Source organism: Zea mays, chromosome 1 (genome assembly GCF_902167145.1).
Source record: "Zea mays cultivar B73 chromosome 1, Zm-B73-REFERENCE-NAM-5.0, whole genome shotgun sequence".
In the NCBI taxonomy this organism is placed as follows: Eukaryota; Viridiplantae; Streptophyta; class Magnoliopsida; order Poales; family Poaceae; genus Zea; species Zea mays.
This window is the reverse complement of record NC_050096.1, coordinates 38251227-38322881: the sequence shown is the minus strand read 5'-3', so window position 1 is coordinate 38322881 and position 71655 is coordinate 38251227. Positions and strand designations below refer to the sequence as shown.

Here is a 71655-nt window from a genome sequence, read left to right as displayed (position 1 = left end):
TGCGGATTGTGTTGGATGTAATATAGATAGAAAGAGCACATCAGGGACTGGCCAATTTTTGGAAAGGTTTCTGGTGTCATGGTCTTCAAAAAACAAAATGGCATTGCTCTTTTCACCGCCAAGGTCGAGTATATTATTGCAAGATATTATTATACATAATTCTTTGGGTAAAGCAAACCTTAAGTGCTAGTTTAAAATTTTAAATCGCCATGGGGATTGGAATCATTTATGTCTTAATCCCCTCTAATCCTCAAGGGGATTTGAGTTTCCAAACTAGCCCTAAAGGACTTTGGCTACAATGTAAGGAAAGTGCCTCTCCTATGTGACAATGAGAGCGCAAATAGAATGGCCGAAAATCCTGTTGATCACGACCGTACAAAGCACAAAGATATCTAGTATCACTTCTTAAGATTTAGAAGATGCAAATTGAATGCATGTCTATTACTTAACATTTTGGACCATATTTATGAAAATTGTCGTGTCTGGTGTGCTTTTGCTTTTGACATTTGTTTTGCACTTCATCTCTAAGTTCTTACTACTTTATTTTTCATTTAGGTTCTATATTGTTGCTAAGATCAATTACACACTTACATTTATTAGCAACAATAGCAAGTGTTGAGCTTGGACTTCATCCCAGACTAACCTTTCTTGTTCTACTTATTTTAGTTAAAATTTCAGGTTTTGTTTATTCACACACTATAGGCGACTTTGAAGACTCACTTAAGGGGCCGTTCGGTTACTACGGAATGGAGGCCTGGAACAATTCCTATCTGAATTGTTTCTCTAATTTATATAGGTTTTGATTAGCTGGAATAAATCAGGGTGTAATCCTGTGCAAACGAACGGGGCCTAAGACTGATAGGATGATGACTGCAGGAAGTTCCATCAACTCCAAGGTTCCGTTCTCCACTATGGCGGCCATTGTTCTTCCATTGCTGCATGTCATGCTGAATCGGTGGTGGCTTCCTTGAAGGATGTGGGCTCCTTGGCTGCCACCAGTAGCCACTCATTTGGAACAAGAACAAGCTCGTGTGGCTCCGAGGTGGTGATCATGCAGTCCTCGATCGTGCGATACTGTCGTGTGGCACGCCATCGTCGTTGAGGTCCAGGTCTGATGCAGTGTGTGAGAGCGGTGTGCAGTGCTCCACCTAAGCACTTGTCGGTGTTTTGGCGACACTCACCGGCGTATGAGATTCTTCGTCCTCTTGTTCCACCACGGAAGAGGCCGCAGGGATCACAAATTCACAAGGGCGTTTGATATGTTGCCACCGGAGACCGTGAACTCCACAGTGAGGTCGTTCTCAGGAACGACACTTTCGCTTGCCTCCCAACTCCACCCTTTGGATTCATCAAACACCACATTGCGCGTAGGCTTTTGAGCATGGTTCATAACCCAGAGGAGGAACACCATCTTCTTGCTCCGGTGGTGTGCGGATGTGCATGGCCTTGACATGCGCGATGCAGCCGAACATGCGTAGGAAGTGCACGGCTGGCTTCACGCCATGCCACGCCTCATAGGGAGTATTGTCGATGACGCTCTTCGTCGATGATCTGTTGAGGAGAAACACTACAGACCTCATCGAGTTGGCCCAGCCGCCTCAATCGTGGAATGTTGTAGGCGTCCTTCAGCATGTGGCGACGACAGCTCCCACGCCCGGCGATGTGAGCCGCCTCCGAATTTCACTGAGCCAGTGATGTCGCGGTTCAGCTGAGAGAAGGCAGCACCGATGCCCGTCATTTGATTTGACGCACCTGTACTGCTAGTGGAGTTGTTGTTGGCCCTGAGCTGTACTGTCGCACGCACGTTCTTCATTTAGATTAGAGCTGAGCAGAGAGCCCATTGATTGGAGCACACGATCGAGTACTGCTGATCAACTCCAGTGCTCTGCACCATTAGTAACGTCGGCACGTCGTCGTTGTTCTGTCCGAACGGCTCCTCGTCGGCGCCAGTCTCCAGCGCTTGAGCAGCCGTCGTCAGGTCCTTCTTCCTCTTGTTCCCGTCGTTGGCGGAGCGCCTAGGCGGCTGGAGCCAACCGATCCATAGGTATCGATCGCACCCCACAGACCTGAATAATTAGACAAATTCCATATTAAATTTCGAATATAAATCATGATCAAATCAGAATAACTGAAGTAAAAAAGTCAAATCAAATGATGCGTACTGATCAGATATACTGGTTGATGGCGTGAGCCAGAATCAGCAGGGTCGACGACGTCGAAACAGCGAAATCAGCACGGTCGACGAGGTCACAAGATCACGAGCAGTCGCGTGAGGACGCTTCCAAAAACCTTATTCGCCCTCTCCCGGTGCAGTATCTAGAAGACGAAGGGTTCCAAGACCTGCTCTCCTGATCGCAGATGCACGTCTGCGGTCGGGATGAAGAGAACTGGAAGGCGGCTCAGCTATGAAGAGAGGCGAAAGCGAAACTGAGATGATTTGGATGCTGGCTGTCAGGCTCCTTTTATAAGGCCGAGTCCGCGACCAGATAGCTATCTTCGATCTTATCCGCCCGCGAAAATCTCGCGTTCAGTTTAGATTTTATAGCGATCGTTTAGGATTCTATACTTATCAGACAAGTAACCAAAAATTCAAATGGCAAAAGGAAGTCGCACCCCCGCAAGGCGAGGGGCCAGATTTCGGCGGACCATTCACGCGCATGTCGTGCGCCCGCGCCCTTCGCCCGGCCCGATCCGGGCGAGGCGAGCGAGCGCGCGCGTGTGGCTCTCCACACTCTCTCCTCTCACCCATGACTTGGTGAGTGAGTGTGGTTTCCATATTTAAACTAGATCTGCTCCACTAGAACTAGCAATATGAAGCTATTGGTTCCAACATTCCCTAGTCATACACTTATATGGGCTTTTGTGATTTTCCTGGTATTTATTTGAATTTCTCAAATGGGCCTAGCCCATAAATCCTAACAATCCCCCACCAGATATCAAATGCATATCTGCAGTTTTCGCCATTGTTCACTACTGTTTAATATACTAGTGTTTCAGCAGAGACTGTTAAGTTGAACTTCCGCATAGAACTCCAAGCTACACCAACCCACAACTTGGACAATGGACTATGCCTTGAATTGCAAGTTTTGCGTGAATGAGTTTCACTTGAAGTCATGACCAGTACTTGGCTACCAGTAGCCCCCTTCTCGGGTGGAGCATATACGTCGTACTCCAAGGTATCTTCATGAGTTTACTAGATATCACCCAGATCTCATAGACTGCGACGTTAGACAGTCTAACTCATATAGGTGTGTTCTTTCAAGAATGTTCTGCAGGACAACATCTTCGCTAATACAAGCCAACAAAACACATTAAGGCACAAAGCCAACCTGCCTTACATCATTTGAGAGTATTGCATCTTTACTTAGAGAGGGTCAAAAGTTACTCTCCTCAGTTCACCAATGGCTTGTTCTTCCCAGGACCTAATTCATGGGATCTCCGATCACATAGACTGGGTTTCCACCATGGCAACTTATATGGGTCTCATACCCATCTCTCTTGATGTGATTTCTATCACATTACGTGGTAGTCCCTTAGTAAAAGGATCTGCCAGATTTTTATCTGATGAAATATAAGTCACACTTATAACTCCGGAGTTTCTCAACTTTCTGACATACTTCAATCGTCTTTTGACATGTCTTGATGACTTCTCATTATCCTTAGAACTTATCACTTTAGCAATCACTGTCTGATTGTTACAGTTCATAAGGATAGCTGGTATTGGTTTCTCAACCACCGGCAAGTCCATCAAGAGTTCACGCAACCATTTTGCCTCAACGGTTGCTGTGTCAAGTGCAGCTAGCTCGGCTTCCATGGTTGACCTCGTCAAGATGGTCTGCTTGCATGACCTACATGATACCGCACCTCCACCAATAGTAAAGACATAACCACTTGTGGCATAAAGCTCGTCTACATCAGATATCCAGTTCGAATCACTATATCCTTCAAGTACTGCATGCTGACCAGAATAGTGAATTCCATAACTCATTGTACCTTGTAGGTAGCGCATAACCCGCTCAAGTGCATGCCAATGATCAGTCCCAGGGTTTGACATGAACCTACTTAATTTGCTCACAGCAAAAGAAATATCGGGCCTTGTTGCACCAGCAAGATACATGAGTGAACCGACGATCTGAGAGTATCTCAATTGGTCTAAACCAATTTTCTTGTTCTTTCGCAGTGTCACACTGGGATCATAAGGTGTTGGAGAAGGTTTGCACTCAGAGAAGCCAAATCGCTTCAAAACCTTTTCAACATAGTGAGATTGCGAGAGAGTAATCCCACCATCTACCTTAATCAGCTTGATGTTTAGAATCACATCAGCTTCCCCCAGATCTTTCATATCAAAACTCTTTGATAGAAAAGACTTGACTTCATTGATCACATCAATGTTTGTGCCAAATATCAATATATCATCAACATAAAAGCACAATATAACTCCTTCGCCCCCACCACAGCGATAATATACACACTTGTTTGCCTCATTAATGGCAAAGCCTACAGACGTTAGAGTCGTGTCAAACTTCTCATGACACTGCTTTGGTGCTTGCTTCAGACCATACAAAGATTTCAATAACTTGCACACCTTGCTTTCTTGACCCTTTACTACAAATCCATCAGGTTGTTCCATATAGATTTCCGCGTCCAACTCTCCATTAAGAAAAGTTGTCTTTACATCCATCTGATGAACAAGGAGACCATACGAGGCAGCCAAGGAAAGTAGTACTCGAATAGTAGTCATTCTAGCAACAGGTGAGTAAGTATCAAAGAAGTCTTCTCCTTCTTTCTGAGTATAGCCTTTAGCCACAAGCCTAGCCTTGTACTTCTCAATTGTACCATCAGGCTTGAGCTTCTTCTTAAACACCCACTTACAACCCACAGGTTTGCATCCATAGGGTCGATCAGTGACTTCCCACGTACCATTTGAAAAAATGGAGTCCATCTCATTATGAACTGCTTCTTTCCAATCATCTGCATCTGGAGATGCAAATGCTTCTGCAATGGTAGTAGGAGTATCGTCCACAAGGTACACAATGAAATCATCACCAAAGGATTTTTCAACCCTTTGTCTCTTGCTCCTTTTAGGAGCATCATTGTCATCCTCCTATAGGACAATTTCATGTGGTTGTTCAGAACTCTCTACAGATGTACTATGTTCAGGAGTTATCTCAGAAGAGTATCTAGAATTGCTATGAATGTCTTTCATTGGAAATATGTGTTCAAAGAAAGTAGCATCACGTGATTCCATAATAGTATCAACATACACATCAGGAACTTCAGATTTAACTACTAAAAATCTATATGCTATGCTACACGAAGCATATCCAAGAAAGACACAATCCACTGTCCTTGGACCAAGCTTGCGCTTTTTATTAATTGGTACATTGACTTTCGCCATGCACCCCCAAGTGCGCAAGTATGAAAGTGATGGTTTTCTCCCAACCCACTTCTCATAAGGGGTTTTCTCTTCTTTGCCCATAGGAAATCTATTCAGAACATGACATGAAGTCAGGACTGCCTCCCCCCACCATGCCTTAGATAAACCACAAGTGTCTAACATGGCATTCACTAGATCAGTCAACGTATGGTTTTTCCTTTCAGCAATCCCGTTTGATTCGGGTGAATAGGGAGGCGTCCTCTCATGAATAGTGTCATGTTCTGTACAGAAATCATCAAAGACTTTGGGAAAGAATTCGCCACCATGATCTGATCTAAGACGTTTGATCTTTTCTCTAGTTGGTTTTCAACTTCAACCTTATAGATTTTAAAGTAGTCTAAAGCCTCATCTTTAGTTTTTAGCAAGTATACATAGTAAAATCTAGACGCATCATCAATCAATATAATGAAGTATCTCTTGCCACCCTTTGTCAACACACCATTCATCTCACAAAGATCAGAATGTATGAGTTCTAGAGGTGCCAGGTGTCTCTCCTTAGCAGCCTTGTGAGGCTTTCGAGGTTGCTTCGACTGCACACAACTATGGCACTTAGAACCTTTGACTATGGTGATATTCAGAATTAAACTCATGGTTGCAAGCCGAGACATAGAGCCAAAATTAATTTGACACAAACGAGAATGTCAAATACTCGCAAGATCATCAACATTAGCGCAAATATGGTTCACAGACTTATTATTTAAATCTAACAGAGAAAAGCGGAACAAGCCTCCACAATCATAGCCTTTACCAATAAATTGTACAGACTTAGACACAACTAATTTATTGGACTCCAAAACTACCTTGAACTCATCTCTACATAGAAGGGTTCCGCTAACGAGATTCTTGTGTATAGAAGGGACATGATGCACGTTCTTCAGCTGCACGATCTTTCCCGAAGTAAACTTCAGATCCACTGTGCTAGTGCCATGAACAAAAGCATGTGACCCATTCCCCATTAGGACGGAAGAATCCTGGGCACCCTGATAAGAAGAGAACAAGTTAATGTCAGAACACACATGAACATTAGCACCAGTATCAAGCCACCAACTAGGTGATTGAAATACTGAGAAGATGAAAGGTAAATTACCATACCCTTTGTCTTCCTCATTGCTAGCGATCACTGTGTTGATATTGCCCTTTTTGCCAAGGCGATCCACTCGATCAGGACAATCCTTGGCAAAATGACCCGCCTTGCCACATGTGAAACATGTCAGTTCAGCCTTGTTCTTCTTCTTCTTGAAGTTGGTAGTTTTGTTGGGCTTGTTAGATTTTGGCTTTCTGTTGCCCTTGTTGTGGTTCCTTTGAACCATGTTGGCGCTGGAGTGGCCCTCGCCTCCTTTAGATCTCGTGTCCTTAGCCCGAGCTTTCTCCTCAACATCCAGAGACGCTATCAGATTTTCAACTGATATCTCCTGTCTCTTATGTTTCAGAGATGTGGCGAAGTTCCTCCATGTAGAAGGCAACTTTGCAATAATACATCCAGTCACAAATCGGTCAGGAAGGACTATCTTAAGGTGGTCGAGCTCCTTGGCTATACACTGTATTTCATGAGCTTGCTCTACGATAGAGCAATTATCAACCATCTTATAATCATGAAAGCTCTCCATGATATATATGTCACTGCCAGCATCTGATGCACCATACTTAGTAGTAAGTGCATCCCACAACTCTTTCCCGTCTGTGTGCTGAATATTCGCATCAACCAGACGGTCAACAAGGGCGCTAAGAACGGCTCCCGTAAAGATAGTATTGGCATGGTCGTACTCTTTCTCCTGATCAGGAGTCAGTGGACCCTCAGGTTTGCCTTTACTAACATGGAAGACATTCATAGCAGTAAGCCAGGGCGTGGCCTTGACTTGCCATCTCTTAAAGTGCATACCATTGAACTTTTCTGGCTTCAGCGCGTCGGCAAAAGCAGCCATAGAAAAACTAGGAAATTGTCTACAATAAGGTTTTTGGATTGTTGAATAATTAGACAAATTCCAGATTAAATTCCAAATATAAATTATGACCAAATCAGAATAACTAAAGTAAAAAAGTCAAATCAGATGATGTGTACTGATCAGACATACTGATTGATGGCGTGAGCCGGAATCAGTAGGATCGACGATGTCGAAGCAGCGAAATCAGCAGGGTCGACGAGGTCAGAAGATCACGAGTAGTCGCGTGAGGACGCTTCCCAAAAACCTTATTCGCCCTCTCCCGGTGTAGGATCTAGAAGACGAAGGGTTCCGGAGACCTGCTCTCCTGATCGCAGATGCACATATGCGGTCAGGATGAAGAGAACTAGAAGGTGGCTCAGCTATGAAGAGAGACGAAAGCGAAACTGGGATGATTTGGATGCTGGCTGCCAGGCTCCTTTTATAGGGCCGAGTCCGCGCCTAGATAGCTATCTTCGATCTTATCCGTCCGCGAAAATCTCGCGTTCAGTTTAGATTTTATAGCGATCGGTTAGGATTCTATACTTAACAATCAAATAACCAAAAAATCAAACGGCAAAAGGAAGCCGCGCCCCCGCAAGGCGAGGGACCGAATTTCGGCGGACCATTCACGCACATATCGTGCGCCCGCGCCCTTCGCCCTGCCCCGGCGAGCGAGCGCGTGTATGGCTCTCCACACTATCTTCTCTCATCCATGACTCGGAGTAGCTTCCTACTTCCTTACATGGATAAAATGCAAACTGAAAATGTAAACCGAACTAACATACTTATAGAGTGTTTGGTTTGAGGAATCATATCATCCAAATTAAGGTGATGCATCATGAATCCATTCCTCAGATTTGGTCGGATGACTCCATTCTTCATATTAATACTAACTAACTAACTAACTATGAGGAATGAGATGGTCATGGATCAACTCATTCTATTCCACAAACCAAACAAAAATAGTGAGGAGTGAGAAGACGATGGACTAATTCAATCCTCAAACCAAACACCCCATTAACAACCCCATTAACAGACTCTAGATTACCCAACATCTGATAGATGATTCCAAGATTTCCAGATCAAACATGGAGCAACATGGCCCCGTACGTCTCAGCAGTCACCACCACCAGATAAGACCGATAAGACCTGTATGCCAGACTCTCGAGCAGCAAGGAAAATCCATAAATTCATCGAATCACAGCAAGTCAGACTGTAGATTAACTAATTGACTTAAATGTTAAATAAAGCAATACAACATCATCATATAAACGAAAATCAATAATGTACACTAAACAGGGGTAAATTATTACAAAATTGTTTCTCCAAAACTATTCAAAATGGCAAAGTTTACATTTCCATACTGGACAGCTAGGCCAATCTGATCCACAAAGTGCTGCCTTCAGGTATTCACGATTGTTCTCAGCTAGCCTCAGCTCCGAGCTGTCGTCCTGCTTAAAGCTTAGCTCTGGGGTTATGTGCAATGGAACGTCTGCATGTCCCCATCAACAGGAACCATCGATTTCACAGATTGTGGGAGCAATGGAGCTTAGTACCATGAGATTCAGTCTAGCAAAAAGCAAGTATCTACGCTCAAACTGCTGGGTAAAGTGGAGTTACCGATGGAGGGCAATCTGTCCTCCTTCCAGCAAGGGAGTAGTATGCCAGAATCTGTTTCTTATACTCTGGGCAAGGTTCATCTTGGTCTGGAAGAATATACTCAATGTTCCAGAAGGGGCGTACCATTGCCATAAGATCAGTTCCGGTTGGAGATGACCTGAATCCTTGCACCCACAGATACCTCAGTGACTTGAGCTCTAGTGCAGCCATAGCTAAAGCATGCTCACTAAACAAACAACCCCTCAGCTCCAGTTTTTGCAAGCTTGGGCAGCCTTTTGATAATTGTATAATTCCATTATCAGATTCACCAACATTGCCAAGCAACATATATCGAATGCTCTTGCTAAATTCTCCAACATAGCCAAGACCAACATCAGATAGGACCCCAGGTCTCACATAAAATGCAAACCTCCTGAGTTTGGTGCAACCTCTAAGCAAAGCACGAACCCCATTGTCCAGTGGCAACTCAGTTATATGTGCTTCTCTATCAAGAAGGACAAGGCGGAAATCATTAAGATTTCTGCTGCATGTACCAACCGCCTCTAGAGCTGCATTTGTAATGTCCGATACATATATTGCCCAGTATGTCAACTCAGGGCAGCCTTGGGCTATAGCCATCACCCCAACCTGTGAAATCCTACCTTGTTCATCCTCAAGACCTCCTTGATCATCATCTCCTCTCTCTACTCTGAGCCTCTGCAATTTCTTGCAGGTCTCTGCAACAACTTGTAGCCCACGATCCCCTATGACATCCCTCACCTGTTTTCCCAACAGAAAAAGAGAGAGAACATCAATGCAGTTTGCAATTTATAAAACAGGAAAAAAAAAGGCATCTACAAGAACGTTCCAAAATACCTCTAAGGTTTCCAGATTGGGGCAGCGCTGAACTATCTGACAGTGATCCTCTGTGGAAAGGAATGTAAACTGAAGGTCTAACTTCTTAAGTGCAGCAGCATATGGAAACAGTATCTGCATCTCATTTGTTCCCATGTAGAGCAAACTCAAGCGGTGCAGTAAAGGAGGAAAATAGTAGTTCTCATAATTTCTACCTGCCACAGGTTGACCCTGATCTTCAAAGGAACCACCAGCGAATTCTTGTAGTGTTTGTGCAGTTCGGAACAAACTAACCAGATCAGGCATGAAACACTCGCTAATCTTCAAGGTTTTCAGCCTTTGACAGTTGCGCACAAGAAGGGTAAGATACTCTGGGGATGCCCTGAGATCTGTCTGAAAGAAATTCAGTGTCTCAAGAACAGAATTGCTCGTAGCAAGCTCACGGATCCATTCATCATTTTCTTTCTCATCAATCATGCTTTCTTCCAGGAAAAGTGTTTCCAGTTTCCTGCGCATGAAAAGAGACATGCCAGGGTAAACGCAGAGCCCAAATCATAGAATGTAGGTTCTCCTAATAAAATCTACATCCATCATGACATGGTCTACTTCCACCTAACAAAGATGTGAAATATAGATAGACAACAAATGCAACTAAAAGTTCATTTCCTAATTCCGACTGCAAAGCTAGAATTATCTACCAGTGTTTTGTAGATGTTTTGATGTTTAGAATCATAAACAAGACAAACATTAATTGAAAACGAAGCATTCCCCTTTTCTTGGGACGGGAAAAAACATTATCCACCCACAAACATCCTATCATAAATCCGTGACCTAATTAAACCTTCCTTAAAAGGGTTTTTGGTTTGAAGAATCAATCTATTCTAGATGTCTATTCCACAAATTTGGTGGAATGAACTTATTCCTCATATTATTACTAATTATTAGCCTACGAGGAATGAAATGGTGATGGGTCAATTTATTCCATTCCACAAACCAAACCAACAAATAAAAATGAGGAGTGAGGAGATGATAGACTTCCTTATTGCTCGTACCAAACACGCTGTAAATTACTGACGTAATTTTAAGCAGAAGAACAACAACCCTACGGCCCTACCCACAAGAGCCTTAGTAATTAGTTAATTACAGAAGGAAATAAAGGATTTTACCTGCAAGAGCGGGCGATGAGTGCGATGGAGGGCGTGGAGAAGCCTGAGCAGCGGTCGAGCTTCAGCGACACGAGCATATGGGCTTTGGCGCGGACGAGCGTGTTGATGTCGTCATTGGATACTATCATCCTGCGCAGGTGGAGCTTCTTGAGGGAGTGGAAAGTGGCCGAGAGCTGTCGAATCCACGGCGACGCAGACCCGCCCCAGTCGTCGGAGATGAGGTTGAACATGGCCGCGCGGGGCTTTGCTTTGAGCTTGAGTGACTCGAGGCACGGGAAGCGGCCGAACAGGCGCTCGGGTGTTGTGGAGTAGGCCATGGCCACCGTGACGTGCTTGCGGCTGAGCGCGTCGACGCGGCACCAGTGGCGGCACACCAGCGAGATGGCGTCGCGGTCCCAAGGGTCCTCCACGTACCCCATCACTAGCCCCAGCGCCGTGTCCGGGATCCCAAAGCTCAGGACCCGCCCCAGCCGCCGCTCCCCGCCCTCGGCCTCGCCGCCCATCGTGCCAGCGGAACCGGCTACCGGTTGCCGCCACCCGATCTGTTTCCCTCCTCGACCTCTCTTGCTGCGGCCAGCGGATTTGCACGGGGTGGAGCCGGGGTGTGGTGGACGGGAGGAGGAAGGGGAAAGGTACGAAAGGGAAATTTTTAGGGGTTCCAGTTCCGGTCGGGGCAAGGTAGAGACGGTGGAACCTTTTCTCCGGGCGGTGTGCGGCTGCGCGAGGGGAGCGGCCACCCGCATCACTGGGCAGTGGATGTCCAGCAATAGGCGACGGCTAGAGATGGCAATGGGTACACGCGACCCGATATCCGATGCGTATTTATTCTATTAGGATATGTATGTGGGCTAAATATTCTACCCATTGGTCTCTTATTGAACAAAAATCTTCACGCAATGGATAAACGGGTATTAGAATGTTCCGCCTTCACCCATACCCGTTAACCCGTGGGTATAAAATATCCAATATAAACTTATCCGAAGCATGAACTTAGACTTTAGTCATCCAACTTTTTTACAATTTAATGACCATGTAATGGAACATGTAATGTGCTATGTAGTACTATCATAGTGTTACTACTTTATCCAATTATCTTTGGTGTGTTGAATGGATGGTTAAATGATGCTAGAAAATTTTGTAATGGTATTTATATGGATATACTTACCATTTGTATAGTATAATTTTTTGATAGTTGTTTAATTTTTGTGGGTACGGGTGACCCGATGGGTGACCCATACCCACATGGGGGTATGGGGTAAATCCATACCCACCAGTGTATATGGGTGACCCGGTGGGGTTATTTTTGTGTCGTGTGTATGGGTATGGGGTAGTAATACCCGGTGGGTATTTACCCATTGTCATCTCTAGCGACGGCGCGAAGCGCCTGCCCGGCTGACAAGTGGGCCTTGGGGCCATGGATATTTTACTTTCGTTGAGGGCCTATTAGGATAACCGACTAACCGTGTCCCGTACTCCACGCTGGGTTGGCCGGCCCATAGTATTACTAATTACCTGACATGTCTTCTCTATTATACCAATTAAACAAATTCTTTAGCTGAATTAGTTGGATGGCCTAAATATCATTTCTCAGATCATATAAATCAAGATACATATTTAAAAAAAGTAGATCCTCCGCAACTTTAATACAAATCCTAATTTATAATTTGTTAGATTTTTTGATCAAGTTTGACCGATTCGCATTATTCAAAATTTTCGCGAAAAACTGAAAAAATCAAAACCAAATTAAAGTGGATTATATGTTAAACAATATCATAGTAAAAAATTATAATAATTATAAAATTCTTTGAATAAAACGAATCGGTCAAAATTAGGATAAAAAGTCAAACAAATTATAAATTGAAACCGAGGAAGTATGATTTATGTTTATATATCGATTAAATAGGTGTCACTTGGCATCTAATGTTGTCGGGGACCATAATTAAGGGTATCCTCAAGGCGCCTAATTCTCAGCTGGTAACCCCCATCAGCATAAAGCTGCAAAGGCCTGATGGGCACGATTAAGTCAGGGATCAGTCCACACGAGTGACTCGATCACGCTTCACCCGAGCCTAGCCTCGGCCAAAGGCAGCCGACCTCGAGAGACTTCCGTCTCGCCCGAGGCCCCCTTTTTATGGCGGACACATCACCGGCTCGCCCAAGGCCTTGGCTTCGCTCAGAAGCAACCTTGACTAAATCACCACACCAACTGACCAAATTGCAGGGGCATTTAACGCAAAGGTGGCCTGACACCTCTATCCTGACACGCGCCCCCGGCAGAGCCGAGGTGACCGCCGTCACTCCACCGCTCCACTGGCCAGTCTGACAGAAGGACAGCGCCGCCTGCGCCACTCCGACTGCAGTGCCACTCGACAGAGTGAGTCTGACAGGCAATCAGGCCTTGCCAAAGGCGCCACGGCGAACTCCGCTCCGCCCGACCCCAGGGCTCGGACTCGGGCTAAGACCCGGAAGACGGCGAACTCCGCTCCGCCCGACCCCAGGGCTCGGACTCGGGCTAAGACCCGGAAGACGGCGAACTCCGCTCCGCCCGACCCCAGGGCTCGGACTCGGGCTAAGACCCGGAAGACGGCGAACTCCGCTCCGCCCGACCCCAGGGCTCGGACTCGGGCTAAGACCCGGAAGACGACGAAACTCCGCCTCGCCCGACCCCAGGGCTCGGACTCCGCCCTGGCCTCGGCCGAACGACTTCCGCCTCGCCCGACCCCTTGGCTCGGGCTCGGCCACGGCAACAGAAGGCAGACTCAACCTCGGCTTCGGAGGAAACCCCACGTCGCCCTGCCTAGGGCACAGACCGCCACGTCAACAGGAGGCGCCATCATCATCCTACCCCGAATCGACTCGGGTCACGGAGAACAAGACCGACGTCTCATCCGGCCAGCTCCGCCAGAGGGGCAATGATGGTGCTCCACAAGCTCCATGACGACGGCGGCCCCCAGCTCTCTTACGGAAGCCGGACGACGTCAGCAGGGACTCGACCGCTCCAACAGCTGTCCCTCCATCAGGCTCCGCCGCACCTCCGACAGCCACGACATCACGCCAGCAGGGTGCCCAGATCTCTCCGGCTGCCACATTGGCATGTACCTAGGGCGCTAGCTCTCCCTCCGCTAGACACGTAGCACTCTGCTACACCACCCCATTGTACACCTGGATCCTCTCCTTACGACTATAAAAGGAAGGACCAGGGCCTTCTCAGAGAAGGTTGGCCGCGCGGGACCGAGGACGGGACAGGCGCTCTCTTGGGGCCGCTCGCTTCCCTCACCCGCGTGGACGCTTGTAATCCCCCTACTGCAAGCGCACCTGACCTGGGCGTGGGACGAACACGAAGGCCGCGGGACTTCCACCTCTCTCACGCTCGGCTCCGGCCACCTCGCCTCTCCCCCCTTCGCGCTCGCCCACGCGCTCGACCCATCTGGGCTGGGGCACGCAGCACACTCACTCGTCGGCTTAGGGACCCCCCTGTCTCGAAACGCCGACAGTTGGCGCGCCAGGTAGGGGCCTGCTGCGTGCTGACGAACAGCTCCCCGTCAAGCTCCAGATGGGCAGTCTCCAGCAACCTCTCTGGCCCGGGACGGTGCTTCGTTTCGGGACTCTCGAGTTCATGTCCTTCGACGGCAGCTACGACATGACACTTCTTCCACCGCCGCGCGACTACGACAATGGCGGCCGACAACCCGCCCGCCGGCGGCGGAATCGACGACGTCTTCCCCGCGTGGTGGAAGAGCAATATTCGGGCTCGCTCCGTTCTCTCCCCCGCCAACGGAGGAGGAGGCGGAGCCGTCAAGGCCAGACGGGAGGCCGCGCTTCGTCGGCCGTCGAGCGAATCGACGCCCCCGACGCCCCGACGGAAGGCACGCCGGACGTCGACCTCGCGTTCGAGACGGAGGAGAGCGTCGTCCCCCCGCGGCACGCTGACCTTGAGCAAGAAGACGACGTCGGCGCGCTCGCGGAAAGCCTGCAGGACGTCGCCCTCGAACCAGGGATGACGGCGCAACCAGTCCCCGGTGTGACTACGTCGCTCCTCGTCGACCAAAAGGTAACGACTAACTCCCATCTTGCGTCATTTCGACTCGGCCTCAACCCGCCAAACGACCTCGTTTTGGCGGGCGCTCTCATTGAGGCGAGTGCAACCCCACCGAGGTTCTGTATGCGGTCGCCTTGGGACCGACTGACGGACGTCTCGACCTGCGGGCCCTCTGGGTCCGAGGAAGATGACGATCCCAGCATCGGTTGGGATTTCTCCGGACTTGGCAACCCCAGTGCCGTGCGGGACTTCATGACCGCATGTGACTACTGTCTATCCGACTGTTCCGATGGAAGCCGCAGCCTTGGCGACGAGAGCTGCGGCCCAAGTCGCGAATGTTTCCACATCGAGCTAGGGGATCCCACCGAAGGCAACCATCTTGGCATGCCGGAGGATGGTGACCTCCCCAGGCTGGTGCCTCGCGCCGACATCCCACGGGAGCTAGCTGTGGTCCCCGCTCCGGCGGGGGGTTACGACCCACAACTCGAGCAAGTCCGCGAGGCGCAGGCCAGGCTCAACGAGGGAACAGGAGCGCTTGAGCCGATCCATCGGGACGTCGGACAGGCATGGGTGGGCCAACCCCTGGCCGGAGAAATACGTCATCTGCCCCAAGGTCTCCAGCACCGCGTCGCCAACGATGTCAGGATCAGGCCGTCGCCCGCATCCAGCGGGGTCGGTCAGAACCTGGCAACCGCAGCGATGCTCATCCGCGCGATGCCGGAGCCGTCAACCACCGAGGGTCGGCGAATCCAGGGAGAACTCAAGAATCTCCTGGAAGGCGCTGCGGCCCGGCGGGCCGAGAGCACTGCATCCCGGAGGCAAGGATATCCCTCGGAACCTCATGTCGCGACTTCCCGATTCATGCGGGAAGCCTCGGTCTACACCGGGCGCACGCGCAACACCGCGCCTGCGGCCCCGGGCCACCTCGGCAACGAGCACCATCGACGCGACCGTCGGGCTCACCTCGACGAAAGGGTGCGCCGAGGCTACCACCCCAGGCGTGGGGGCGCTACGACAGCGGGGAGGATCGGAGTCCCTCGCCCGAACCACCCGGTCCGCAGGCCTTCAGTCGGGCCATCCGACGGGCGCCATTCCCGACCCGGTTCCGACCCCCGACTACTATCACAAAGTACTCGGGGGAAACGAGACCGGAACTGTGGCTCGCGGACTACCGCCTTGCCTGCCAACTGGGTGGAACGGACGACGACAACCTCATCATCCGCAACCTCCCCCTGTTCCTCTCCGACACTGCTCGCGCCTGGTTGGAGCACCTGCCTCCGGGGCAAATTTCCAACTGGGACGACTTGGTCCAAGCCTTCGCTGGCAATTTCCAGGGCACATACGTGCGCCCCGGGAATCCCTGGGACCTTCGAAGCTGCCGGCAACAGCCGGGGGAGTCGCTCCGGGACTACATCCGGCGATTCTCGAAGCAGCGCACCGAGCTGCCCAACATCACCGACTCGGATGTCATCGGCGCGTTCCTCGCCGGCACCACTTGCCGCGACCTGGTGAGCAAGCTGGGTCGCAAAACCCCCACTAGGGCGAGCGAGCTGATGGACATCGCCACCAAGTTCGCCTCCGGCCAGGAGGCGGTCGAGGCTATCTTCCGAAAGGACAAGCAGCCCCAGGGCCGCCCATCGGAAGAAGCTCCCGAGGTGTCTGCTCCGCGCGGCGCCAAGAAGAAAGGCAAGAAGAAGTCGCAATCGAAACGCGACGCCGCCGCCGCGGACCTTGTCGCCGCCGCCGAGTATAAGAACCCTCGGAAGCCCCCCGGAGGTGCAAACCTCTTCGACAAGATGCTCAAGGAGCCGTGCCCCTACCATCAGGGGCCCGTCAAGCACACCCTCGAGGAGTGCGTTATGCTTCGGCGTCATTTCCACAGGGCCGGGCCACCCGCCGAGGGTGGCAGGGCCCACGACGACGACAAGAACGAAGATCACCCAGCAGGGGGGTTCCCCGAGGTCCGCGACTGCTTCATGATCTATGGAGGGCATGCGGCGAATACCTCGGCTCGGCACCGCAAGCAAGAGCGCCGGGAGGTCTGCTCGGTGAAGGTGGCGGCGCCAGTCTATCTAGACTGGTCCGACAAGCCCATCACTTTTGACCGGGCCGACCACCCCGACCATGTGCCGAGCCCGGGGAAATACCCGCTCGTCGTCGACCCCGTTGTCGGCGATGTCAGGCTCACCAAGGTCCTGATGGACGGGGGCAGCTGCCTCAACATCATCTACGCCGAGACCCTCAAGCTTCTGCGCGTCGATCCGTCCTCCGTCCGAGCAGGCGCTGCGCCCTTCCACGGGATCATCCCTGGGAAGCGCGTCCAGCCCCTCGGGCGACTCGACCTCCCAGTCTGCTTCGGGACACCCTCCAACTTCCGAAGGGAGACCCTGACGTTCGAAGTGGTCGGGTTCCGAGGAACCTACCACGCCGTGCTAGGGAGGCCATGCTACGCGAAGTTCATGGCCGTCCCCAACTACACCTACCTGAAGCTCAAGATGCCGGGCCCCAACGGGGTCATCACCGTCGGCCCCACGTACAAACACGCGTTCGAATGCGACGTGGAGTGCGTGGAGTACGCCGAGGCCCTCGCCGAGTCCGAGGCCCTCATCGCCGACCTGGAGAACCTCTCCAAGGAGGTCCCAGACGTGAAGCGCCATGCCGGCAACTTCGAGCCAGCGGAGACGGTCAAGGCCGTCCCCCTCGACCCCAGTGGCGACACCACCAAGCAGATCCGGATCGGTTCCGGGCTCGACCCCAAATAGGAAGCAGTGCTCGTCGACTTTCTCCGCGCAAACGCCGACGTCTTTGCGTGGAGTCCCTCGGACATGCCCGGCATACCGAGGGATGTCGCCGAGCACTCGCTGGATATTCGGGCCGGAGCCCGACCCGTCAGGCAGCCTCTGCGCCGATTCGACGAGGAGAAGCGCAGAGCGATTGGCGAAGAGATCCACAAGCTAATGGCGGCAGGGTTCATCAAAGAGGTATTCCATCCCGAATGGCTTGCCAACCCTGTGCTTGTGAGGAAGAAAGGGGGGAAATGGCGGATGTGTGTAGACTACACTGGTCTCAACAAAGCATGTCCGAAGGTTCCCTACCCTCTGCCTCGCATCGACCAAATCGTGGATTCCACTGCTGGGTGCGAAACCCTGTCCTTCCTCGATGCCTACTCGGGGTATCACCAGATCCGGATGAAAGAGTCCGACCAGCTCGCGACTTCTTTCATCACGCCGTTCGGCATGTACTGCTATGTCACCATGCCGTTCGGCTTGAGGAATGCAGGCGCGACGTACATGCCGCCGGCGGACGGAGAAACCCTCTTGGTCTACGTCGCCGCGACCACTCAGGTGGTTAGCGCCGCGATTGTGGTCGAAAGGCAGGAGGAAGGGCATACATTGCCCGTTCAGAGGCCGGTCTACTTCATCAGCGAAGTGCTGTCCGAGACTAAGATCCGCTACCCACAAGTTCAAAAGCTGCTGTATGCTGTGATCCTGACAAGGCGAAAGCTACGACACTACTTCGAGTCCCATCCGGTGACTGTGGTGTCATCCTTCCCCCTGGGGGAGATCATCCAGTGCCGAGAGGCCTCGGGCAGGATCGCAAAGTGGGCGGTGGAGATCATGGGCGAAACGGTCTCGTTCGCTCCTCGGAAGGCCATCAAGTCCCAAGTGTTGGCGGATTTCGTGGCCGAATGGGTCGACACCCAACTGCCAACGACTCCGATCCAACCGGAGCTTTGGACCATGTTTTTCGACGGGTCGCTGATGAAGACGGGGGCCGGCGCGGGCCTGCTCTTCATCTCGCCCCTCGGAAAGCACTTGCGCTACGTGCTGCGCCTCCACTTCCCGGCGTCCAACAATGTGGCCGAGTACGAAGCTCTGGTCAACGGATTGCGGATCGCCATCGAGCTAGGGGTCAGACGCCTCGACGCCCGCGGTGATTCGCAGCTCGTCATCGACCAAGTCATGAAGAACTCCCACTGCCGCGACCCGAAGATGGAGGCCTACTGCGATGAGGTTCGGCGCCTGGAAGACAAGTTCTTCGGGCTCGAGCTCAACCACATCGCTCGGCGCTACAACGAAACCGCAGACGAGCTGGCTAAGATAGCCTCGGGGCGAACGACAGTCCCCCCGGACGTCTTCTCCCGGGATCTGCATCAACCCTCCGTCAAGCTCGACGACGCGCCCGAGCCCGAGGTACCCTCGGCTCAGCCCGAAGTACCCTCGGCTCAGCCCGAGGTACCCTCGGCTCAGCCCGAGGTAACCTCGGTTCAGCCCGAGGCACCCTCGGCCCAGCCCGAGGTACCCTCGGCCCCCGAGGGCGGGGCATTGAACGTCGAGGAAGGGCAGAGCGGGGCCACACCAGACCAAGATTGGCAGGCCCCGTACCTGCAATATCTCCGTCGAGGAGAGCTACCCCTCGACCAAGTCGAGGCTCGGCGGGTAGCGCGACGCGCCAAGTCATTCATCTTGCTGGGCGACGAAGAGGAGCTCTACCATCGCAGCCCCTCGGGCATCCTCCAGCGATGCATCTCTGCAAGAAGTACACTCGGGGGCTTGCGGCCACCACGCAGCACCCCGAGCCCTTGTTGGAAATGCTTTCCGGCAAGGCTTCTACTGGCCAACGGCGGTGGCTGACGCCACTAGAATTGTCCGCACCTGCGAAGGGTGCCAATTCTATGCGAAGCGGACACACCTGCCCGCTCAGGCTCTGCAGACAATACCCATCACCTGGCCCTTCGCTGTATGGGGTCTGGACCTCGTCGGTCCCTTGCAGAAGGCGCCCGGGGGCTACACGCACCTGCTGGTCGCCATCGACAAATTCTCCAAGTGGATCGAGGTCCGACCTCTGAACAGCATCAGGTCCGAGCAGGCGGTGGCATTCTTCACCAACATCATCCATCGCTTCGGGGTCCCGAACTCCATCATCACCGACAACGGCACCCAGTTCACCGGCAAAAAATTCTTGGATTTTTGCGAAGATCGTCATATCCGGGTGGACTGGGCCGCCGTGGCTCATCCCATGTCGAATGGGCTGGTAGAGCGTGCCAACGGCATGATTCTACAAGGGCTCAAGCCTCGGATCTACAACGACCTCAACAAGTTCGGCAGGCGATGGATGAAGGAACTCCCCTCGGTGGTCTGGAGCCTAAGGACGACGCCGAGTCGTGCCACGGGCTTCACACCGTTTTTCCTGGTCTACGGGGATGAAGCTATCTTGCCCACTGACCTGGAATACGGCTCCCCGAGGGCGAGGGCCTACACCGAACAAAGCAACCAAGCCAGCCGAGAGGAATCGCTGGACCAGCTGGAGGAAGCTCGGGACAGGGCCTTGCTACACTCGGCGCGGTACCAACAGTCCCTGCGACGCTACCACGCCCGAGGGGTCCGGTCCCGAGAACTCCAGGTGGGCGACCTGGTGCTTCGGCTGCGACAAGACGCCCGAGGGAGGCACAAGCTCACGCCCCCCTGGGAAGGGCCATTCGTCATCGCCAAAGTTCTGAAGCCCGGAACATACAAGCTGGCCAGCAATCAAGGCGAGATCTACGGCAACGCTTGGAACATCAAACAGCTACGTCGCTTCTACCCTTAAGATGTTTTCAAGTTGTTCATATACCTCGCACCTACGCAAAGTTTAGTTGTCAAGGAAGGGTCGGCCTAGCCTCGGCAAAGCCCGACCCTCCCTCGGGGGCTAAAAGGGGGGAGACCCCCTCTGCGTCGAATCTTTCCTCGAAAAAGGATCTCTTTTTAGCAGGATTTCTTTCGTGCTTCTTGGCCACTTCGGAAAGCGGATCCTGGAAACGACGAGGTACACGTAAGCAGCCAAGGCTGACCGAGCCGAGGGACTCCTACGCCTCCGGGATACGGATACCTCACTCGTCCCTTTCTGTGATAAGTAACTTGCGCTCGGATAAAGCGACTCCGTGGACCGAACGAGTCATCACGTTCGGAAGCTCTCCTGCCGAAGCAGTCCTTCAAGCTTTCTCGACTAAGTCGGGGACAGGGCCTCATGGACGGGTGAAAGAACGCGTAAGTGGCAAGGCCGACTGAGCCGAGGGATCCCCACTCCTCTGGGATACGGATACCTCACTCGTCCCTTCCGCGAAAAGCAGCTCTCGCTCACACAAACATCCCTGTTACCAACGAAGTCCAGATGCTCGAAACAGGAGGAAAAAAGACGCAGCTTCGCAAGCGTGGCGAGGGTGTGTTCTTCTGGCCTCGGCGGCCGCAGAAAGCACACGCTACAAGATGATCTGATCCTGCAGGCTCGGGTCTTCACGCCGAAGGGAGCCGTAGCACCCTCGGCATCAACGACGTCTTCAGCAAAGCCCGACCCAGCCTCGGGCGGCGCCGCGGTCCAGGGGCTCCTCCAGGAATCCGGGCCGAGCAGGCGGCTCAACCGGTTACCCCTGGGGCCTCGGTCAACCGGCTTCCAAGGGCGCCAGCCCGACCCGAGGCCTCGACTGATCGACTTTGGCGTCGGCCCCGCTGACGGACAACACGGCTAGGCTCCGGCCAACCAGGTTCCCATTCTCGAGCCAACTCCGCCTCTGTTCATACTGATATCGCTACCCCTGGCCTCGGTCCACCGAAGGGCGGTCGAGGGGTCTCTTCAACTAAGCTAGAGGAGCCCCAGACAACAAGGCCGAACGGGCCGAGGGATTCCTACGCCTCCGGGATACGGATACCTCACCCGTCACCTTGACACGGGGCAACTCACGCTTGGTAAAGTGGTTCAGATAATCAACGGGCGAGACTTAGTGCTCGAAAATGAGGAAAAAACACGGCTCAGTGCCGAAATTACATACACGTTCAGGCCTCGACAGCCGCAATGAACGCGGACCACTGGCATACGAGATGCCACTACCAACGGAACTCCGGTTCCCCCCTCCGCAGGTACGAACGACCCCACTCCATGGGGAAGGCCTGCGGAACCACAGAAGACCGACGGCCGGCTCACCGCCGCCCGTCCTGACTACGGCAACAGTGGGTCGGCGCTGCTGCGATCTTGCCCTCGCCCCCGCCGACGCTCGAGGGGCGAGGACAAGCACGCCGGCGCGGTAGCCCGAGGCGCGGGTGGTGGCAGTGATCCCGTCGGTGACGAGGACTTCTCAAGCCGCCTCCGCATCAGCGCCGATGGCAGGGGACACCAGCCCCCCGGCAGATCCCCACTCAAATCCTCCCAGATGAGTGGGGCGCCGGCCTCTGCGCAAGGGCGCCGTCCCAGTGCAAAAGCAGGACCACCCCAGAACACGAACGCCGCCCTAACGGTGCGCGGAATCCTGGGTGGTCCTCCCGTGCACACGATGCGGCGGCCGCCCTCCGGCAGGAGGGGCCGCCGGAAGCCCGGCCGACGACTCCGACACGCTGGAGGTGACGACGCTCGCCGTCGTTCAGCCCCACGTTATCGAAGTCCGCGCCGCCCGCAGGGCCAGCGAACGCCTCCACCCCCAAACGCCGCGGGAAAGGGCGACCCGCGGACCCGCGCGGAAGGTAGAGCGCCGGCTCAGCGTGGCTCCCGCCCCAGCGGGGATGATGAACATCCTTGAAGCTGAGGGTGGGACCAAGATCGCAGCCTGGCTTGCTCTTCCCCACCCAGAAACCGACGGTCACCATCCTGGGTGATCGTCGGCATGGGGGTACGGCCGGGCCGGCTGATGAAAATCCTTGAAGCCGAACAATGGCTGAGAGGTACCAACTCCCATGGAGTTGCGTTCCTCCAACGAGGAGGCGAAAAGGCGGCGGATACCCCCCATCCGGGGGCTTGGAAGATGGGAAGACACGACGCTTAAGGGAGGAAGAAGACATGGTTGCCTTACTGAAAGGGAATTAGGCTTACACCTAGTTCCTAAATAGTTTTGGTGGTTGAATCGCCCAACACAAATAAATTGGACTAACTAGTTTGCTCTAGATTACATGTTCTACAGGTGCCAAAGGTTCATCTACAACTATACTAATTCGACTGTCCGGAATACCGTAGATTATTCCGGACAGGAGAAGCTTTTTGGAAAAACAGGCCAAGCGCGGACCGTCCGGGCCCTTGCGGCGGACCGTCCGCGACACGAGGATGTCACTCGGCCAGAACCAATGCAAAAATCCAAGTCTGTGCTATGGACTGTCCGGAGGAAAAGCAAAGACCGTCCGAGCCCTTGCGCGGACCGTCCGGCCTCTAGCGCGGACCGTCCGGTAGGTGAGAAACCGAAAAACCCGAAGGTAACGGGTTCGGAGAAATGAATTATAGCGGCCTCGCGGACCGTCCGGACCAGGTGGGCGGACCGTCCGCGACTGGCTCTGTCTGACATCTGACGACGCATTAAATGCAATATAGCCGTTGATATAGCCGTTACTGCTGACCGTTGCATTTTCAGCCGTTGATCTACAGGGGCGGACCGTCCGCACCAGGAGGGCGGACCGTCCGCGCTCAGCAGAATGGCCCAACGGCTAGGAAATGGTTGGTGGCTATAAATACAACCCCAACCACCTCCATTCAATCCATCCAAGCATTCCAACCTTCAACATTCAATACAAGAGCTAGCAATCCATTCCAAGACACATTCAAAACCTCAATCTCTCCAAGTTTCACAATTGAGAAAAGAGATCATTAGTGATTAGTGGCTTGAGAGAGAAAGTGATCCGTGTGTTATTTGTCGCTCTTGTCGCTTGGCTTTTTCAAATCGTGCTTTCTTGATTCTTTCATTGCGATCAAATTCACTTGTAATTGAGGCAAGAGACACCAAACTTGTGGTGGTCCTTGTGGGAACTTTGTGTTCCAAGTGATTAAGAAGAGAAAGCTCACTCGGTCCGAGGGACCGTTTGAGAGAGGGAAGGGTTGAAAGAGACCCGGCCTTTGTGGCCTCCTCAACGGGGAGTAGGTTTGCGAGAACCGAACCTCGGTAAAACAAATCCGCGTGTCTCACTTACTTATTCGCTTGTGATTTGTTTTGCGCCCTCTCTCGCGGACTCGTTTATATTTCTAACGTTAACCCGGCTTGTAGTTGTGTTTATATTTGTAAATTTCAGTTTCGCCCTATTCACCCCCCCCTCTAGGCGACTTTCAATTGGTATCAGAGCCCGGTGCTTCATTAGAGCCTAACCGCTCGAAGTGATGTCGGGAGATCACGCCAAGAAGGAGATGGAGACCGGCGAAAAGCCCACTACAAGCTACGGGAGCACTTCATCGGAAGAGTCCCGCACCAAAAGGAGGGAGAAGAAGAAGAGCTCCTCCAACAAAGGGAAGGAGAAGAAATCTTCCTCTCACCACAAAGAGAAGAAGGAAAAATCTTCTTCCCACAAGCCGCATCGGAAAGGCGACAAGCACAAGAGGATGAGGAAGGTGGTCTACTACGAGACCGACACTTCATCAACATCGACCTCCGACTCCGATGCGCCCTCCGTCACTTCCAAGCGCCAAGAGCGCAAGAAGTATAGTAAGATCCCCCTACGCTACCCTCGCATTCCTAAACATACACCTTTACTTTCTGTCCCATTAGGCAAACCACCAACTTTTAATGGTGAAGATTATGCTATGTGGAGTAATTTGATGCGATTTCATCTAACCTCTCTCCACAAAAGAATATGGGATGTTGTTGAGTATGGTGTACAGGTACCATCAATAGGGGATGAGGACTATGACACGGACGAAGTGGCCCAAATCGAGCACTTCAACTCCCAAGCCGCAACCATCCTCCTTGCCTCCCTAAGCAAGGAGGAATACAACAAAGTACAAGGATTGAAGAACGCCAAGGAGATTTGGGACCTACTCAAGACGGCGCACGAGGGTGATGAACTCACCAAGATCACCAAGCGGGAAACGATCGAGGGGGAGCTCGGTCGCTTCCGCCTTCGCCAAGGGGAGGAGCCACAAGACATGTACAACCGGCTCAAGACCTTGGTGAACCAAGTGCGCAACCTCGGGAGCACAAAATGGGATGACCACGAAGTGGTTAAGGTTATTCTAAGAGCTCTTATTTTCCTTAACCCCACTCAAGTACAATTAATTCGTGGGAATCCTAGATATCCACTAATGACCCCCGAGGAAGTTATCGGGAATTTTGTAAGTTTTGAATGCATGATTAAGGGCTCCAAGAAGATCAACGAGCTTGACGAGCCTTCCACCTCCGAGGCGCAACCGGTGGCCTTCAAGGCAACGGAGGAGAAGAAGGAGGAGTCTACACCAAATAGACAACCAATTGACGCCTCCAAGCTCGACAACGAGGAGATGGCCCTAATCATCAAAAGCTTTCGGCAAATTCTCAAGCAACGGAAGGGGAAGGACTACAAACCCCGTTCCAAGAAGGTTTGCTACAAGTGTGGTAAGCCCGGTCACTTTATTGCAAAATGTCCTATGTCTAGTGACAGTGACAGGGGCGACGACAAGAAGGGAAGAAGAAAGGAGAAGAAGAAGTATTACAAGAAGAAGGGCGGCGATGCCCATGTTTGTCGGGAATGGGACTCCGACAAAAGCTCAAGCGACTCCTCCTCCGACGAGGACGCCGCCAACATCGCCGTCACCAAAGGCCTTCTCTTCCCCAACGTCGGCCACAAGTGTCTCATGGCCAAGGACGGCAAAAAGAAGGTAAAATCAAGGTCCTCCACTAAATATGAAACATCTAGTGATGAGGATGACGTTAAAAATGAGGAGGATAACTTGCGCATTCTTTTTGCTAACCTTAACATGGAACAAAAGGAAAAATTAAATGAACTAATTAGTGCCATCCATGAAAAGGATGATCTCTTGGACTCCCAAGAGGACTTCCTAATCAAGGAAAATAAGAAACATGTTAAGGTTAAAAATGCCTATGCTCTAGAAGTAGAAAAATGTAACAAATTATCTAGTGAGCTAAGCATGTGCCATGACACTATTGCCAACCTTAGAAATGAAAATGATAAATTAATTGCTAAGGTAGATTCTCATGTTTGCATTGATCCTAGAAATGATAATGTTGATTTGCTTGCTAGGATTGATGAGTTAAATGTTTCCATTGCTAGCCTTAAAAATGAGAATGAGAAACTAATTGCTAAGGCTAAGGATTTTGATATTTGCAATGCTACTATTTCCGACCTTAGAACTAAAAATGATATGTTGCATGCTAAGGTTGTTGAACTAAAATCTTGCAAACCCTCTACATCTAATGTTGAGCATATTTCCATTTGTATTAGATGTAGAGATATTAATGTTGATGCTATCCATGATCACCTAGCCTTAATTAAAAAACAAAATGATCACATAGCTCAACTAAATGCTAAGATTAGAGAGCATGACTTAGAAAATGAAAAATTTAAATTGGCTAGAAGCATGCTCTATAATGGGAGACGCCCTGGCATCAAGGATGGCATTGGCTTCCAAAGGGGAGACAATGTCAAACTTAATGCCCCACCTAAAAATTTGTCTAACTTTGTTAAGGGCAAGGCTCCCATGCCTCAGGATAACGAGGGTTACATTTTGTACCCTGCCGGTTATCCCGAGAGCAAAATCAGGAGAATTCACTCTAGGAAGTCTCACTCTGGCCCTAACCATGCTTTTATGTATAAGGGTGAGACATCTAGCTCTAGGCAACCAACCCGTGCCAAACTGCCTAGAAAGAAAACTCCTAATGCATCAAATGATCATGCCATTTCATTTAAAACTTTTGATGCATCTTATGTGCTTACTAGCAAATCCGGCAAAGTAGTTGCCAAATTTGTTGGGGGCAAACACAAGGGCTCCAAGACTTGTGTTTGGGTACCCAAAGTTCTTGTATCTAATGCCAAAGGACCCAAAACAGTTTGGGTACCTAAAGTCAAGAACTAAATTTGTTTTGTAGGTTTATGCATCCGGGGGCTCAAGTTGGATACTCGACAGCGGGTGCACAAACCACATGACCGGGGAGAAAAGGATGTTCTCCTCATATGAGAAAAACAAAGATCCCCAACGAGCTATCACATTTGGGGATGGAAATCAAGGGTTGGTCAAAGGTTTGGGTAAAATTGCTATTTCACCTGACCATTCCATTTCCAATGTTTTTCTTGTTGATTCATTAGATTACAACCTGCTTTCTGTTTCCCAATTATGTCAAATGGGCTACAACTGTCTTTTTACTGATATAGGTGTCACTGTCTTTAGAAGAAGTGATGATTCAATAGCATTTAAGGGTGTGTTAGAGGGTCAGCTATACTTAGTAGATTTTGATAGAGCTGAGCTCGACACATGTTTAATTGCTAAGACTAACATGGGTTGGCTCTGGCACCGCCGACTAGCCCATGTTGGGATGAAGAATCTTCATAAGCTTCTAAAGGGAGAGCACATTTTAGGACTAACCAATGTTCATTTTGAGAAAGACAGGATTTGTAGCGCATGCCAAGCAGGGAAGCAAGTTGGCACTCATCATCCACACAAGAACATAATGACGACTGACAGGCCACTGGAGCTCCTACACATGGATCTATTCGGCCCGATCGCTTACATAAGCATCGGCGGGAGTAAGTACTGTCTAGTTATTGTGGATGATTATTCTCGCTTCACTTGGGTATTCTTTTTACAGGAAAAATCTCAAACCCAAGAAACCTTAAGGGGATTCTTGAGACGAGCTCAAAATGAGTTCGGCTTAAGGATCAAGAAAATAAGAAGCGACAATGGGACGGAGTTCAAGAACTCTCAAATTGAAAGCTTCCTTGAGGAGGAGGGCATCAAGCATGAGTTCTCTTCTCCCTACACGCCACAACAAAACGGTGTAGTGGAGAGGAAGAATCGAACTCTATTGGACATGGCAAGAACCATGCTTGATGAGTACAAGACACCGGACCGGTTTTGGGCCGAAGCGGTCAACACCGCCTGCTACGCCATCAACCGGTTATATCTTCACCGAATCCTCAAGAAGACATCATATGAACTCCTAACCGGTAAAAAGCCCAACATTTCGTATTTTAGAGTTTTTGGTAGCAAATGCTTCATTCTTATTAAAAGAGGTAGAAAATCTAAATTTGCTCCTAAAACTGTAGAAGGCTTTTTACTTGGTTATGATTCAAACACAAGGGCATATAGGGTCTTTAACGAGTCCACTGGACTAGTTGAAGTCTCTTGTGACGTTGTGTTTGATGAAACTAACGGCTCTCAAGTAGAGCAAGTTGATCTTGATGAGATAGGTGAAGAAGAGGCTCCATGCATCGCGCTAAGGAACATGTCCATTGGGGATGTGTGTCCTAAGGAATCCGAAAAGCCTCCAAATGCACAAGATCAACCATCCTCCTCAATGCAAGCATCTCCACCAACTCAAAATGAGGATGAAGCTCGAGTTGATGAAGTAGAAGATCAAGCAAATGAGCCACCTCAAGATGATGGCATTGATCAAGGGGGAGATGCAAATAAGGAAGACAAGGAGGAAGAAGAGCAAAGGCCACCACACCCAAGAGTCCACCAAGCAATCCAACGAGATCACCCAGTCGACACCATCCTTGGCGATATTCATAAGGGGGTAACCACTAGATCTCGTGTTGCTCATTTTTGTGAACATTACTCTTTTGTTTCCTCTATTGAGCCACACAGGGTAGAGGAAGCACTTCAAGATTCGGATTGGGTGGTGGCAATGCAAGAGGAGCTCAACAACTTCACTAGAAATGAGGTATGGCATTTAGTTCCACGTCCTAACCAAAATGTTGTAGGAACCAAATGGGTCTTCCGCAACAAGCAAGATGAGCATGGTGTGGTGACAAGGAACAAAGCTCGACTTGTGGCCAAAGGATACTCCCAAGTCGAAGGTTTGGATTTCGGTGAAACCTATGCACCCGTAGCTAGGCTTGAGTCAATTCGCATATTATTAGCCTATGCTACTTACCATGGCTTTAAGCTTTATCAAATGGACGTGAAAAGTGCCTTCCTCAACGGACCAATCAAGGAAGAGGTCTATGTTGAGCAACCTCCCGGCTTTGAAGACAGTGAGTACCCTAACCATGTCTATAGGCTCTCTAAGGCGCTTTATGGGCTCAAGCAAGCCCCAAGAGCATGGTATGAATGCCTAAGAGATTTCCTTATTGCAAATGGCTTCAAAGTCGGCAAGGCCGATCCTACTTTATTCACTAAAACTCTTGAAAAAGACTTGTTTGTATGCCAAATTTATGTTGATGACATTATATTTGGGTCTACTAACGAGTCTACATGTGAAGAGTTTAGTAGGATCATGACACAGAAATTCGAGATGTCGATGATGGGGGAGTTGAAGTATTTTCTAGGATTCCAAGTCAAGCAACTCCAAGAGGGCACCTTCATTAGCCAAACGAAGTACACTCAAGACATTCTTGCTAAGTTTGGGATGAAGGATGCCAAACCCATCAAGACACCCATGGGAACTAATGGGCATCTCGACCTCGACACGGGAGGTAAGTCCGTGGATCAAAAGGTATACCGGTCGATGATTGGTTCATTGCTTTATTTATGTGCATCTCGACCGGACATTATGCTTTCCGTTTGCATGTGTGCAAGATTCCAATCCGACCCTAAGGAATCACACCTTACGGCCGTAAAACGAATCTTGAGATATTTGGCTTATACACCTAAGTTTGGGCTTTGGTACCCTCGGGGATCCACATTTGATTTGATTGGTTATTCGGATGCCGATTGGGCGGGATGCAAAATCAATAGGAAGAGCACATCGGGGACTTGCCAGTTCTTGGGAAGATCCTTGGTGTCTTGGGCTTCAAAGAAGCAAAATTCAGTCGCTCTTTCCACCGCCGAAGCCGAGTACATTGCCGCAGGCCATTGTTGCGCGCAATTGCTTTGGATGAGGCAAACCCTGCGGGACTACGGTTACAAATTAACCAAAGTCCCTTTGCTATGTGATAATGAGAGTGCAATCAAAATGGCCGACAATCCCGTCGAGCATAGCCGCACTAAGCACATAGCCATTCGGTATCATTTTCTTAGGGATCACCAACAAAAGGGAGATATCGAGATTTCATACATTAATACTAAAGATCAATTAGCCGATATCTTTACCAAGCCGCTTGATGAACAATCTTTTACCAAACTTAGGCATGAGCTCAATATTCTTGATTCCCGCAATTTCTTTTGCTAGATTGCACACATAGCACATTTATATACCTTTGATCATATCTCTTTATATGCTATGACTAATGTGTTTTCAAGTCTATCTCAAACCAAGTCATAGGTGTATTGAAAGGGAATCGGAGTCTTCGGCGAAGACAAAGGCTTCCACTATGTAACTCATCCTTCGCCGTCGCTCCAAGCAACTCTCCATTCTAGGGGAAGAAATCATGAGCACCAAGCAAAAGGACTTCGTCTTTGGTATAATCTTAACTCATTTATTTATGACCCAAGGGGAAGGAAACACTTCGAGGGCTCTAATGCTTCCGTTTTTGGCGATTCATGCCAAAGGGGGAGAAAGTAAGAGCCCAAAGCAAAAGGACCGCACCACCACCAATTTCAAAAACTTAAGTGTTGAATATTTTTCAATTGATATCCTATTGTGTTCAAAAGGGGGAGAAAGTAGTATTTCAAAAATGGTATATCAAAAACCCTCTTGAACACTAAGAGGTGGATCTCTTTTAGGGGGAGTTTTGTTTAGTCAAAGGAAAAGCATTTGAAATAGGGGGAGACAATTTCAAATCTTGAAAATGCTTTGCAAACTCTTATTCATATACCTTTGACTATTTGCAAAAGATCTTTGAAATGGATTTACAAAAAGAATTTGCAAAAACAAAACATATGGTGCAAGCGTGGTCCAAAATATTAAAAATGAAGAAACAATCCATGCATATCTTGTAAGTGTTTATATTAGCTAAATTCCAAGCAACCTTTACACCTACATTATACAAACTAGTTCAATTATGCACCTTTATATTTGCTTTGGTTTGTGTTGGCATCAATCACCAAAAAGGGGGAGATTGAAAGGGAATTAGGCTTACACCTAGTTCCTAAATAGTTTTGGTGGTTGAATCGCCCAACACAAATAAATTGGACTAACTAGTTTGCTCTAGATTACATGTTCTACAGGTGCCAAAGGTTCATCTACAACTATACTAATTCGACTGTCCGGAATACCGTAGATTATTCCGGACAGGAGAAGCTTTTTGGAAAAACAGGCCAAGCGCGGACCGTCCGGGCCCTTGCGGCGGACCGTCCGCGACACGAGGATGTCACTCGGCCAGAACCAATGCAAAAATCCAAGTCTGTGCTATGGACTGTCCGGAGGAAAAGCAAAGACCGTCCGAGCCCTTGCGCGGACCGTCCGGCCTCTAGCGCGGACCGTCCGGTAGGTGAGAAACCGAAAAACCCGAAGGTAACGGGTTCGGAGAAATGAATTATAGCGGCCTCGCGGACCGTCCGGACCAGGTGGGCGGACCGTCCGCGACTGGCTCTGTCTGACATCTGACGACGCATTAAATGCAATATAGCCGTTGATATAGCCGTTACTGCTGACCGTTGCATTTTCAGCCGTTGATCTACAGGGGCGGACCGTCCGCACCAGGAGGGCGGACCGTCCGCGCTCAGCAGAATGGCCCAACGGCTAGGAAATGGTTGGTGGCTATAAATACAACCCCAACCACCTCCATTCAATCCATCCAAGCATTCCAACCTTCAACATTCAATACAAGAGCTAGCAATCCATTCCAAGACACATTCAAAACCTCAATCTCTCCAAGTTTCACAATTGAGAAAAGAGATCATTAGTGATTAGTGGCTTGAGAGAGAAAGTGATCCGTGTGTTATTTGTCGCTCTTGTCGCTTGGCTTTTTCAAATCGTGCTTTCTTGATTCTTTCATTGCGATCAAATTCACTTGTAATTGAGGCAAGAGACACCAAACTTGTGGTGGTCCTTGTGGGAACTTTGTGTTCCAAGTGATTAAGAAGAGAAAGCTCACTCGGTCCGAGGGACCGTTTGAGAGAGGGAAGGGTTGAAAGAGACCCGGCCTTTGTGGCCTCCTCAACGGGGAGTAGGTTTGCGAGAACCGAACCTCGGTAAAACAAATCCGCGTGTCTCACTTACTTATTCGCTTGTGATTTGTTTTGCGCCCTCTCTCGCGGACTCGTTTATATTTCTAACGTTAACCCGGCTTGTAGTTGTGTTTATATTTGTAAATTTCAGTTTCGCCCTATTCACCCCCCCCTCTAGGCGACTTTCACTTACGAAAGGAGTCTCCCCCCTTTTAAAGGCAACTCTCCCTACATGCGCCCCCGGGCGCCGTGGGCTGAGTCTTCTCCAACACGCTCCAAGGCCTTCCCCTGCGACTCGGGGGCTGGGTCCCGCATGTCATGCAAGCCGGCTCAGGGCAGAAGAAGCCAAACCGCCGCGCGTGGTGTGCACGACCGTCCAGCGGTTACAGGCGACCCCCCATTTTCGCCCAGACCAACGGGCAGAAGGGGCGGGCAGCCATGCAGGCGGCATGCAACCGCGCCAGATGGACGCGCTTCTCCGACTTCTGACACGCCAGCTTGGAACCTAGGCCCACGCGTCGAGCAATCGGCGCGCCAGTTGCTGCATGCAAGCAACCGCACCGCCACTTGTGCCACCATCGCGCCTCTTCGGTTGCGAAGCCTATGCCACGACTCGAGGCGACCCGACAGCGCCAGACTGGCGCATCGGTCAAAGCGACCGAAAGTGGGCCGGCAGTAATAGCGGTGGCAGGCGGGCGGGCGCAGCGGTCACGTCGTCAGCCAGGCTCACGTCCCATCCTGAGACAGCAAGAGAGCCTCCTCTCACGGCGTGAAGACGGTGCACCCGTGACCCGTTCCTCGAACGGATCGCACGCGCGCAACGGCCGCCCCGCCAACCACTCGCCCCGTCGCATTAACTCCGCGGCGGGACACGCGGCGCCTCTGGTAGGAGGAGCGCACGACGCTTCACCTTCGCCGCAATAACCGCGTCAGAAAAGGTACGCCACGTCGTCCGATTTCGTATCCTTTTCCGTTTTCCTCTTTCTCTATCTCTTGCAACAGGGACCGGGAAAGGGGGATACCCCGAAAGGGATCCTTCTCCGCGAAGGAACCGGGCTCCGAGCCCCCCATTACTGATCAGGGGTTCGAAGGCTGGCCCCCCGAGGGTTCAACAGTCGCCTCAGATCGCGTGGGCCCGACACCCACTACTGGTCAGGGGTTCGAAGGCCAGCCCCCCGAAGGGCTCCATGGCCGCCTCAGGCTACTCGGGCTCCGCGCCCATTACTGATCAGGGGTTCGAAGGCTGGCCCCCGAAGGGTTCACAGTCGCCTCAGACACCGAGCGAGGGATGACCAGGGGTACGTTCGATACATAACCGAGGCTCGGGCTGCGCTCCCGAGGTACCCTAGGACATTTCCGAGACCAGCGGGAACGATCTTGTAACGGAATCCCATCGGAGGGAGGCATCGAGCCCTCGGACCCCGTCGCCAGGGGACCGGGTCCGGCAAATCACCCGCAGGTACTTTTGGGCGTGCCTCTGGGCCCCTAGCCGACCCCCAACGAACGGGGCACGGACGTCCACTCGGATTACCCGCTTGCAGCTCACCGGAGACACCATGTTCGGTGCCCATCGAGGGTAACATGGCGCACTCCCCCCCTCCTCCTTGCGGAAAGGCGACGTAGGGGCGTATGTAAAAAGCTGAGTCTGTCCCTGATCGTCCTCTCGCCCTGTGCAGAGGCTCGAGGGCTGCTCTCGCAAAAACCGGCTCCGGCCAAATCGTTGACAGCGTCAACATACCAGCCCGAGAGCTTGGGCCCCGACCGTGCACCCGGGCTACGGCCAGTTCGCATGAGGGAACGACCAGACCAGCCGAAGCGTTAAGCGAAGTATTAAGACCTCGAAGGAGTGTAACCACTCCTCCGAGGCCTCGGGGGCTACACCCGGCGGGTGCGCTCGCGCGCACCCACCGGAACGAAATGCAACCGAGAAAGGCTGGTCCCCTTGCAAAAAAGTGCGACAAAAGCCTCCAAGCGAGTGCTAACACTCCCTTCGAGGCTCGGGGGCTACTGTCGGGGACCATAATTAGGGGTACCCTCAAGGCGCCTAATTCTCAGCTGGTAACCCCCATCAGCATAAAGCTGCAAAGGCCTGATGGGCACGATTAAGTCAGGGATCAGTCCACACGAGTGACTCGATCACGCTTCACCCGAGCCTAGCCTCGGCCAAAGGCAGCCGACCTCGAGAGACTTCCGTCTCGCCCGAGGCCCCCTTTTTATGGCGGACACATCACCGGCTCGCCCAAGGCCTTGGCTTCGCTCAGAAGCAACCTTGACTAAATCACCACACCAACTGACCAAATTGCAGGGGCATTTAACGCAAAGGTGGCCTGACACCTCTATCCTGACACGCGCCCCCGGCAGAGCCGAGGTGACCGCCGTCACTCCACCGCTCCACTGGCCAGTCTGACAGAAGGACAGCGCCGCATGCGCCACTCCGACTGCAGTGCCACTCGACAGAGTGAGTCTGACAGGCAATCAGGCCTTGCCAAAGGCGCCACGGCGAACTCCGCTCCGCCCGACCCCAGGGCTCGGACTCGGGCTAAGACCCGGAAGACGGCGAACTCCGCTCCGCCCGACCCCAGGGCTCGGACTCGGGCTAAGACCTGGAAGACGGCGAACTCCGCTCCGCCCGACCCCAGGGCTCGGACTCGGGCTAAGACCCGGAAGACGGCGAACTCCGCTCCGCCCGACCCCAGGGCTCGGACTCGGGCTAAGACCCGGAAGACGGCGAACTCCGCTCCGCCCGACCCCAGGGCTCGGACTCGGGCTAAGACCCGGAAGACGACGAAACTCCGCCTCGCCCGACCCCAGGGCTCGGACTCCGCCCTGGCCTCGGCCGAACGACTTCCGCCTCGCCCGACCCCTTGGCTCGGGCTCGGCCACGGCAACAGAAGGCAGACTCAACCTCGGCTTCGGAGGAAACCCCACGTCGCCCTGCCTAGGGCATAGACCGCCACGTCAACAGGAGGCGCCATCATCATCCTACCCCGAATCGACTCGGGTCACGGAGAACAAGACCGGCGTCTCATCCGGCCAGCTCCGCCAGAGGGGCAATGATGGTGCTCCACAAGCTCCATGACGACGGCGGCCCCCAGCTCTCTTACGGAAGCCGGACGACGTCAGCAGGGACTCGACCGCTCCAACAGCTGTCCCTCCATCAGGCTCCGCCGCACCTCCGACAGCCACGACATCACGCCAGCAGGGTGCCCAGATCTCTCCGGCTGCCACATTGGCATGTACCTAGGGCGCTAGCTCTCCCTCCGCTAGACACGTAGCACTCTGCTACACCACCCCATTGTACACCTGGATCCTCTCCTTACGACTATAAAAGGAAGGACCAGGGCCTTCTCAGAGAAGGTTGGCCGCGCGGGACCGAGGACGGGACAGGCGCTCTCTTGGGGCCGCTCGCTTCCCTCACCCGCGTGGACGCTTGTAATCCCCCTACTGCAAGCGCACCTGACCTGGGCGCGGGACGAACACGAAGGCCGCGGGACTTCCACCTCTCTCACGCTCGGCTCCGGCCACCTCGCCTCTCCCCCCTTCGCGCTCGCCCACGCGCTCGACCCATCTGGGCTGGGGCACGCAGCACACTCACTCGTCGGCTTAGGGACCCCCCTGTCTCGAAACGCCGACAAATGTTGACATATAGGTAGTAAATCTTGCACTTTTGGTATTTTAATGTTGTATTAGTGTGGATATAGAGGGTCTGTGTGGAACACGATAAATAGTGTGAAAGATTAGACTCAACAATTATCAATTGAATTTCATAAAAAATGTAGTGCTGATTAGGTGCGGCTGATTGGCTACCATTTGGGACATATATCTAGCCTCAAAGGCAAAAGCTTAAGACAAACTCTAATAAAGGGTGTTAGTCTCTATATTTTATTCTATTTTAGTACCTAAATTGTCAAATATGAAAACTAAGGCTCTATTTTACTTTCCGTACTTGGCCATTTAGAAACTAAAATGGAATAAAATGAAGGGACTAAATATTAGTCCCTAGAAACCAAATACCCCTTAAGGACATGTTTGGTTTCAATTAGTCCTAGGACTAAACTTTAGGCCATGTTTGGTTTCTTTAGTCTAGGGACTAAAGTTTAGTTAGGGGACAAAAGTTTAGTCCCTAACATGTTTGGTTCTAAGGGCTAAAAATAGTAAGAATATACTAATTGACTCGTAAGAAGACTAAAATGCCCTTTAACATTCTCTTGCTATTAGTACAATTGAACTAAATGAGGGGTAAATGTGGAATTAATATGGTTTAGTCCCTTTTAGCACATATGTGAAGGACTAAAGACTAAATCATTTTAGTCCATATTTTAAGGTGTGTTTGGTTACTATGGACTAATGTTTAGTCCCTACATTTTATTCCATTTTAGTACCTAATTGACTAAATATGGAAACTAAAACTCTATTTTATTTCCTGTATTTAGCAATTTAGGAACCAAAATGGATAAAATGAAGGGACTAAAGATTAGTTCCTAGAAACCAAACACCCCTTTAGTCCTAGTGTTTGGCAAAAAAGGGACTAAATGGGACTAAAAACTAGAGACTAATCTTTAGTCCCTCTAACCAAACACCCTCTTAGTCCTAGGACTAAACTTTAGTCCCTATATGTTTGGTTTTAGGGACTAAATAGATTCTAAAATCATTAAATACACTGTCTAAAGACTCAAATACCCTTAGAATATACTCATAATATTAATTATCTATAAAAAAAGGTAAGGGCAACATGATAATTATGGGCTTTTAGTCTCTTTTAGCACCTATGTGAAGGACTAAAGACTAAATCATTTTAGTCCATATTTTAGTCCTAGTGTTTGGCAAAAAAGGGACTAAAAACTAGAGACTAATCTTTAGTCCCTCTAACCAAACACCCCCTAAGTTACTTCGAATAAAATGACTAGGGTAAAAAACTTTCCAGTAAAAGATAGAAATGATTTGCCTTCAACAACCCCTTCCAGGTTTAAAGGTGAAAGGATTACGATGCCCAAGAGGGATGAATTGGGCTTTTTTTAATTTTTGCAGAAGATTAAACCTAAACAAGAGTCCAACTTCACCCAATCTAGTAGCTATGAAATGGTAAGCGACCCTAAGTAATTATGGCAAATACTATCAAAGCAAATACACAAAGTAAATTGCTCAAAGCAAATGCGGAAAATAAAATAGGGACAAGAAAACTACTCCAATTTTCTCGATGTATCGAAGAGTCGACAATCTCCACTAGTTCTCGTTGGAGCACCCGCGCAAGGGTATCACTCCCCCTTAGTCCTCGCAAGAACCAAGTACCCCCACGACTGCTTAGAGACACCGAGTCGGGTCACCAACAAATCCTCTAAGGTGATCACCGAGCTCCAATCGCCACCAAGCCGTCTAGGTGATGTTGATCACCAAGAGTAATAAGTCGTAAACTTTCACTTGACCAAGAGAAGCCTAATTCATGCGGTGTGTGCTCTAGGTGGCTTTCATGCGCACTAATGAAGTCCTAACACGAGATTATGATTTTGCTAATCACCTCACTAGGCTTTGTGGACTTGCAATACTCTAGCAATGAATTCTAGTTGGTTGGGACAACAAGACAATAACTATGATTGGTGAAGGGGATATAAATAGCCCAACCACCTCCAAACTAGTCATTATTGTGCCTACTGCGCATGGGCGTCCGGTGCGCGAACGATGCTCTCACAACTAGCTGTTACACTAAGGAGCACCAGACACTGTATAATGACTGTCTGGTACACACCGGACAATCCGGTACACACCGGATAATTCGGTGCCTCTCTAAAATTCGACTGGCGCCAAGTGCTTGCTCTCGGGTTTTGGGTTTGCTCTCGGGTGCTATCTGGCCAGGTGTCGAGGGAACCACTAGACAGTCTGGTGCCCTTAGAGCAGCAACACTTGTTTCTTATCTTGGGGTTTTCTAAATCGATTCCGATTCTAACTTGTGAGTAAGATTATGAGTGACACCTAGCACTAGTTTTGGGTGTGAACATGCACCGAAACTACACCAGTTATCTCTTGGTCAAACTACTAATTCACAACCCTCTTTATAGTATGGCTAAAGTAAAAATAAAATTCCTAACTCAATACCAAGTGTCCCACAATTCCTTCGACACTTAGGATATGAAGACCTTTATCTTTTGACTCACCTTTTTCAGTTGTCGCTTTAAGTTCTCATCTAAGGGATTGCTTTCATCCGTTGGAGCGCAACTTCCTGCATTGTGACCTAACTTACCATTTGCTCTAAAAACACACATTAGTCATAAATAATCTTACGTTGTCATTAATCACTAAAACCAACTAGGGGTCTAGATGCTTTCAAATGGCTTCCCTAGACACTTTATAATTATTACAAGAGTCACTACCCCTAGAGGTGGCAATGGATTAACAACCAAATTAAATATGAATAAATTGGATTAAAACCCAAGACAAATCTAAGCTCAAACCTATCAAATTAGTTAATGTGCAATACAATTAGTCCAATCACTTTCAAGCCCAAATCCATCAATACAACAAAAGTATTATGGCTACTTGTTCATTATATACTAAAATACTAAAAATCAACAAGAAAATTTAAAAGCTCATGTTCACACCATAATTCAAAAGTACTACAAATACTTGTTCAATATATACTACTTAGATTATAGAGCTATCGAGACCGTAATACAGTATGTCTATCGATCATGTAGCTGCACATGCACACAAGGAGTGTACCAAGAAATATAATATAAGTATAAGAGGCTACATTAACTATCAATTATATTAAGCCAGGTGCCCCATGGTCTGGCGTACATAAGGTTAGGTTATCGTACTCGCCCCTGTAGACGTTATGACAGTTGTCTCGAGAAGAGATGACTGCATCCGGGCCTATGTGTCGTATTAAATGTGATAAATGACATTACAATCATATTTTCACCCTGACATGCACTCAGGGGATAGGTGTAATCAATGCCACTATAAAGGTGTGCTCTTACATTTGAGATGATATCTGGTCAAGCAATCACACCGGCTGCCAGGGGATGGAAAAATCCCTATAGCCATGACTAGATGGCATGGTTATGCTTTCTCGTAATAACAAGTATGAGGAACCATACCGAACACTATTAATGCACCCATCCTCACTCCGGACGGCATCCCAGAAGGTCTCTCAATAGGTATGATTATATAAGTGAATGTTCGATATACACTACATGACTACACTGTAGAAGATATGTCATTGTACAAAGCTATCATAGGATAGGGGCAACTGGCCCATGATAGTTAGAGCCCACAAGTAGTGCATACATATAAGATTAGCCACTCCCTTGAACTATAAAAATGAGGCTAGAGTATCATTTAACGAGAGTTCAACATGGACTTCATCTCTAAACTGACACCAATAAGGGAAATCAATTCAATCCAGTCAAATAAGCATCAATTGGTGGTAGTCTAGCTTACCACCCCAAACTTATTATCTAGTGGGTCTTGGGCTTCCCTAGTGTTAGGGTTTGTAATTTCTATATCATTTGTATACATCAATATATAATCAACAAGAGGACGTTAGGTCTTATGCACATTGTAAAATTCCATGTGTTTTACGTTGTGATATCAAGACTTCATAGACATATTCTTCGTTATCATGACTCGCTCACTACTCCTCTTGCTAACCGTTCTCTGGTACTCTTGGGTACCCTAGTGTCTTTACCACGACAACATCCTAAATCCAAATAAATATTATCCAAGTACAACCAAAGCAACTAGAGTTTAGTTGGACTTTAGATTATCATAATACGGCTGCCACCTCTAATTGCCACACAAGAAAAAAAAGATTATTATACATAACAAAATCCATATATAGGGTTAAGGGATGTTACCATTGTTCTCGCCCGATATTGAGGTGGAAACCACCATTGTTGCTATCTAGTACTATTAAGAACCTTGTGAATGTTAAGTGATGTGACATGACAATTACTCTTAAAAGCCAAATCATATTTCTGTAGTCTTGGATAGCCCTACCTTGACTATGGTTTGCCTAAACAACCACTAAGTGATTAAACACATACTCTACATGATGGTTAGTCATATTCATTTAATCAACAATATGCCCCCATTTAAACAACCGGTTAACATATTTAAATCAATATATGTCACAATTAATGGTAACAATAGGTTAGTAATTCTTTAGTATTTAGTGCTTAGAAACCCTAACCATAATCAAAATTGTTTTGCTTTGCATCAACAACCATTGAATAACTCCATAGTTTAGTTAAGTTAGGATGCTAGTAAACCATGATTGAAAAATATCTTTCTTATTTTGTTTATAGCATATATTACAAAGGTTTAATACATGATTACAACATAATCTATGTTCATGCAACTTTAATAATGTTGTAGTGTAGTAGAATATGATCATTTGTTTAGTTTATACTAATAGTTTGTGAACTTGTGATTCAAATATTGCATCTATAAGCACTACCAATATCCCCAGTCCTCAGTCAACAACAATGCTAGGAACAGTGGGAGATAGGAAGAAGGTGATGCAGGTCTAGGGCACCTTAGGTTGTGCTTAATCTTGGCTTTAGGTCAAGAGATGCTATTTTACCTAAAATTTTTAAAAAACAAATTTAACTAATAAGTAGAATGTATTAATTAGCCTTACAAGGATTCAGACCCTGTCCGGCCGCCCCCCTTTGTCTCCGCCCCTACTGTCGACCCATCAGATTTGCCGTCTGTATATTTTGATGATTTGATCCATATGCACACAAGAGTTTAAAAGGACGACGATGGCATACAAACAAGAGTAGTGATTTAAAAAAAACGAAACACGAACTATACTTGTTTGGAGCGGAACGAAGCTATAATGGGCTTGGCACACATGCACCGGCCGGCCGATGGAGGATTTCCCGGCCACGCGGCGTCGGCCCTGCAGCGGCCGCTCAGCTATCTGGTCCGGGCGGCGAGTAGTCGGCGACCGCCCCGGAGGACTCCATCGCCGGTCGATCGACGACGGGGCTCGCTCCATGGCTAAATGCGGAGAAGGGCAGTCGCATGAGCGAGCACGTTGTTGTTTGTGCACTTGTTCTCTCTGGCAACCAACCAGGCCCCTCTCTTTTGCGACTCGCTCGGCAGCGCGCGGTCTTGGGACGCCGAGAGCCGAGAGCGCTTTGCGGACGGGCGCATGCCGCACGTTTTTCTTAACCGCGCGCGCCCGGTCATGCCGCGATCGCAGGCAGAGCTCGGACCTCGGATCGGAGTACGTAGTCCCCTGGAAGAGCAGTTCCGTCTGTTTTCTCTGTGCCTGTTCGCTGAGACCATGCGTGGTTTTTGCTGTGGCTGAGAACTGCTACTACTTCCTCATACGTTCAGGCATGAGGCCGGAGCGTGTGCACGGTCCAACGGCGAACACGGGTTTTTAGGCACATCGGTCAAGGCGAGAGGATGGAAAAAATAATGGGTATCTGTTTTTTTTAGCAAATATCTATTTTAATTGCCTAGGTAAAAATAATGGGTATCTGTTGTTTTTTTGCAACATTTAAAATGTGCCACATTGCTACCGCCACTAATTCGACAAGACACACCACAGCCACTAAAATAGTAGTAGTATCATCATTTAAAAACGGCCTCTTGCCATTCGAAAGCAGCTTCATATGGATGTCTGGGTGGATTAGCGTACTAGACTGCTAATATTAACTTGCTACCCAGTAGATGCATGCATGCCTGATTGCCTGCCTTGAGACGGGAATGCACTAGCTCGCTCCAACTTTGACATAATAATTAGGTGTCCCAAGTGTGCTGTCATCAAAACGTTACTGTATCTAAGGGGGTGTTTAGTTTCTATGGACTAATTTTTAGTCCATATATTTTATTCCATTTTAGTTCCAAAATTGTCAAATATAAAAACTAAATTCTATTTTAATTTCTATATTTGGCAATTTATAGACTAAAATGGATAAAAATGAAGGGACTAAGGTCATGTTTGGTTTCAATTAGTCTTAAGACTAAACTTTAGTCATAGGACTAAACTTTAGTCCCTACTTGTTTGGTTATAGGGACTAAATAGATTCTAAATTTATTAAATGCCCTTGAAATACACTCATGTGGGCTTTTAGTCTCTTTTAGCACTTATGTGAAGGACTAAAGACTAAATTATTTTAGTCTATATTTTAGTCCTAGTGTTTGGCAAAAAAGGGACTAAATGAGACTAAAAAATAGAGACTAATCTTTAGTCCCTCTAACCAAACACCCCCTAAACATTAGTCCCTAGAAACCAAACACCCTCTGTTGAGCTCTAAAAAGAGCAGTGCGGACGGTCCGGCCCCGAGGCCGGACGGTCCGCGGTCCGGACTGTCCGCGGTGGTGGCGCGGACGGTCCGCGCGCGCGCAGAGTCAGTTAGGTTTCCTAGTTTCTCGCGGGATTTGTTACCTAAAACCACGGGATTAACTCGGGAAACAGTTGGAAACGGATCCAGACCTCCCCTTTATATAGATGAAGGGCTACGGCCGATTGAACCCCCAACAATCGAACAAATCAAGTCTATTACTCGTTTTTACCTTATGCATTAGGAGTAGTTCTAGTCTAGTTCTAGTTTAGCCCTAGTTTAGTATTCTAATCCCCAAATTCTCCGCCTCTCCTCGACTCTACGTCGATTAGAGGAGTCTAGGTCGGCCTGCCCGAGCCTAGACAACTCCTAGGATCTCTCCTCCCCGACGGGGTCCCTCCCGGGAGCGAGATCCAGGCGCCGTCGGCGATCTACCGCCGCCCCTGCGCACGCGCGGACCGTCCGGCCCTAAGGCGCGGACCGTCCGGCCGTCAGGCAGGGAATTCTAGCTCCTGCACCAGGTCGCGGACTGTCCGGCCCTGTGTCGCGGACCGTCCGCGTCTGACCAGAGAGCGCCGCCGCCTCGCACCAGGCCGCAGACCGTTCGGCCCCTGCGCGCGGACCGTCCGCCCCTGTGCAGAGGGCACCGCCGCCGGTTTTTCTTGAGTGACTGGCGCTCCGAAAAAGCGTCAACACCCTCTAACTGTAATCGGAGGGAAATGTAAAGATCCATGTGAGCGTTAACTGAAATTCTATCTAGGTACTTTGCAACAGAGCCTTTGAGATGATGGAAATCTCTCCTCAGACTGGCTCCAATGGCACCTGGTAAAACACACCCCCACCCCCACGTTCAACGGCTCCCCTCACCCATCTAGAGTGCGAGAGAACTCCTCCGATCCCTATATATGGGAAGCACTAATTATTCCTACCTAATAATAATGTGTATTACGGTGATACAAATATTTTATAAAAAAAATTAATCTTGAAAGCTAATAAAATGTTAAATAATTGAGTTACAGTAGGAACTGTGTAGGGGATGGTTGGAGACGTCTGGTATGTCAGAGCACAATTTACTTTCTCGTGCTCACCAAATTTCACTATTTTTTCGTTTTCGCTAGTAGACGAGAAACAGATCTCGCACCGGTTTCAAATAGATTTCGAATTCAAAATGTAGAAGTCAAATTTTTGTCGACAAAACCAAATTCGGATGATCACAAACGAAATTGTGAACCCTGATGCGGGGAAGTATCTTTTATGGGATACAATAAAACATACTAGAAAATATATAGGATGAAAAATATGCAGGACTGACAGGAGTTTATGTCATGCTCGCCCAGGTGACGAGTTGAGTCCGACGAGACGAGCAAGCAATCTAGGACAAGTGGTAGTTTGGCAGAACCCGCACGGCCCCGCCAGACGTGCGTGCCGCCGTGGGCGCGAGGAAGACTCGTACGCTTTCCAAGCGGTTGGCGTGCCGGCGGGCGACGGCGTCCAGGCTCCGAAGGACCGAAGCGACAGAGGCAGACGGGGTGGGGTAATACGGCTTTCGCCGAAAGGCTACGCGCGGGAGCACTTTCCACCAGGCAGGCCACCACGGGCGGCACGCCCACATGGCTGGCTGGCTGGATGCACTGGCGCAGGGCGGGCATCGGCGCGGGCGCCTCCGCGTACTCGCGGCACCGGAAAGGCTGCGCGTCCGCGAACCGAAACGGGGAAGCCTTCCGGAGGAAGGCCAAACAGGATAGGAATATAGGATTGCATCATCGCGGACGGTCGCTTTCGCTCGCATCGTTGAACTAGCACAAACGATGGAGATGGCACGGGGCCTTGCGTTTGCCGGTAGCATCCGTCAGTCACTAGATGGTAATAAATGTGTCACCGGATTGTCCAAGACTACCGATAGGCGATAGCTTGGAAGAATGTACAAAATAACACCGGTTTGCGAAGACATTCAGAAAATAGCATCCGTTTTCAATCAATTCTTAGAATAGCCCCGGTTTTACCAAATTAATTCAGAAAATAACAGACCATCTATATTTTGCATTCTTTTATTGCTTACACCATATATATAGATAGGCCAAATTACCTCTATTCATTTCACAACCTGTTTTATCTCTTTTGTCCATAAGAAAAATATAAATAGATACAACATGCAAGCTCCATTTTTATAGTGTTAAACATACAAATAGTCACATATTTTTACGAAGGAAGAAATTTAGATTTAACTGTTGAACTTCAAACTTAGGTATCTTCAACATCGAGCTAATAAATCTTAGACGTACTTGGTTCACCGAAAAGTCTTCGAATGTACTTCCTCTGTTCCTTTTTATTTGACGTGGTTGTTTTTTTTCAAAAACTTCAATCATTTGTCTTATTTAAAAACATATGTTCTATAAAAACTACTCCCTCCATCCCAGAATATAGTTTTGAAGTGCAATTGTTAAAGCTAAACTTTCTCCTTTACAAAACATATGTGTTTTATTTGTATATTTAACACTATTCTTAATAATATAAAAAAAGTGCTCATATATTTTTATGCATTTATGTTGTTCTTATGGAGTGAATAGATAAAAAAATAAGACTGCAAAATGATAGGGGCAATTTGGTCCATTTTCTTGTGAGCTGAGAAATAAAAGAATGAAAAAATATAGATGAAGTATTGTTTTCTGAATTCATATGATGAAACTGATGTTGTTCTTTGAATTGTTTGAAAACGAGTGTTATTTCCTGAACACTGTCTCAAACTAGTATTGTTTTGTGGATTCCCCCGATAGAAAGGCATCTACAACCTAGAGCCTAGAGCCTCTTGATCGGTTTTCTATGCACAAGAAATACCTAGTACTAAAAACTGCACCATATAATAGATAATTTTTAAAATTAGTCACATCATAAATATTGTCAAGAGATATTATATATATAGTCATGTAAAGATGGACTCTTCGCGAAAAACTCGTATCTTATATTTTTTTACATTTCATCCCTAGAAAACTCTCATGAGATGAGGTATTAAATATGGTTGAGCCTCTTGTTCGGTTTTCCAAGTAGAAGAGATGGCTAAAAACTACATGATACAACTATGAGCTACTACACTAGAAAATTAATGCAATTAAGAGACAATATATATAGAAAATCATGAAAAGTCTGTCTCTGGCCCCTCAATTAATAGGTTCTACATGTCCTTAGGGGTTTGCTTTGCTTGTGTTTATTGTGACTTTTGCCAGGCCAATAATTGAGTGTTCGGCTCTATATGGGAGTTGTACGCTCTCAGCTCAAAAGTCATATTAATGGGAAGTGTTATGAGTTACGACCTGCTTTGACGTGCAGATAAGCAGATTTCGTCGTAGAACATTGGCCACTGGTGTTCTGTTCATCAAGGTATCTAGATACTTGAGAGGGTGATCATAGTCTATTAGCACGACCCAGCCAGGTAGAAACTGTCCAATGTCTTGGTGGTATAGTTTAGTTTTTTTAAGACCTGTTTTTTTCTTCTCGAATTATAAGACGTTTTAGCATTTCAACGATATATTTTACTACGTATTTAGATATAACACATATCTAGATGCATAGCTAAAGATATAAATCTAAAAAAATAAAAAACAATTTAGGACAAAGAACGCGAGCACTACCGGAATTTGGCTCTTTGTCGAGTGCCATATTCTTTGCCGAGTGTTTTATTTCGGGCACTCGGCAAAGAGCTCTTTGCCGAGTGTTCTATTTTTGACACTTGGCAAAGGGCTCTTTGCCGAGTGTCACAAATACAACACTCGGCAAAAACAATTTAAAAATCACATTTTAAAGTAGTAAATTAATTCAAATGAAAAGTTTTCAACTACAAATTTGTATAACTCATCATGATGTACAATTTATATATTGAACATTTCTTCATATGACAAAATAAAAATAAATTTTTTCATAAAACCTATATCTCTCTCGTAGTTTATGAAACTACGAGAGAGACGTATAGAATTTGTGCATATTGTTAGAACCATCATCTGAGATAAACAAATGACCAAACAACCAAAATAAACTTTGTAGATCTTGAAAAGTTTATAGTTGACAACTTTTTCATTTGAAGTCATATTATCAACGAAAACTACGTCTGAATTTAAAAAATTTAAAATTTGAATTTTGAAAACGACTTCGAAAGAAAAAACCACCAACATGAAAGTTGTAGGTATTGAAGAGTTATGAAACTTTGTAGTTGACAATGTTTTAGTTTGAAATCATCTTGTTATGCAAAACTATGTTTGAATTTTGAAATTTGAATTTTTCAAACTGTCTCGGATGGAAAAACCACCAAAATAAAAGTTGTAGGTCTTGAAATGTAATGAAACTTTGTAGTTGACAATTTTTTGATTTGAAATCATCTTATCATTGAAAATTTCGTGTGAAATTTTGTAAACGGTCTCGGATGTAGAAACTAATAAAATAAAACTTGTAGATCTCAAAAAGTTATGCAACTTTATAGTTGGTCACATTTTTAAATGAACTCATTTAGTGCATTAAATAATCAAATTACTCTCAATTTGTTATAGTACATAGGGAATGAAAACGTAATATAAACATAATTGGTGTAGTAGTGTAGTGGTATAAGAGTGTATGCGCGAGAGAGAGGTTGCGAGTTCGAATCTCACCATTTACAAAACATATACAAAACATATAAGTTTGATTCAAAATAATAGTGAAAAATGATAGGGCAACGGGTAAGGTAATATAGTAGGGTTGGAGAGTTGTTCCTAGAATTTAAAAAATATTTTGCTGTTTTTTTTTAATTTTTTCGATTCTTCATTTGCCGAGCGTTTTTCTTTGCCGAGTTTTTTTACACTCGACAAAGTCTTTGCCGAGTGTCCGAAAAAAACACTCGGCAAAGAACCCTTTGCCGATGAAATATTTGTCGAGTGTTCTTTGTCGAGTGTTACACTCGGCAAAGCCTTTGCCGAGTGTAAAATAGCCTTTGTCGAGTGTCTTAGACACTCGGCAAAGAACGCGATTCCAGTAGTGGAGGTAGTTCTTCCTTGATGGGTTTATCCTTTTGTTTTAAAAAAACACCAGTTTTAACACAATAAGTTTGCACCACAGCATAATTCTAAGCTGATGGAGGATATTATTGGATACTCAAATAATAAAAAAATTTAATGATATTTTTTTATCAAAATCTTTTATTCCTAATAATTATAAAACATATGGTGAGTCTTTTTAAAGTTGTTCTAGTAGTGGCCAAGGAAAACAAAATATTAACTGTCCCTTTAGAAGAAAACCATGGCCAAGAGAGAGACAAATGCGCGGCAAAAGAACAAACAATTAGTATAATCAAAACTAGGGAATCAATCAATCGCACAAACTTTTATGACGGCCACCTCCCAAAATAATGGGCAGAAATACAGTGGCTAGGTCCCACCTCTATGATTCGCTAACTTTCCGTCCATAGTGGGCTAGTACGGACAGTATATTACTTATATGAGACTATTCCAATAAAAGCTAAGCAAAACTATAAAGTATGCTGGCAAAACCTAGACAAGAATATCTTCTTTTTCCGGCGATGACCCCCTGAGTGGACCGTTATGCCAGTCATGATCTCACACACGAGTTGTTAGATCGATCGAGCAATAATTTCGACACCACTGGTTGAAAGCAGCACACAAGGTTTCAGCTTCAAGTTAGACCGATCAATAGAAAAAGCTAAGGACTGACCAGTAGAAGATGAATCCACCCTAAAACGCAACTGAAAACGACTAGTGCAGTCTAATGAGTAAGAGAGGTGTATTGCCGGGGGGAAGTGACAAGGTAGGTAATGAACCTGCTTAGATGGGCTTAAAATAGGATGGCCACCAGATAGGCTCCTTTTATACCAGTTTCCGGTTCCACATATATAGCCCATCAATACCTGTTCCTTCATTTGCAGCCCAAGCGCCCAAATCATGTGCGACCATGAGCAAGCCATGGGAATGGGAGTACTTCCCAGGCACATCTATAGCCTGACTTAATATCTACAAGTAAATTCGAGCAAAATGTCTAGCCGTCTGCACCGACCAACCCACGGCTTAGCCAGGATATGTGGGTTTCAGCTTTCAAGAATGGAGGTATTATTTTGCACAACCATACGTATACACGAACGGATAGAGACAGCCTTATAAAAGACTCAGCCACAGCCTCACAGGCTCACAGCACGAATTAAATCAGCAATCAGGCACATAACCGTCAGTTTCCAGGATAATTGTCCGCTGTTCTTCACCATTGCAGCGTAGATGAAAGAACACTTTATATGCAGTGGTCGACAACGGATGATGTATTTGAAAACATGCTCTTATGTGAGGTTTGGAAATCTAGTATACTGCTTCAGTAAGAGAACATAATCAACTTACAATAAAAGCAGACAAAAGGTCTCCCCGTTAGGAAAGAATTCCCCACCATCCTCACCTGAGGGTAACATAACAAATGCGAAACAACAAATCTACACTTCCCGCCTAGGAGCTGCTGTCTGCCTCGCCCTCTTCAGTTGCATCTGAGAATATCACATAAAGAAGGTTTTGAGAAGTTTACAAAATACCATAAATTTATAGCATTGCATCATTCTGAACAAATGAAATAACTGATTAGGTAATGTTAGCATGACTGGAAGAAGTGAACACAATTATGAAGATTTCACTTTCACCATTATAGCCCCTTATTTTTACTAGTGTTAAAGATAAATATATTGTTTTACTGAACCCAGTATATTCCTTATTCCCCTCTTTCCTGGGTTGACATCTAAAATTTTCAATTAAACTGCACCTTTAGTCTATGATAGTGTAATATTTGACACCAGCAGATGAAAGGATTTCAAGTCGGGCGACTTGCTAGTCGATACACCTGGGCGACCAGGCGACTAATCGCGATTAGGATGATGACTAGGTCGACTAATCGGGTCCTAGTCGACCTGGTCGTCCCTACAGCGCTCCTGCATATTTGCAGGACCTATGTATATAATATTGATATATATAGCAATGTAGCATATAGAAGGCAACACCAAACATAAGTACATAACAAATATGAATACTGGAACTGGACAATTCAGATTTCAGAACATGAACATCAATCACTAACTCAATTATATATAGCAATATAGCATATAGGAAGCAATACCAATTACCAAACATAGCAAATATTAATACTGGAAGACAGAATTCAGATTGCAGATTTCAGAACATGAACAATTGAACATCAGTTACTACTCAGTAGTCACTAACTCACTAATTCATATGATGAATAGTTGCAGACTTACTAGTTACTAGATAAATGCCAAGTACAGACTTACTATTGACCTAAACTAGGAGTCCAGGGCAACTAATCGCCCCCATCCAAATTGGACGACTAATCGTGTTTAGTCGACGACTAATCGGACAGCCGGACGATTAGTCGAGCAGATCGGGTCGGCCTCCCTAGTCGTGCTAACAGAACCGACTAGCCTGACTAATCGCGACTAATCACGATTAGTCGGACGACTTGAATGAAACAATTGTCTTCTTATTGATTCTCGAACTATCCATGAGCTTGAATCTGATAATAAACGGTTTGTTCATTGTACACTTTGCCATGATGAAGCATGGAAGAAAATATACTATTCTGCAGAGTGCAGTATTAGAAATAGATATGACACCTATGCAGAGGGAATAATATTAAGAGAGAAGGGCTTGAAATCTGTCTTAGGTTCATTATTATTATTAATTTTTTGTTTTCTTTACTTTGGTGTCTTGCTTTACCCACCCTTAAGTAGAACCTTTAACATTGAATATGGCACACCCATGGGATAAAGACTCAGCATAATTCAGCTTTAAGATATTATAATGTGATATTATCAATTCAATGTAACAGACATCTAAATACCCCTCCTTGATCACCATCTTAGGTGCAACATACTTAGTTTTTACATGATCTTATGAAAATGCATTTTGAAAACAATGGAAAATAAAAATCATAAATACTGGGGCTTCTGTTATGGTCGGCATCCAATATGTCAGGCAGCATAAATATCCCCGTGGTTAAGTTTTCTTGTTTTTCTGGATTAGTTTCCTAAAATATTGTAGATTGGTTTGTTAAGTTAGAGCCCTAGATGAATACATATAGATTGGTTTGTTAAGTTAGAGTCTTAGATAGATACATGTGGGTTATATACGACCTATATAAAGGCCCTTAGACAATGAATAAAGATTCAAGCAGGCTTGCTAAGCTTCCCCTAAAACGTGTATTGTTCATCCGTGGACCGTGGGTACTGTTCGCCCCTCCCAAATCCTGCCTTCCTCCTTCAACCCTAAGACGACAGCGCCCAAGCGCTGGGATCTTTGTACCCGTCCTTCTGTGCAACACATCTACGGTCTCAGGAACACAAGCTCCAACAATCTGGTATCAAAGATGCCAGGAGGTGACATCGATCCTCAGGTTACGGCCGCCGCTGTGGCTGCCACCAACGCCACCACCGACTCAGGGGACATGAAGTAGCTCATCATTGACCTCCAACAACAGATGACACAACATTTCTCCTCCCTCTTTGCATGCCTCACTGTCGTGGAGGACCAACCTACCATCGCGTCCTCCTCCGTCACCCCGGCTGGATTTCCCTATCGCCTCCTTGGCTTCAAAGGATTTCCCCCACATCCACCCCAACATCGCCTACCCCCACTCTCCTGCTCTCTGTTGCCCTTCCACTCGCTGCCGCTCCATCACTCGCCACCCAGTTACCATCTACTATTGTCGCCCTTCCACAGATGTTGTCGACGCCCACCTCTGTCGTCACGTCGCCCTCCACTATCTCCCACCTTTTGCTTCTCATCCACCAAATCGCCTTCCCGCACTCACCATCACTCCATTCCCTCCTTTGCCGCTCACCAGCCCCCTGCACCATCCATGTCGGTTGCGGCGCCAGTGACCACCACGCCACACTTCCATAGGTTGTCCTTCCCCACCTACGATGGGAAGGAGAACCCCCTCGGCTGGTGCAACTGTTGTGAGCACTTCTTTTGTGACCAACACACCTTATAGTGCGACAAGGTTTGGTTGGACTCCTTCCACCTCACCGGTGTCACCCAGTAGAGGTTCTACATGCTAGAACAAAACAAGGGCATCGTCGTACGGCCTTGTTTCAAGGAGCTTTGTCAGCAGCGCTGCGGAACTCCCCTCCGGAGCAACCACTAGAGTGAGTCAGCATGTCTCCAGTTTTGATTGACGACCTAAGGCTACCAGGAGAGCTTCCTGGCGCTCCTTTGCCATGCCATTGCACTTCCTCCCCCACACCAGCAAGCACAACTTTTCACTGTTGGCCTACCTGGTCGCCTCCATGTGGACGTCGAGCTATGTTGCCCGACCGACCTACAGCAGGCCATGGCCCTAGCCCGAGCATACGAGCGACACACCCTACCCACAATGGCCGCCCTTCGACGCCCACCAGCACGCCCACTGAGCATGCCGGCCTTGGCTCCTACAACGCCAGCTGCAACGATGCCCACTGCCTCGAGTTCTCCGACGCCTACCATCAAACATTTCACCCCAGCAGAGATGACAGGACAACGTCGCTATTGGTTATGCTACAACTGCCACGAGTCGTTCACCCGCGACCACTGTAACCAGCGCCTCTTCTACCAGGAGTTGACCAACACAGATGACTTGGCCGACCCAGAGGAGCCATCTGCTTCTGACGGCCACTTCTTCTCCGTGGAGGTGACTGACTCGGCGGAATATGTCGGGATGGTCGATCCCGATGCCGCCACGCCCGTCTTCTCCCTCCATGCCATGGTTGTCCTTCGCACGGCTGACACCATGCAGGTCTTGGTCGATGTTGGTGTCGGCAGCTCATCGCCCTCATGGATACTGGCTCCACTCACAACTTCGTCAGCGCCCAAGCCGCAAGGGACATCAGTCTCCCCCTTCATCACTTGCCCTACCCTCTAAGTTGTCGTGGCTAATGGCGACAGGGTGCCTTGCCTCGGCCGTGCGGATCACGTCGCCATCTCCATCGTAGGCAAACGCTTCGATATCAACTGCTACAGCATTGACCTTGGGGGTTATGACATCGTCCTCTGTGTGGCATTCTTACACACCCTTAGGCCCATTCTTTGAGACCTCAATGGTCTTTGCATGGCCTTTGGGCGCACGGGTCAACAGGTCCATTGGAAGGGTGTCGGCTCTCAATGTTGTGCAACGACGTCGATAGCCCTCCACACTATTCTGCCTGAGCCGCGACCACTCCTTGACGATCTTCTCGCCAACATCGATGTCTTCGCCATGCCTTCTGGATTGCCACCAACTCGTGCATGTGACCATTGCATTCACTTGCAGCCAGACACGACAACAGTCGCTGTCCGACCCTACCGCTACTCGTAGGTCCATAAGGACGAATTGGAGTGCAAAGTCGTCGACATGCTGGTCTAGGGCGTTATTTAGCCTAGCACGTCGACCTTCTCCACATCGATGCTCCTCGTCAAGAAGCATGACTCCTTGCTCTTCTACATCGACTCCTTGCGCTTCCTCAACGACTACACGGTGAAGGACAAGTTCCCAATCCTCGTCGTCCCCGTCGTTGATGAGCTCCTTGACGAGCTCCATGGCGCCCATTTCTTCATAAAACTGGACCTACGCTCCGGGTACCACCAGATCCGCATGCACACAGGCGACATCGAGAAGACCGTGTTTCACACCCACCATGGCCACTTTGAGTTTCTGTTGGTGCCAGTTGGGTTGGCAAACACGCAGGCAACATTCTAGAGCCTCATGAATGAAGTCACGCAGCCCTTACTCCGTTGGTTTGTCCTTGTTTTCTTTGATGTATTCTCATCTACAACGACTCGTGGTCAACTCATCTGCAACACGCCTTTTTCGACGCCTCCATGCACACTCCCTCTTTGGCAAGCTCTCCTTTGGCATGACGTCCGTCGCATACCTAGGGCACGTCATCTCCGTAGATGGCGTAGCCATGGATGGAGACAAGGTGGAGGCCGTCACGTCTTGGCTGCACCTTCCTGGGCCTTATGGGGTACTACAGGAAGTTCATATAGGAATTCGACCTCATCGTGGCGCCACTCACCAGCTTGCTAGGGAAGGACACCTTCCACTTGTCACCGAAGGCTGAGACGACCTTCACCGCACTCAAGCGCGCACACTCCACTGTGTCGGTCCTCCATCTGCCAGTCTTCGATACCTTGTTCGTCGTGGAGTGTGACGCGACGAGCATAGGGTTCGGCGCTATCCTTCAGTAGGGCGCAGGACCACTGGCCTACTTCAGCTGACCATTCGTGCCATGACACCAGAAGATCGCCGCCTACGAACGAGAGCTCATCGACTTGGTGCAAGTCGTGCGTCATTGGCGCCCATATCTCTGGGGGCGCCGGTTACTCATCTGCACCAACCACTTTAGCGTGAAGTTCCTGCCTGATCAACGCCTCTCAACGATCCTGCGGCACCAGTGGGTGAGCAAGTTGTTCGGCTTCAACTTCACGGTGTAATACTGCCCCAGTTGTCTCCATACGGTCGACCACGCCCTCTCCCGCCGTGACACCGACATCATTGGCCGCCACAACAATTGTGTCTTGTTTTTGTTTCTTTGCAGGTTGGCTCTCTCATGAAATTTGTGGTTGTCCTATTTTATGTTGAGGCGTGTCTGCCATTCAGACAAAACCATCTTATTTCCCTTCAATGCAAGGCAGAGCTCCTGCCACTCTCTTTTAGAAAAATGAGAAATATGGTAAGAGGTGCATTTTTATTCAGCAAAACATAGTCCTGTACAAAACCGATATTCAAACCCCATGTCTTGGTCCTTGAGTAGTGTGGTTTTATGCCATTCAAATTTACATTGTAGATAAAATGTTCCCCAAAATAATGGTGATGCAATTCAATCCAATCGGCATTACTGCTTCGTAGCACTACCATTTGCTATTCTCCTTCAACCTGTTGAGACATGTACTAACTGAAGGATAGCAGTTACTAGCAGAGAGCCCATATATGGCCAGTACAGGAATAATCAAGCAGCGCACTGCAACCAGCAAAGCATACTCTGTAGCTATGTACCTGGAGCAGCATCTGCTGTGGTGCCTTCTTCTGCTTCTTGCTCGACCAGTTCCTCCTCGCCATCATCCTCGTCATCAGTATAGTAGTCATCGGAAACACTGGCTCCGTACCTGGAGTTGAGGTAGTCTACAGCAGCAGGAGTAAAGAAGAGCTTGCGTGCGTCGAGTATGTCGTACAGGTTCAGCGTCCTGGGTGTGAGCATTTTGAGGGAACCAATGTTCCTGCCGCTGAGCCGCACATTGTCGTCGAAGTCCGTGGCAAAGAACATGGCTTTCTGCTTCGGGTCAAGCCCCCACCGCTGCAAAGCGGCCACGAAATCCCTGGTCTTGGGCCCCGACGCGAAGGCCTCCTCGAACTCCTCGACAACGAAGGCGTCCTTGGCGGCGCTCACGATGGCAGTGGAGATGGCAAGGCGCTTCTCCTTGCGGTTGATCTTGATGGACCAGTCGCGGGGCTTGGGGCCGAACACGACGCCACCGCCGGGACGAAGCGGGGTACGCTGCGACCCCCGCCGCGCCTTCCCCGTCTTCTTCTGCTGATAGGGCTTCCTCCCTCCGCCTCTGACCTCGCCGCGGGTGAGCGTGGAGGCCGTGCCTCGGCGCGCGTTCTGGCGGTCGGTGATGATAGCGCGGTGCACGACAGCGCGCGCGGTGGAGGGTGGCGCGGATTTGAGGTCGAGGGTTACCTCCCCGACCTTCTCTCCGGTGAATGAGAGCACGGGGAGGGTGGCCGCCTCGGCGCGCAGCGCGCGGAGGACGGAGACAGCCGCCCTCGTCCTGACGGCGGCGTGTGGAGTGACGGCAGCGGAGGAGGGTGGGAAAAAGGAGGTGGATGAGGAAGAGAGGAAGGGGGAGGAGGACGAGGAGAGCGAGAGGAGGAGAGGGGAGACTACGGCGGCGGCTGGCATTGTGCCGGCTTCGCTGCGCTAGGTACGGGACTACGGGGTGAGGCGAGGACGATGGCTCTGACGCTCTGCCTCTGCAGCTGCCGCTTCTCTATCCCTTTGTTATCCACCCGTTCGGTTCGGCCACTCCTCCCCAGACAGACTCGTAGTCCCTACTTGCCAACGCCACAAGAAGGCACACTGTCAACTGTCTCAGGAGTCACCGAGTCAGGTCTCATGCCGAGTCGGCTAGTCGCAGTCGCACTTCACAAGTTTGAGTAATTTTTCCTTAAAAATCCATTAATATTACAAGTAATGAAAGGGCATTTGCCGTGTTAAGTGAATTTATTTGCTTGCAGTTTGCTAAAACTGGTTGACACGGGACGGGAGGAGACGAAACCGTGCCTGTGCACTTAAGTCAGCTGCACCTGCAGACTCAACTGCAAGTGCCCAATGCTTTCAGCACAGCTGGGATAGATAAAGGGTGAAAACGAATCTTCAGAAATTCTAGGTAAAAAGGATTAGGCTATCCGCAACCGTTACCCCTAAATTTTTCCCCCTATATCACTTTTCCCCCCTATTTTTCTCCCTATTTTTTCATCTCCCGCAGCGGTTCCCCCTAAATACTCCCCTATACCCCACTACAACTATAAAATATCATTTTCTATATCAACTATTAATTTTTTATCTACTAACAATTACTCGTGGACCCACAGCACAGTGTTTAGGGTGATGAACAGTGACACGCTAGATCTGGGGGGAGATAGAAGGGTGCCGACGCGTAGGGGGCGCTGTAGGGGGCACCGCTGCGGCCGTAGGGTGCCCCCTACAGACGGCATGCAAGGGGAGGGGGAGTGCTAGCGGTGACCGCTGCGCACAGCCTTAATCAGAAGTTCTACGTTCCCTTGGCTTCCTGATGATAACCAACTTGCACGCGTCTCCTTACCGACAAGGTAACAAGCAAAGTCATGCAGGTCAAGAAACCTGAATAGATGACTGCGGATTGCATTCTCATGATAGTTTTTTTTTCCAGATATTCTGCCACCCTTGCACAAACCATAAGGTAAAAGCAAGTCAGGAAATCAGAAGTTTAGAGCAGATGGCCGAAGTTCAAATTATCATACTTATTTATTTTCTTCTGTTTCGATCTTCCACGATACATTCTACATGAATGATACAAATATCTATCCAACATAGTCTTTGGTCCCTACGTGAATCATACTGGCTATTGTGTAACCTACAGTTGACATATCCAAAGCAGAGGCGAGCTCTATAGCTTGTCGACCTTGTTTACGGTTTATGCGGATAATAAATGGCTTTTTAGGATGATATACTAACGCTTGCGATGCCCGTAGTTCATCTTGATGACTTTGATGGTAGTTTCTTAACCAGACTAGTGTTACCAGTTACCAATAGTCGAGCACCCTTCACCAGCTCCTCCTTAATCATAAAAAGCAAAGCAGAAGCAAAAACACTTTGCACAATTTTTGTGCCCATTCCTTTGTACATCCCTGACAGACCCTCATATCGTACCATCTTTGTGAACGCATCAAGTGTACCTGAGCGCAAGAATGGCACATTAAGATCTTCAATAGTTTGTCAGTAACAGCAAGAAATGGCGTGGCAAGTTAAATATTATTCAATACCAATCCAGTAACAGCAAGAAATGAGACCTGATTAAAGAAAGACAAAAGGTAGAGAACTTCCGTACCTTTGTAGCGATGCCTCTTGTCATCGTTAATCATGTGCTTTGCCTGAAGTCTTGCCTGCACGAAGAAAAGGCTTGATTTATGGTATGCACTCAAATATGCAAGTGAACAACTGTGGTTATCACCAATCCAATAATTAATCACCTTAACAACTAGAAGGGGATACGTAACGACGGTTGCACCAAGTTTCGCAACAGCACCAAGAAGAAAAATCTGAATAAGAATGTTTGCAATGTCAGGTTAGAGTTTTATCATAAACCATAGGAATACTAGTATAGATGGGCAGATGAAAGTGCCAAATTATCTCCAACATCTAGAGTCAAACATATAGCAACCAATACATGTCCCAGACAAACAGGCTTTCAAGTCACTTTTTTTCCACCACAGACAAACCAAAGTTCATTCAAGTCACTTTTACAATAGGTTCAGGGTTTCAGACCCCAATAAAACAAGTAATCACTATGCAAACTGGTATTGTCAAAACTCAAGATAAATCACTTGAGGCAATTCCTACCACTGGAAAAACAAAAGCTTACTTCAAGAGCAGTCAATCCATCAGCTCCCTTAAAATTAGAGGCTCGTCTCTTCTTCAATTTCTTCAGAAGAGTCTCATATAGCATGAACTGAATTGCGGGATTGCTAACCTAGAAGCAGATAAAATTGTAAAATAGCAACACTATACGACTAAGAAGCAACAGAAACGGCGAGCAACAGCGACTTACCATGATAAGAGCCGGAATTACCCCTTTCCAGAAGCCAAGAACTCCAGATTCTTTGTAGAGTTCCTGAAACTGGAGTTAAACCTAGTCAGAAAACCAACAGCAACAACAAAGCCTTGTAGGCCCAAGCAAATTGAAGCGGGTTAGATTTGAAACCTAACATGGCACCAACATAAAGCGAAAAGAAAGAGCAAACAATATACTATCTCCGTTTGAAGCTAGTAGGTGTATTTTGTTTCAGTAGGACAAGCCTTTGGCTCATAATTTCTTTATTAAAACATATTTTCAAAATTGACGTCATTAGATTTGTATTGAGAAGTCCTTCATTGATTATGATTTTGTAACACAAGGCATTAACAGAGTAGTTTTGGTTGAAGTCTTGCCCTAAAGAAACAAAAATGCCCACTAACTTCGAACATGGCATAAAGTATTATTAAGTCATCAATTATAGTCACATTATTAAGGGATCTAAAGTATGATCATGGTTCAGGCCTTTGAATAGCTGAGCTTCACATTCCTATCCAAGAACAATTATCTAGGTATATTCCACCCTTTCAAGTCTCTTTTTTACTGCCTCCTCTCATCATCTCATGTCAAATTCAGCCAACCCTACCTCTCCTTACATCAGTATCACAGCTTAGGATTCAGCCATGCAATAGTGCCACTGAGGTCTCCTTTGAATCACACTACTTAGTCTTCTAAACTAATGTTATTACTCATGTTACTTCAGCGCTTACCACAACATGGTTCTCTAGATGTCCATACATCCTCAATGCAAAAAGAAATCATTGTGTTTTGACTGATCATTGTCTGGTTCTAGCAAGTATTACATCCGCTGTTTTCAAAATCAAAGAGGTTTTGAGTTTCACATTTGCACTGACTTGCAATTTATTTAGAGTTCAGATTCAACTCACTTTACCTCCAATCAGGCCAAGCGAGATGCATGTAATACTAGCACTAGCAGTGAGCATAGCATAAAAACAGTACTGGTTTTAAGAAAAATCTAGTTGTGTAGCGCTTCTTCCTGTTCAACTAGCTAACCATGGCAGATTAGCGGAGAAACCCTATGAAAAAGAGGCTGATACCCTACCGAATTCACAACATTGCCAACTTCTACCCAACCCCGCATGACCAATTGACAGCATAGAAAGAGCAACTAACGATGTCAAGCATATAACCAAGTTATAGGTATCAATTACCTGTTGCAAATTAATACACTGATATTAATCCAAGTGTAAGAGCAAAACCTAAAATCAAATCTTCAGGGTAGAAATTAAAGAGAAGCACTACTGAATTGCAATCCATCTAGAAATCAGGAGTGAGCATTACCTTTACTACGCAAAGTTATAAATATTGTCCTGATGTAGCTATTCGAATACATTAATCATGAATAGAGTATCTCTTCCTACAAGAGTTGTACTTACAACATCAATCGTTTTGTATGGAGCGTTTTCAGCTGTAGCAGCTTCAAGGGGCTTATCAAGAGCACAATTCAAACCCTGAGGTCTTTGCTGTTTGTTTGCCTTTCTGTGAGTCTGCAAACAGAATGAAGTATCAATGCTATTGCTATGCCAGATAATCTCCAGTTCTGCACTAAAAGTAGGTAGCAGAGAAGAAACATATGCTCACTTGCATTCGTGTAACAACAACCCAAATCGGGTTTGTGAGCAGTACATTGACACAGCTACAAAAAACGCGAGATAAATGAGGCAGCAAGATCACATAAAATTGATAAGAACAAAAGTGATAGCAACTATCTCCAGGAACAGACAATCCACTGCTTTCTAGTAGTCAAAAGAAAAGTGCCGAGATACATTCCAATTACCCAGACAGGGCAGCGACAGTGAGAGACTGGAGCATGCCGACAGACCCATCGCCAAGCCCTCTCCTGGATCGCTCAAGGGCCCTTGCCTCGGCCCTGTTCCGGAATATTTGGTAGAAGTAGTAGTAGACACCCTGACAGTAACACAACGAGCAAAGATTCAGAAGCGTCTCAACCTTCACAAAGTGGGGAACGAAGCTGGCGAATGAACCAACCTGGGAGGCAGCGGTGCCGACGAGAGAGGGCATAAGCCCGCCATACAGGCGCTCCCACCCCTCGTTCTTCACAACCTACCACGGCAGAGGAAAATTCAGGAAGGGCGGGCAGCATTAGACCCGGATCAGGCTAGATCACTCAAAAATCAGGGAGGGGGACGGGGAGGGGAAGGAGGCGGACCAGATACAACTGGCGAGCGGCGCCGTCCTTGAACGCCGGCTTGGAGGGGTCGCGCTCCGTCTGTTGCCGCGCGTTCACCTGCACCGAGGGAAACCTCCAAATATCAGCGACCCAGAAATCCAGGGCTAAAGGTCGGCAGCGAGGCGTCGAGCCACGTACGGTCTGGAGCGGGTAGGTAAGGAGCTGGGCGATGATCCCGCCGCCGGCGCCGGCGAGGCCGTTGATCAGCGCGTCTGACATCTTCCCCTGCTTGTACTCTCCAATCTCCGCTCCTCTTCCCTTCCCCGCTTCGCCGGCCGGCGGATCCCAGCGACGAGCCGAGCAAAACTGGACTCCACGCCGCCCCCACAGCGGGTTGCTTCCGCCGCCTGCTGCTCGGTGTCCTTGGATTGTGGGAGACGGAAGCGAGGACGGGGCGTGGGCGTGGCGGGCGGAGTGGAGAGTGGACGACTCGCTCGGCTCGGCGCGGCCCGGCGCGCCCAGCGGTCCCGTCCCGTCTCCCGTGCTTTTCTTTTCGTTAAACTTTACTTTATGTACGGTACATAAATAGTACCGGTGAACTCAAGTCTGAGCCCGCACGGCACACCGGCCGCTTTAAAACCCAGCTCGCAATTCGCACGCGTTTTTTTAATGGTTCTTCGTCTAGCCTAGACTTTCAAGTTCAACCACCAAAGAACAGTGCTTAACCTCCGAAACTTTTTTTTAGTTTTGGTTTCAGTTGGGAAGAAGTGGAGGAATACATCCCACTGCTTGGCACGTTGCGGGGAAAGCGCAGTCGGTACGTTTCACGGCGGGCGACCGGACAGCGATGAGCGAGGTCGTACTATGCCGTCGTCTCCTCCTAGTGGCTGCTATTGGGTCCTGGGTACCGGAATATGCTGCTCCCAGTCCCCGGTGTCTGTGACTTGTCCGGTTCGGTTCGTCCTGTGCCTGAACTTTTGATTTGTTCAGTGTGCCAATGCTCAGTAGTTGCAAATTTGCGCACGGCATATATGAGTTCTCTTTCCCTCCGTTAAAATGGCCAAATAATGAAAGGCGTGAAGGTAATCGTTAATCGAGGGGACTGTGATGTCACGTAACTTTTTTTTATTGGCCTCGTTCGATTAGGCCATGTTGGATTATTCTCGTCCAATAGAATTGGAGGAGATTAAGAGAAAGTAAGAAGTATTTTAATTTGTTAGGAATTTAAATCCACGCAATTCCTTTTAATCTACATGCATTGGGATTAAAATGAGCATACCTTTAATCAAACACTGAAAATGTGAAATACGGTGGAAAACAACTAGAAGGTGTAAAAGGACGCGCACATTTCCTATATTACAAACGCGGTTGGAAACGAGGCCAATCAAGATGTCCACGTCATCAAAAAAATGTGAACCGTTCGATTTCTAATCGACACTTCCTATGCACCGACGCAACAGTAGTATTGGCAGGTTAAAAAAAGGAAATAAAAAGCAACCGTCTACTCTATCCAGAAGAGTGTCGAGAGAATTCTGCTGCCCTTCGGGATACTTCTCCTTCCACCTCATCTCACTTTCTCTCCCAGATGTTTCATCTTCCTTCGCTTTCCTCCTCTCTACATTGCGTACTCTGGATGTATGCGTAGCGCCTGCTACATCACCGAAAAGGCATCGCAGACCTTCGATCGCATCAGACGGTGGAGAGTAACACTAGCTCAAAACCCTAGCCTCCAACTCATATACCTGTTGCTCGCCCCGACGCGCATCAACTTCCGTCGCCGCCCCTTCCTCTCCGTCGCTCGCCTCGCGCCTACGCCACCACCTCTGCCATGGTGCATCTGTCGCCTCTCCTCTCCACGCACCTGCGGCCTAACTGTCTGTTGCTGACCGTTTTTGTTGTTCTCTCAGGCCCCGAAGAAGGATGAGGCCTCGCCGCCGTCGTCCAAGCCGGCCAAGTCCGGAGGCGGGAAGCAGAAGAAGAAGAAGTGGAGCAAGGGTAAGCAAAAGGAGAAGGTCAACAACGCTGTGCTCTTCGACCAGGCCACCTATGACAAGTTGCTCTCCGAGGTGCCCAAGTACAAGCAGATCACCCCATCCGTCCTCTCCGAGCGTCTCAGGGTAATGTACATCACCTTCTCAGCTTCACATGGAGGGAACTATGTATCGATTCCTGACGATAGAGCCTCGATATGGTAGTTTTGGCATGTATGTTTAGCATCTGGTGAATGAACTCGGCATGATTTCCCAAATGATATGATACTACCTCCGTTCTCAAATATTTGGCCTGTATGTATAGTAAATGTGTAGTGATATGTACTGTAGTCTCTTGTAGAATTAGAGCGTCAGTTTGTGCCTCTTATGTTTTGCATGGATTGGTTTTTTTATGTTTTACATAGATTGGTTTATATTTGCATCATACAGGTCCCTAGTACTGAAAATGGTCCTATGGTTTAGCACCGAGTAGGGTCATTTTTAGATACCAAACCAAATTAAAGATAGAATGTATTGATTTATGATGTTACGTCAATGTTTTCGAGCAGATTTTATTTAAAAGGAATTTACACCGCTTTAGCTTCAAAAGTCGTATCTCACTTAATTGTGTTGATGGAATGATAGACCAATATGTGCCCCTTTGATGCCATGTGCATATATTTAGACAAGTGTCTGCAATAGTTGACTCTAAATTAATCTGAAGCGTGCACACATGTGGCTTGTGCAAAGCATGTGGCTTCCCAGTGGACCCTTTAAAGAAGAGAGAGTAACTACGTAACTTACAATAGAATGCTCATTTAGATAAGCCAAATTGTTCCTGATAAATTCTCCTTTTTTTGACATATTCCTGCCACACACCCAGAAACTGAGGATTGTGATTGATCTAGATTAGAACGTTAGAGGTCTTTGCATTCAAGAGCCCAATAGCTTCAGTTTAATCATCATTCATTCCAGGCAAGGATACTGCTGGCCACCAGTTGTCATCTTTTTTTATGCTTCAGATGTACTCTGGTCTTTTAGAAGTGGCACACTCAGTAGTCAGTATTGTTTTAGTCATTTGTTTATTGGCATGCCACACTCCTATCTATAATGGTTGGCATGCGTGTGTGGATTGGTATAGCCATCAGTGACAGAAATAGGCACTTCTACAAACTCTAATATTTTTGCTTTTCTTTTTGGGAAAATCAATGCCGCGAGTCTGAATGAGTACATTGCAGGTTGTTAGGGCTCATAAAGATTTGCCAAATCCGAACACCGGTAGGCTAATTTTAGTCACAATTAGTTTGCCAAGTTTGGACAACGAACTTATAGCCAGTAGCTTGAGCTCAGCAATTTTGTCCCAATAGTATATGGGGTGATTAGAAATCAGCTTATGCATGTACACACACATTGCAATTTACTTAACTCTAATCCATTTGTGCTCCCAAACACTCATGGTAATAAGGGACGCAGGCAGCCTAGCAGCATCAGAGTGGATAGATGGTTGCGCACTGATCATGCGATGTGTATTCCTGTGACCTTTGAACAACATGTTCTTGCTGTAAGGTGCAGTAGAAGTGATTATTATTCACAAATTACAGTAGATGTCACATGAACTCATCTGATTGCCAGCCTAAATTCCTTGTTCCGCTCGAAACATATCTAACTATATTTATTTTCTAAACACACTGTTAGCTTCCCTTTGATCATACCTTTTCTCAATCTATAGAACACATATTTGATTTACTCCTTACTTTTTTGGGGCATGATCCTTCACTATTTGCAATCATTGGAAAAGCACTGCTGCGAGCTACAGCTTCTGTTGAAAATAGGAATGCTTTCTCAAATATATACAATGTAGTATTATTCTTTACATATTATAACTTTTCCGAGATTCTTCAACAAACTACACATCACCATTTTTTTTGTAAATGTATCCCTTAACTACATTATCAAAGTGACTTTTCTGCCTACATACTTACTACTCATGTTGCAAATAAAGCACAAATTTGATTTACTCCTTACTTTTTGTTGGCATGATCCCTCACTATTTGCAATCATTGGAAGATCATTGTCGTTGCCTGCAACTTCTGTTGAAAATGGTTATGCTTTCTCCAGTAAACACAACCTAGTGTTATTCTTTAGATATTGTACCTTTTCCCGAAATTCTTCAACAAACTACAACATCACCATTTTTAGTAAATGTATCCCTTAACTACATGAATGAAAGGAACTTTTCTATCTACATGCTTGCTATTCATGTTGCAAATGCTACAAGATTAACTTGCACTTCATTTACCAAACAACAAAGATGACCCATTTACTATAATGTGTATACCATCCTTCAGCTATGACCCTACATGCTTCCCCTTCAAACATATTCAAACATATTTAAAACTATTGGCTACAACTCCTACATTTGTATGATACCTCTTATTCAAGAACCTTTCTAAATGAAGCTAAAATAATATATACACTATTTTTTGTAGGTCCATAAGAAGCTTACGTATCCATCAATTACCAATCCAGAGAGGATGATATTGATGAATAAAGCACGAAGGTACAATTTTAATTTTTTTGTTACTAACATGCCATATTTCTCTCTTTTGCCTAAGCTTCTTATGTTCGTATCATAACAATTTCACTTTCGTACAATCCTACTATACTTTTAGTTGCAAACAAAACGAATTAATGAACATCTTGACTTCTTTACAACTACCTTCCATATGTGTTGTTTGCAATAGTGCCTAATGGGAAAGGGGTGCAACAGATACAATTGAATCACCACCCAAAGGATTACATTCTCAAGCATAATCTCACAATCTGTTATACATTTACACATGTACCCTCTTTTTGTGCCTTTGTGCCTAAATTTTTTAAAGATACAGTTTCATTTTCCTGTTCAATTGAATTGAATTAACATGATTCTTCTTTCTCATGTGTCCACATGTTGCAGAGCATTCTATGTTATATTTAAGTTCATCTTTAGTTTAATGCCATGCAATTTTATTCTCAACATTGATACATTGTTCAGACTTTCACCACATTACACACCTCTACAAACATTTCTATCTTTCTGAAACAACATTGACCCTCTTTTTTGTAGTTACATTTTTTAGAGATATAGTTCCATGTTCCTGTTCAATTGAACTGGGTTCATGCAGCTATGGGCATAATTTAGTTCAATGCAGTAATTAAATATGTGAAAAATTAAGCAGTAAGCTATTATTATTGTTTTCATATAGCTACATGGCCTCTATATACTTTCTGAGAACGTGTTCCGATAACAATTATGAACATCATTTCATAGCTTTTAACCATTTTCTTTTTCCCCAGCACATTACTGAAGAACTCTTTACTGAAACTACTTTAACTGCATGCTAAAATTGTTTACCTGTAGTTTCCGTCAAAGTTGTGGATACCACAACCTAGAAGAGTTGGTGGTAGATTTTTCATCAAGTATGAAATGTCTGTGATGCTGAGCTGGGTGCTTGGTGGCAACAGGTGCATACCAAAACTATTAATTACTGGCATGTGTTCCTATTTCAAGCACATATGCAATAGTAATAGGTTTCCATTAGTTTAAATGTCCATGCAAAGAAGTAAACACCACCTAGACTTTATTCTTAGTCTTCCATTATCACATCCATACTCATCATGCACATGAAACTTTTCGTTTTGTACAGCTCAAAAGGTAGAAGGAAGACCTTTAAGTTGCCCACTTTCTGACAATGTATGTTGTCATAGTAACTGTGAAATTGATATAGGACCAATATTTGATATTTGCTGACATCTAGCATCACTCTAAAGGCGCATGACGAGATTTATCGATGGTTTGACGGATTTAACACCACGCGCAGGGCGTGCGGCAATACACTAGTGAGTATATATGTGTGGTGTTGTGTGTAGTGTCGTGAGTCCATAGTGTTCTTATACCCTCTCAAAAAAACATATAATATAATTCATTGTGCTTTGAAGAAAGAAAATTTAGTGAAGTTTAGTGGCATCTAGATAGTTTGTTTAAAAACTTTTATTATGAAAATAAATTTAGATCTTAGAAATGCAATTATTTTATTACTGAAGATGTAAGGCTATACATAGATTGAGTCATGTATCCAGTAAAAACCCAGCAGCCAGGCAAACGATATTTATAGCGTTCTTTCTGTGCGACTGCATAGCTCTGAGGTGGGACCAAAGGTGGGCACGGAAGCAGATGCCGCGGGAGGATGAGAGGGAAGTGAAAATAAATAATAGAATATAGAGTAATTAGTATATAGTAGAGATTTAAGATAAATATTGTTGGTGACTTGTTCTCAAATGCTATGAATCAAGAAAATGTTAAATGTCAAAGCCCTTCGTCCTTCGGATCATTATTTCCCTTCGGATCTAATGAATCTAGGACGAAGGTTATGAAAGACATGTCTTCATGATCATGATGAAAGATGAAGAACATTCATATAAAGTACAGAAAATAATATAATCTTTTGTGAACATTATTATTAATCTATTTCCATTTATTTTATTTGTACAAACAATATTAAATTATAAATGTACCTTCGGCTTGAAGGAGTAAAAATACAAGTATGGCACCAAAAGCAAATGCCGAGTCAGCGTGAACAGTACGGGAGTACTGTTCATCTATTTATAGGCGCGGGTCGCAGCCCATGCAAGATTACATTAATGCCCTTTACATTTATCAATAACTCTATAGTAATTCTTCGAGGTCTAATCTGGTTTTTCATCTTTAAGTCGGTTTCCCTTTCCGCCGTTATGCCGAAGCTCTTCTGTGCATAGCTTCGTAATGATCTTTTCCTTCGTCACAATCACCTTCCGTCCCACTCAAGCTTCGTCTTGGCCTTAATCTTATATACTCGTAATCCAATTCCGAATATACCTGCTCACACATTTGACTTGGAAAACATTGTTAAATCATGTTTTTGAGGACCTTCGGAAGCCGAAGGCCCCCAACAGTAGCCCCTCGCAATATTAGTTTGTTGTACTGAAAAATTCATATTGCGATATGGACGAAGGCCTTAAGCCGAAGGTCCGAAAAAACACCTTTCCTTTGCTAGAATAGCAACCAGTCATTGACAAGCGGGACCCTCCAGTTTTCGACATAATGGGTGTATAAATAGGGGCTCGCCACAATTTATTTGGCACGCTCTCTTGCCATCTGTTTTGCCTGCTCAAATAGCTTTCTGCCCACAAATATTTGGTTGCCTCCCTAGTTTTAAGCTTCGGAAGCGAGAGGCAGGAATTCTTAAGGGATGTCTGAGGAGAAGAAGATTGCTGCCGAAATGAAGCTGAGCCTTTCTGAGGAGAAAAATCTGGGCTTCATTGAATCAATAGCAAAAACAAATACAGAGAAAATTACTAGGGAGATTTTGGAAGGCTTATCTGAAGATACTGGTGAAAGTGATAGTTATGATGCAGACAGTGGGGGTGAGGATTCCGAAGATCGACCATGGCGACCAAGCCATTCAGTCTTCGGAAAATCAACTATTGGGCAAAGTCACCTTGAAAACATGAGGGGGAGATATTTTCGAGATATGTCCATCGTGAGGGCAGATAACGGAGAGAGGATTGTGTCGACTCCCGAAGATAATGAAGTCGTTATCTTCCGAAGCTTTTTTAAAGCTGGGCTACGATTCCCTGTAAGCAAGTTTGTGGTAGAAGTTCTGAAAATATATCAGGTTTATCTTCATCAACTTACCCCTGAAGCAATAATAAGAATGGGAGTCTTCGTCTGGGCCGTGAAGAGCCAGGGCCTAGAGCCAAATGCGAGAAGCTTTTGCAATATTCATGAGTTATTATATGAGACGAAACCCTGGGGCAAAGAGCAATATCATAACAACTTTGGCTGTTACAGCTTCGGTGCTCGCTCTGGATCAAGCTGTCCCGTGCCAATCTTCCGGAAGAGATGGCCCGGGGAATGGACGAAGGAATGGTTCTATGTAAAAAATGATTTGAAGGTTCGAGAAGATATTAAGGATATTATCATGTGCCCTATCTGGCAGCGCTTTGGACTCCAGAAACTGAAGGTAGAAATGGATGAAGTAGCCGAAGAATGCCAACGGGCCTTCGGCATAGTCTGCTCTTTTATTGGGACAAGAGATTTAATACAAGAACATATTGCCTTCAGAGTGTGGCCACTTGCAGATAATTGAGAAATGCCGAAAGAAACTGTTAAAGAGACTGACGAAGGTGGGCTAGTCAGGCTGAAGTATACATTCAAGTACGGAGACAAGTTCGTTGAACCAGATGATGATTGGTTAAAGAGCATTGAGACTGTAAGTGATGAACTGCTTATGGTATATTCGAAAGCCGAAGACACTGCATTGTCAGCGGCCTTCGGAGGCCGAAAAAAGAAAAGACTCAACCGAGTGTTTGATGCAATCGGGTTCGTCTACCCCGACTATCGCTATCCAGTGCGGGGGCAAAAAAGAAAAGGCGCAACTGCTGCGAAAGAAACTGTTGTAGCTGCTCCTAGCGAGCCAGCGCCGAAGAGAAAAAGGGTAAAGGTTCTCACACACCGGCCACACTATATCGAACCAGCCACGGTGCCTGAGTTCGCCGGTGAGACCTCTTCGGCCACCGAAGCTAAAGAGCCAACCCTGCTGCCAGAAGTCAAAGAAGTGGCCGAAGTGCCAGCGACAGAAAAGATGGAAGAACCAAAGACAGAAGAAGCGAAAGCATCATCTGAGGGAATGAAAATATCAGAAATTTTAAGTCCTTCAGACGAAATCGAAGCAGCAAAAATTAAAAAGGGGCCAACAGTGACCCCAAAAAGAAAAAGAATGGTTAATGTGTTAGATGTTTTGGAAACAATTAAACTTCCAAGCACAACCCCAAAGAAGACTTCTGGAACTTCTGAGGCACTTGTTGAAGTATCCGTTGCTGAAACTCCGAAGCAACAGACTGGAATTGAAACCGGGCATTCAGAACCAACCAAGGTAATACCTTTGAAAGCAGAAGAAACAAAAATTGCAAAAGCAACCGGAAAAATGAAAATGTCAGAGCCAACTTTGGTTGAAGAAATTGATACCGCTGCCCCCGAAGCATCTTCGAAAATATACGATTATATCGTGTGACATGCTTCGGGGAAAAAGTTATCGGAAGAAGAAGTTTTTGAAGCTAATCATTATGCCAAAGAATTGAAATATCCGAAGGGGGCACTAGTATTCAATGGGACAAACGAAGATGATTTCCTATACTGCCTCCCAGACAACAAAGAATTATCCGTCTGTCGGGAAATGGCTAGAAGTATGGGGTTTCCGAAGCTTGAAGCTGGATTATGCGCTATGACGAAGGACGATCTTGCGGATAGTCTTGCGTACAATAGCCTGAAGGTACAAGAACTGCGAGTCTGGAAATTTTATGATTTGCAACCCATTCTTTTATTCTTATACCAACTCTTTTACATATATGGTTTAATACTAAGCAACGCATTGAGAGAGCAAAAGAATGCCGAATGAAAGCATCTAGGCCCCTGGTTGGTTTTAGTGATTAATGACAACGTAATATTATATGTGACTAACGTGTGTTTTGCAGAGACAAATGGTAAGTTAGGTCGCATGACAGGTAGAAGTACAACGGTGAAAACAATCCCGGAGATAAGAACTCGAAGCGACGGCTAAAACGACGGAACAAAAGGTGAAGGTCTACGGAGTCCGAGTGTCAAGGAGATGTGGACACTCGCGATTTAGTTAGGTCTTTTATTCTCTTTTAGCCGTACTATAAAGAGGGGTTGTCGATGAGTAGTTTGACCAAGAGAGTTCTAGTGTAGTGTTGGTGCACAATCACACTCATATACAGTGCTAGGTGTCACTCTAGAACTCACACACAAGTTAGAGCGAAAACCGATTTGAAAATCAGCTGAAAAACAAGAGTTAGTGTTTCTGGCTTTGGGGCACCGGACTGTCCGGTGTGCACCGGACTGTCCGGTGTGCACCGGACTGTCCGGTGCACCCTCTGCCAGGTGGGGCCAGGCTGGTCCACGGCAGAGTCTTTCCCCTTCGCAGAAACCCGAGAGCGCAGCTTTCAGAGTTGAATTTTAGTGGCACACCGGACACCGCATCGGACTGTCCGGTGTGCACCGGACAATGGACTGTTCACTGTCCGGTGCGCCATGAGTCCAACGGCTCTCTGTCAGAACTAGCCGTTGGAATCGACCGTTGGCGCACCGGTGGCGCACCGGACTGTCCGGTGCGCCATCGCGCAGTGAATTGCCTGTAACGGCTAGTTGGTGGGTGAGGGCTATTTATACCCCCTCCACCCACCATATTCAATGTCTTGCACTCCACATTTATTCCAGCACATTGCTAGAGCATTGCAAGCACCAAAAAGCCTAGTGAGGAGATTAGAGAATCATAATCCGCGCTTGTTCCTCATTAGCGCTAGTGAAAGCCACCTAGAGCACACACCACTTGCATTAGGCTTCTCTTGGTCAAGCGAAAGTCTACGGCTTGTTACTCTTGGTGATCGGCATCACCTAAACGGCTTGGTGGCGTTGGGAGCTCGGTGATCACCGTGAAGATCTTGTTGGTGACCCGACTCAAGTTTGTAAGCGGTCTCGAGGGATCCACCGCGCCGGAGTGGCAAAGGATCATCTCGTAGTGAGCACTTGGTTCTTGCGAGGACCAAGGGGGAGCGATACCCTTGCGCGGGTGCTCCAACGAGGACTGGTGGAGAGTGCCGACTCTTCGATACCTCGGGAAAAATTGGAGGAGTCTTCTAAACTTTGCTTTACATTCCGCACTTAATTCAAGCACTTTACATTGTATATTTGTTTAGCAAGTATTTGAAGTATTATCTTAGCTTTGTTACATTTCTAGTATTATATTCTTAGTGCTAGTTGTTGGGGTGAAGTTGGGCTCTTGTTTAGCTCTTGCTTAGGTTTTAATTAGTGTTGATTTTTAGAAAAGCCCAATTCACCCCCCCTCTTGGGCATCGTGATCCTTTCAATTGGTATCGGAGCCTTGTTGCTCATAGATTAGCTTAACCGCTAGAGTTACGATGTCCGGTGGGGATGGACCTCCTCCCGTTTTTGATGGTGACGATTTTCCTTATTGGAAAATTCGTATGGAAGCATACTTAGAGGCTATAGACATTGGTGTCTATAAAGCCGCCACACAAGGGTTCCCCAAACCTAGAGATCCCACAAATCTTGTAGGTGATGAGTTCAATTATGAGAAATGGAATGCGAAGGCCAAAAACACCTTTTTTAGAGGCCTTTGCAAAGATGTGTTCAATAGAGTACGGAATCATAAAAATGCTCATGATTTGTGGATGGACATTTGTGCTCTACACGAAGGAACTAGAAGTGAATGTGAGGAAAGATATCACATAGCCATGCGAAAGTTAAATTCTTTTGAAATGCTTACCAATGAAAATGCAAACGCTATGTACTCACGACTTAATATTCTTGTAGAGGAAGTCAATGGATTGGGGCTTACTCAAATCTCACAACCGGATGTTGTAAGGAAGATTCTCAGTGTCCTCCCAATAGACAAATATGGATACATTGTCACTGTGCTACATCAAATGGATCTTTCAGTTACCACACCTACACAAATTTTGGGAAAGATCAATGCCCATGAAATGTACATGCACATCAACGACAAAGAAGAATCATCTTCCAAAAGAAAGGATTTGGCTCTCAAAGCAAATCATGAAAGAAAAGGAAAAGCAAAAATACAAGTTGAGGAAGAGTCCTCAAGTGATGATGACCTTGATGCAAACATTGCCTTGATGGTAAGGAAGACCACCAAGATGTTGAAGAAGCTAAATAGAGAAGGCATCAAATTTGATTCAAGAAAGAAGCAGTTCTTTTCCAACAAAAGAAAGCCCATTTCTGAGATGGACTGCTACAACTGTGGTGAGCTTGGTCATCTTGCTCATCAATGTAACAAGCCCAAGAAGAA

General features: G+C 47.3%; 3 protein-coding genes and 1 pseudogene across 4 annotated transcripts; 1 reads left to right on the top strand and 3 right to left on the bottom strand.

The window, feature by feature from the left end:
• Window positions 1-8601: 8601 nt before the first annotated feature.
• On the bottom strand, window positions 8602-11611 carry LOC100383088 (Coronatine-insensitive protein 1). The gene is made up of 3 exons (NM_001175759.1): window positions 10980-11611; window positions 9835-10321; window positions 8602-9738 (listed from the first exon to the last, which is right to left on the bottom strand). The coding sequence occupies exons 1-3, from the start codon at window positions 11480-11482 to the stop codon at window positions 8953-8955; spliced, it is 1776 nt and encodes a 591-aa protein (NP_001169230.1). The 5' UTR covers window positions 11483-11611; the 3' UTR covers window positions 8602-8952.
• Window positions 11612-48496: 36885 nt separating this feature from the next.
• LOC100283234 (50S ribosomal protein L4-like) lies at window positions 48497-55205 on the bottom strand. Its single transcript, NM_001374454.1, has 2 exons — window positions 54273-55205; window positions 48497-48741 (listed from the first exon to the last, which is right to left on the bottom strand). The coding sequence occupies exons 1-2, from the start codon at window positions 55177-55179 to the stop codon at window positions 48704-48706; spliced, it is 945 nt and encodes a 314-aa protein (NP_001361383.1). The 5' UTR covers window positions 55180-55205; the 3' UTR covers window positions 48497-48703.
• Window positions 55206-56244: 1039 nt separating this feature from the next.
• On the bottom strand, window positions 56245-60369 carry LOC100285700 (uncharacterized). 2 transcript variants are annotated; one of them, NM_001158591.2, is made up of 11 exons: window positions 59961-60369; window positions 59802-59879; window positions 59621-59695; window positions 59409-59539; window positions 59213-59267; window positions 59008-59118; window positions 57587-57655; window positions 57401-57508; window positions 57009-57077; window positions 56867-56921; window positions 56245-56714 (listed from the first exon to the last, which is right to left on the bottom strand). In NM_001158591.2, exons 1-11 carry the CDS (start codon window positions 60039-60041, stop codon window positions 56512-56514), a joined length of 1035 nt encoding a protein of 344 aa, NP_001152063.1. In that variant the 5' UTR covers window positions 60042-60369; the 3' UTR covers window positions 56245-56511. The 2 variants fall into 2 exon arrangements, with proteins under 2 accessions (NP_001152063.1, XP_020408894.1); XM_020553305.1 differs by lacking the exon at window positions 57401-57508 and having other exon boundaries at window positions 59961-60365.
• Window positions 61554-61884, top strand: LOC103634185 (ribosomal protein S25 pseudogene; annotated as a pseudogene).

Bases quoted from the DNA above. Each gene is read 5' to 3' on its own strand.
- LOC100383088 (NM_001175759.1), bottom strand. From the start codon at position 11,482: ATGGGCGGCGAGGCCGAGGGCGGGGAGCGGCGGCTGGGGCGGGTCCTG. The intron at 10,322-10,979 runs GTAAAATCCTTT...TTTCATGCGCAG, and splicing joins CTCATCGCCCGCTCTTGCAG to GAAACTGGAAACACTTTTCC. The intron at 9,739-9,834 runs GTATTTTGGAAC...TTGGGAAAACAG, and splicing joins CCAATCTGGAAACCTTAGAG to GTGAGGGATGTCATAGGGGA.
- LOC100283234 (NM_001374454.1), bottom strand. From the start codon at position 55,179: ATGCCAGCCGCCGCCGTAGTCTCCCCTCTCCTCCTCTCGCTCTCCTCG. The intron at 48,742-54,272 runs GTACATAGCTAC...TGATATTCTCAG, and splicing joins CACAGCAGATGCTGCTCCAG to ATGCAACTGAAGAGGGCGAG.
- LOC100285700 (NM_001158591.2), bottom strand. From the start codon at position 60,041: ATGTCAGACGCGCTGATCAACGGCCTCGCCGGCGCCGGCGGCGGGATC. The intron at 59,268-59,408 runs GTAATTGGAATG...CGTTTTTTGTAG, and splicing joins ACTGTCGCTGCCCTGTCTGG to CTGTGTCAATGTACTGCTCA. The intron at 56,715-56,866 runs GTACGGAAGTTC...TCTTGCGCTCAG, and splicing joins CAAGAGGCATCGCTACAAAG to GTACACTTGATGCGTTCACA.